At 44.3% G+C, this 70,939-nt stretch overlaps 2 protein-coding genes and 1 long non-coding RNA gene across 3 annotated transcripts; 1 reads left to right on the forward strand and 2 right to left on the reverse strand.

The window, feature by feature from the left end:
* Positions 1-506: 506 nt before the first annotated feature.
* Positions 507-7,064, forward strand: PTS (6-pyruvoyltetrahydropterin synthase). The gene is made up of 6 exons (XM_003992359.6): positions 507-663; positions 2,608-2,687; positions 3,883-3,905; positions 4,270-4,326; positions 6,365-6,435; positions 6,629-7,064. The coding sequence occupies exons 1-6, from the start codon at positions 575-577 to the stop codon at positions 6,750-6,752; spliced, it is 444 nt and encodes a 147-aa protein (XP_003992408.1). The 5' UTR covers positions 507-574; the 3' UTR covers positions 6,753-7,064.
* LOC123380329 lies at positions 4,224-7,937 on the reverse strand. The gene is made up of 2 exons (XR_006585927.1): positions 7,616-7,937; positions 4,224-4,686 (listed from the first exon to the last, which is right to left on the reverse strand). It is a non-coding gene; the product is annotated as an uncharacterized LOC123380329 (long non-coding RNA).
* Positions 7,938-19,271: 11,334 nt separating this feature from the next.
* On the reverse strand, positions 19,272-30,938 carry PLET1 (placenta expressed transcript 1). The gene is made up of 4 exons (XM_019811289.3): positions 30,644-30,938; positions 25,213-25,414; positions 22,283-22,344; positions 19,272-20,343 (listed from the first exon to the last, which is right to left on the reverse strand). Exons 1-4 carry the CDS (start codon positions 30,921-30,923, stop codon positions 20,051-20,053), a joined length of 837 nt encoding a protein of 278 aa, XP_019666848.2. The 5' UTR covers positions 30,924-30,938; the 3' UTR covers positions 19,272-20,050.
* Positions 30,939-70,939: the final 40,001 nt, after the last annotated feature.

A 70,939-nucleotide genomic window follows, 5' to 3' on the forward strand; every position in this document is an offset into this window, starting at 1 on the left:
CACACTGTGATAAATGGTTTTATGCATGTGTGTGGATGGTAAGGAAAGCTTGAGAATTTCCCTTAGTACGAAGAATCTTTACAAACAGTCCAAAGGTAATGTCATTTATGAAAGTCAAGGGCTCCTACATGTGCCCTGAAATTCCCGCTCCCTTTAGGCTAGAAGTAGGTTGGCCTTGAGGCCCACCTCTGAGTAACCAGCTAGGGGAGGTTATGATAGCCAGGGCTTTCTAGAAGTGAGTGGGAGGAGCATGTCACAGAGGTCCTTCCAGTATGCAGTGTGGCCAGGCTGACCCTCACGGCCCTAAGTGGCCTGAGGCTGAGCAGACCTTGGAACGAAAGACACTGAGACCTCACCCACGTTTTCTGACTGCTGGTAGGTTTACCTACCTTATCCCCGCTCTTGCTGTCCAAGAGACTGACAGGACGGGACGCTTTACTGCCTCCGGGCCAGCAGAGGGAGCCAGCCGCAGCACGGAGCCGAGAGCGCGTCCCAGGGCGCCGGCCGCACTGCGCAGCCGCGGAACGCTCGGCTTATCCCCGCCCCGCGGCGAACCGAACCGGGAGGCAAGGCGATGAGCGCGGCTGGCGCGGGCGTGGGCGGTCGCCGTTGGGCGCGACTGTCCCGCCTCGTCTCCTTCAGCGCGACCCACCGGCTCCACAGGTGGGGTGTGCCCACAGTGCCCACGCAGGGGGGCGGGGCTCGGGCGCGGGAGCGCAGGTGTGCGAACCGAGGCGCGCCCCCTGCTTCCCTGGCGACCGCGTGACGGTGGCAGCTGGAGTCCAGCGGAGGAGGCCGTGGGCGCGGTGGCACGCGGCGCGGACCGCGGAGGCTTCCTCGCTGGCTCCGAGTCTTGGAGCAACTTCGGGGTTCCTTACATACCTCAGTAGAGCGCGAGGGGTTGCTGCGACAGTCGGAGCAGTGACACAGTGCTCAGGTGACACGGTGCCAGGCACGTGGTGAACATTCCGTAAAAATGAGCTGCTCCGAGGTGCCAGGAGCGCTAGCCACGTAACCAGTACAGCTACGACAACGCAAGTTTACCCACTGTTTAGCACGGATGTCGTGAACCCAGGCGATCCCTTTGGTGAGGCAGCTCTGAGAACAGGGAGCGTGACAGGGATTTGAACCCAGAGCATTCACGACTGCTTGAACGCACCGAGAAGTTGATGTCGAGGCGCGTTTTGCCTCTCCTTAGCAAGTCCCGCTCTCAGCATAACGTTTCCAGGTCTGTGAAACGAGGATGATCGTTTCTAACAAGGGTCATCCGTTCATTCACTGGGCAGGTATTTGGCCATCTTGTCAGGTCTTGTGTCAGGTGACAGTTGTGTTAGGCGGCAGCGATCAACACTCAACCCGTCCTCGCCTTCTGTCCCGAGCGCGCCATCTGGCCAATCTTGTGGAGGACGTAGGGAGGGAATTTTGTGCAAAAGCTTTGTGAACTGTAGCATTCTAAATGTCAGTGGGTGAGCAGGAGGGAATGGGGGAAAATAACAAAGAGGGTCTCAAAAAGGAAGGGGTGGTATAGTAGGGCGTTCACATAGGAGGCCTCGTTGAAGATGCATGGACGATTGGACAGGTGGAGTAAAAATTCACGAAGAAAATTGTTTTCTGGGGGCCCCTGGGTGGCTCAGTGGGTTAAGCATCAGCCTACCGCTCAGGTCTTGATCTCACCGTTGGGGTTCCAGTCCCCAGTCCGGCTCTGTGCGGACAGTTCAGAGCCTGGAGCCTGCTTCAGTTTCTGTGTCTCCCCCTCTCTCTATCCCTTATCCCACTTGTGCGTGCACTCTCTCTCTCCCTCTCAAAAATAAATAAACTTGGAAAAAATTTAAGAATGAAAATTGTCTTCTGCCTGGAAGAACAACTGAGTATTGTAATTTTCAAGTTTCACCTAATCTGAATACCCCTCAATGGATTGGTGACATTTGTGGCAGTCGTTAAGTAAGGCGTTATAATGCAAGGGTGTTAAAGAGGAGCCGCAGTAGGTCACGTAATTATTTTTAAGGAGAAATGAGATTTTCAACGTTTATTTATTTTTGGGACAGAGAGAGACAGAGCATGAACAGGGGAGGGGCAGAGAGAGAGGGAGACACAGAATCAGAAACAGGCTCCAGGCTCTGAGCCATCAGCCCAGAGCCCGACGCGGGGCTCGAACTCACGGACTGCGAGATCGTGACCTGGCTGAAGTCGGACGCTTAACCGACTGCGCCACCCAGGCACCCCAAGGAGAAATGAGATTTTAAACCACTTGAGGACAGGCATCTTTTATCATTGTATGTCCTTGCTTCATTCAATCCATGCCTAGAATGTAATAGGTACCCAGTAAATGCTTGGGGAGTTGAAAAATAGAAGGGCCTTGAGCAGATCAGTTGGAATCTTGCTGTGGAATGAGGGTGTGGACTTTGTTTATGCTAATTTATATGGTACGGTAGCCTAATTAAGGGGCATACACTGGTTCCTGACAGCTGAATAATGAAATCAAAATGATTTATGACTCTCCATTTGGTGAGCTAAAGTAATAAATTGTGAAGCTTTTCAAAAGCTAGAGCAAATAACGTAGGGAACAGAGAAGGTATCTGAACTTGTGACGTGTTGATTTTTTTTCAGCAAATGTCTGAGTAACGAAGAAAACTTGAAACTGTATGGGAAATGCAACAATCCAAATGGCCATGGGCACAATTATAAAGGTGAGGGAAAAGGTGATGAAATTTTAGCCCTTTCAATAAGGATGTAATTGGCAAATATAGTCCTAACGAGTCAGAAACCTTATGGGCCAAGCATGAATACCTTGAGCCTTGAATATGCAGCTACATGGAAGTTCAGAATGAAAAAAATCTGTTGTCTTGGTTGGATGTGTCTTAAATTTTACCTTGTATCTGCTGTGTTAGAGATAATGAATGGTTTAAATAATATTTTTTATCCTTGGCCTTAGTGTACATAATGAGATTTTTTTGGCACCACGTTTCCTCCTAATTAGGTATTGTTGAGGCTAACGTTAAAATTACACTGTATTCTTTGAGTAAATAATGACAGACAAAAGGGAGATATTGGTTAGGAACCTGCTATATGGCAGGAAAATAACTTGGGTCTAAAACTTTGCCAGCAATGTTCCAAGAAAACAATTTATGCTCTAAACAAGTATGAGAGATGTGATTCTTTGAGATAAAGCCGGTATCTCAAAAAACAGCTACGTAAGCCGTTGCATATCATGGCATATAGTATGGTGGAGTAAAAAGATTAGAAAAGGTGTCAGAGGATCAGACTTTCTAGTTTAGTTACTGCCTCTTGATCTATGATGTTTGTTATTCTTAGTTTGCTCTCTTATCACGTAATACCTAATGGCGTTTGCACAGAGCTGAAAAAAAAATATAAGTTATTAAATTGTAAAACACTCTGAGCATCATTTTTCAAATGCTTCGTTAACTTATAGAGCGTTACTGTAAACTGGCTATGTTTATGTAAGTAAAGGCATCAGAGTTTTAGGCCCATTAGTGGTTTTGCTTGCTCAGAAAGGTACCGCCCAGCATTGGGCCACCTCGATGTGTAGCCAGACTTCTTTCTGTACATACTCTGCTTTTACAGGCAGTGATCAGGCGGCATCTCCATCCTACCTAGTGGACATTCTTACCCAGGGCATCAACCTCGTAAATAGAATTTACACCCTTTCTGGCTTTGGCCAAAGCTCCTGCTAAGCCTCTCTGTCTTGGTTGAGTCTTGCTTTCATTAATAAAGATGTTAACTAAAAGACCAGCCGTCTTAGGGAAAATATAAATAGTTTTGTAGGGCAGAGATCTAATACTTAATTTATGTCGCTAACTTGTGCTTGGGTGTTATCTGTTGAAATTCATGTGGTTTTTTGGTATTCTGTTTTCTTTCCCATAGTTGTGGTGACAGTTCATGGAGAGGTACGTGCTGAAAATATCTGTGTGCTTTGCGCAGATTGCTGGGCCTTATCAGCCAACATGATGGATTCTGTGTTGAAAAATTCTGTTCAAATCAATATTGCTTCATTGTTGGCCTTTGTGTATGGTGAGCTGCTGTCATTCCAGACCTTTCCTCTCCCAAAGGGTTATCTTTAATCTGCTATATGTGGACAGATAGAAGATCAGTGGTACCATAAAATGGATACCTGGAGCACCTGGTGATTGTCTCAGAGATGAAGGCAGATGTGGGCGCGATTTCTGCACATTGTGCAGCCTTTAATAACTTAGCAGAGGTTTAAATATGAAAAGCATATTATACTAATATTCACCTTTGTTTATTCTTCAGATTGATCCTGTTACAGGCATGGTTATGAATATGACCGACCTCAAAGAGTACATGGAGGTAATGTCATGTTGGGTCCTCTAAGTATATTTGATGGCCCCCGTTTTTACTTTCCCACCTAAGTATCTTCAGAGGTTCCATGACCTTGTGAGCAGAATTGGAGGAGTAGTTGGAGGAACTACTCTCATATTTTTCTGAAGGTGTTTGGGTGATTTAAAGGAAATAAGTCACAGTTGAATTGCAGTGATGGGAATACCTGTAACATGCTCATCTTGTATTCCCTGCTGCCATATCCTGATTTCCTCCAGTTAACAGGGATCACATAACAGGAGTTCAATGAAGGACTTGCTGACTGTATCATTATAGAAGTCCTGCAGTGTCAGAAGCCTTAGAGATGATCTCAACCAACTTCTTCATTCCCTGGATTGAGAGAGGCCGAACTTGCTTTAGGTTGTGTGGTTAGTCTTTTACAAAGTTAGGAGTGGACTCCCTTCAACCCAGCTTTGGTTTTATTATTATACCATGTCACCTGTCTGTTCAGTTCCACTCTTAAACTCTTATACTCCGCGTAAGTCTTTGAACTAAGCATCAAGAGTGCAAAGACGAGTGAGACACAGCCTTTACCCAGAGAATGCTAACATGACTTTTTCTAGGAGACAAAGAATACTAGGTGCTCAGTAAGTTTCAGTTGGATAAAATGAATAAGAGATTCAGCAAATGAACAAAGAGCAGTGTGTTCTGAGTACATTAGGAAAGCTATAAAGACAGAGTTTTTGCATTTACTGGAGATTTAAAATATATACACAGAGTGTTGTACAAGACAGCAGTATGGGAAATTTGAGGCGTCTCATGCATGCGGATGGCCAAATACTGGAATACAGGTTCTCTGTACTCTTCGCCACTTTTGTGTACCCGAGGGACACCACATAGTCCCCTTAGTAGAAGTAACTCATCATGGCATGTAATAAAGTTAGATGGGGCCTGTGGAAGAAACTTCAGTGGGAAAGTTGGGACCCGCACTGGAATTGAATAGGAAACAGTATTTATTTTCTTGATGTCCATGTGGAACTGCCCTTAATTTGATCTGTTTTAAAGGCTATTTGGCTTAAGGCTTAACTCTTTTTCATATGGTTCTGGTTTTGCTCAAAAAATGATTGCTGTTATTATTAATGTACCCTTCTTGGAACCATACCACTGGAAAATTAGATTGTTTCACAAATGCTTACATTTTGTACAATAGCTAAAAGTAAAAAGTTAGAAAGAATAAGGCAGTTGCTATTCTTGCCACCAACAAGGGAAAACGTTATGTTAATATATATAAGCATTAGGAAGCAACGGTTTTTATATATTTATATTTTTCCTCCTCTAAGAGTCCAAGATAATTCTTTTTTTTTTTAATTTTTTTTTTAATATTTATTTATTTTTGAGACAGAGAGAGACAGAGCATGAGCAGGGGAGGGGCATAGAGAGAGGGAGACACAGAATCCAAAGCAGGCTCCAGGCTCTGAGCTGTCAGCACAGAGCCTGACGCGGGGCTCGAACTCACGGACCGTGAGATCGTGACCTGAGCTGAAGTCAGATGCTTAACCGACTGAGCCACCCAGGCGCCCCCAAGATAATTCTTAAATTACTCCTCATAGCAGAAATTTAGAACTACTTACATAATTTCACTCTCAGTCAGCTTTATAAAATGTTAACACTCACTGGATCCTTGTCCTGATGACCTTGTGGCATTGTGCTGAAGCTAAGACTATATGGAGAAGTATTTTTGGTAATTTTTAGACAGAATTCACGAAGTGTTAAACTGAATTCTGAATCACTATGGCTGGTTACAAGAAAGCTGCAGTGAATTCTCCTGTACGTTTTGATTTCTTACATCTTTGCATTTAGTAATGAGGAGAACCAGTCATTATGGAGATTTGGGCCTTGCTTCATTTTCCAACTTTAAGCTTTATTTTGTGAGACACAGATGGAGTCCTTACAAGCACTGAGTTAGTGACTAACTGATAAGGTAAGGCTTCTAGAGGCAAAGATAGAACACTTTGGAATTTGAGTCATAAATGGAACCAGTGATCTTTTTCCTTTGTTTTATCTACAGGAGGCAATTATGAAGCCCCTTGATCATAAGAATCTGGATCTAGATGTGCCATACTTCGCAGATGTTGTAAGGTGAGTGTGACCATCTTGCCTTATGTAAATAGTAGGAAAGAAGAATTGCTGTTAACATTTTATCTGACTGGTAGGTGGTTCTGAAGTTTTATTTTAGCATTATTTTTTAAATCCAGAATTTCTATTCTCTGTAAATATTAAACATGAAATTTTGTTCATTTGCCTTTGATCTTCTTTCCTTTTTTTCCTACAGCACGACAGAAAATGTAGCTGTATATATCTGGGAAAACCTCCAGAAATTTCTTCCTATGGGAGTTCTTTATAAAGTAAAAGTATATGAAACTGACAATAATGTTGTCGTCTATAAAGGAGAGTAGCTTTTAGGGGTTCATACTGTAGAAAGATTAATTTCTTTCCACATTTGAAAAAGGTCTTTATCCTCTTGGACTATTGAAAAGTCATCACAGAATTGCTAGAGCTTCACCTTGTGTTTTGGTGCCTCATTTATTGAAATCATTGTGTGTAAGACCTGTTGTGTATTCAAATATATTTTAAAACAAAATTTGTTAGACATTCTGAGTGTCATTTAGAGAATCCTTTATCTATAGATTAAAAATCACTTCATTTTCAGTAAAATGTTATGGTGTGGAATTTAAAAGCAAAATAAATCAATTTTTGTTTTTCCATTATCTCATTTTTTAGTATTCATTTTTTCCTTGGTATAAATATGAATGGCAAAAATGTTTATAAGACTTACAGTAGGTGAAACTTAAAAAAAATATATATAGGTGGCCACATAGTCCGAAAACAGACAACATACACTTCTTGATTACTTCTCAGGTGTGCTAAGGGCACAAGATTATTCAGTGAAAATAAGGCATACAGTCACTTTAGGTGATGCATTGTAAGTGCCTATACAAGGATTGATGGAAATACCGGTTTAGTGCACACTGTTCAAGGCAGTTTTGCACAGCTTGTTGAACTATAAATTGCTAGTGAGGAACAGGACATTCATTGAACATTTATTGGAATATCAGTAAACTATTTATTATGTATAGTTGTCTATGTTTCCAGACCTTATGGCCACCTGAACAATTTTAATTCAGAAACCTGAAGAATAATCATATGTATTAAATCCTATTAAAATAATCAACATGAAAAGGATATCTTACACTGTAACTCATCTCTTACATATAGTTTTTCCTAATGGATCCCATTTTGTTCTTAACATTAAACTTACCTGCTTCAGTTGAACTATATTCTTGGCACCTGGTATCTTTTCTTCATGACTAAATCCGCAAGAAAGGATTTGCTTGCTTCGCCCAAAGAAGTGTTCTCATTTGTATTCTAAACTTCTTAAATGTAGGGTTTTATTTCACTCTCCACATAGCAACTAGCACACAATGGATTCTCAGAATGTTGCTACCTGGAAATAGTAGAAAAAAACTTGTGCAGTGACTACTAGAAAAATTTTCAGAGAGGTACCCTTTTGTTTTGGACAGTTAGTAACTAAAGGATATTTTGATAAATTTGGATAATAATGCCGTGCCCATTTAATGATATTTGAATGTGTTTTAGTTATCAAGCACAATTTTTGTTACTTATACTTGTATATTCTGTATTGATTATTTAAAAGACAGGATTTTAATTCCCACAAATGCCATGAAAAGTGGGTATTATTCCCATTTTACAGATGGGAAAATTGAATTTCAGTGAGTTTAAACTGCTTGCCTAAGATCACTCAGCAAATAAACAGCAGACTGAATGTCTGACACTCAGGGTCTGTCTGACTCCAAAACACAGACTCTAAAAACAGGGTAATGGAATAATGTATGTATATTTCAAGTTTTTTTTTAATAAATCTAATTTTATAGATCTGATATCATATTAGAAAAACATTACTTTTCATAGTAGCGTAGACATGGCAGGGGTTTGTCGTTCATGAGTTGCTTCAAGAGAACCTTTTTTTTTTCTACTTACTTTCCTTAGGAAAGTGAGAAGTCTGTCTGTCTGACTGTCCATCACACTGAATGGGTGAGCGAATGAGGGCAGGACCAAAGATAGTATATAGGTGGTTTTCTTCTGCCTCCCTAGAACCTGCTGTCAGAGACCTTATCAAGCTGTTTTGTAATTGTTGCTTTACCTTTTTGCATTTTTCACCGCCCTGAATTCCTTGTGGACAAAGTCTTTATTTGAAGCAGAGTGTCTAGTAAATAGCACTCAGTAATTTTTGTTTGATTAAATAAATGAATGGCAGATTGGTAGGAACTGTTGAAATTTTGTAGTACCTTATATATAACGGCCCCTGGTAAATGTTTCTAGAATTGAATAACACGAGAGTTTTGAGGCTTGAATCCTGGTCCTTGTGCTGCCACTATCCAGCTGTGTCCCTCTCATCTCAGAGCCTCAGATTCTTTGCCCATAACACGAATGATTGGACCTGAGGCTTTCTGAAGTTGCTTCTGCCTGTTCTCAGATTTTATATCTCTGTGATTTTAAATACCAAAGGAGTACATAATAAATTAGAGAAAGAAAAAGATTATTCTGGGGTGGTGACATTTGGAAAAGCTTAGTAGGGAGGTCAGTCCTGAATGGTAGTGAAAGTGATGGGGTAGGAGGGTGGCCTTTGGAATCCAGAGAAAAGCAGGAACACGTACTGAAGGGGCACACATCCACTCGTGGTGGGAATGGACAAAGTGTATTTGGGATGAAGTGAATAGATTGATCTTAAATAGAATAGTAATGAAGTGTGAGTGTGTAATGGGTAGCTAGCTTGGAAATACAGAATGGGGACAGTCTGCGGGCCTTGAATATCCATTTGGTTTCTGTCCTTTGAGCAATAGGGAGCTGTTGAAGTTTCTCTGTTTGCTTTAAAAAAATTTTTTTTTTCAGCGTTTATTTATTTTTGGGACAGAGAGAGACAGAGCATGAACGGGGGAGGGGCAGAGAGAGAGGGAGACACGGAATCGGAAACAGGCTCCAGGCTCTGAGCCATCAGCCCAGAGCCCGACGCGGGGCTCGAACTCCCGGACCACGAGATCGTGACCTGGCTGAAGTCGGACACTTAACCGACTGCGCCACCCAGGCACCCCTCTCTGTTTGCTTTTTAAGGAGAATCACCAGCTGGACACAGGGAAGCAAGGAAAACCAGTTGCAGAGCATTTGTGGGGATCCAGAGGGGAGGTGATGGTGGCCAGATGCTCGTGGAGCAGGAGGGATGGAGTGACAGGGAGGGAGGGTAGAGCTAAGGTAGTGCACTGCCTCCTGTGGCCTCAGGCATTGTGCTGAACCCTTTCTATTTACCTCACGTTATCTTTGTGACCACCCGGCAGGGGGAGTGGGCTAGTTATCTACTGTAACATAACAGATTACCCCACAGAAGGGCTCAAAACATGATTATCTCACAGTTTGAATGTGCCAGAAATCTGGAGGTGGCTCCCCTGGGACCTCTGGCCCAGGGTCACTCACAGGCTGCAGTCATCTCGGGGATGGGTTAGGAAGGGTCGGCGTCTGGCTCACTCGCTCACGCTCACGGGGCTGTTGGTGTGAGGCCTCAGCTCCTTCCTCCCTTGCCTGCCATGGGGGCGCCTGCACAGAGCAGCTTGCTTCCTCAGCATGAGCAGGCCAGAGGGCAGGGAGGGGTGTGCCGCCAGTGAGCACTCTCACCAGCACAGTAGGGGTCCCAGTCTGGTAAGCAAGTCACATTTCTAGATTGTGTTACTTACCAGCAAGTCACTAAATCCACACCACACTGGAGGGAGAGGACTCCATGTACGTTCTAGTGTGTGAAGTATGACGAGGAGGAGAGCAGGAAAGGAGGCTGGGGGGCTAGGCAGGGGCTGTCTGTCATGCTCTTTTTGATGGCAGGGGAATAAAGCACATTTCCTTTTGCAGGAGTATCAGCAGTGGTTGTTTCCAGTGGAACTCGTGGGTTTTGTGGGTAGATACATATAAATACCTTCATTTTTTTAATTAAAAAATATTTTTTTCATGTTCATTTATTTTGAGATAGAGATAGAGGGTGTGTGGTGGGAGGGGCAGAGAGAGGGAGACACAGAATCTGTGTGAGCATCCTGCAGGGGTAGTGGGCTAGTGACTATCTAGTGGGGTAGTGGGCTATCTGCCTGAAGCAGGCTCCAGGCTCCCAGGTGTCAGCATAGAGCCCCACGTGGGGCTTGAACTCACAAACCGTGAGATCATGACCTGAGCTGAAGTTGGATGCTTAACCAACTGAGTCACCCAGGCGCCCCCATATAAAGCTCTTTGAAGCACTTTAAAATTAAAACCAACTCTAAAGTGAGATGTTGAGAAAAGTTACATTGACCATATCGCTATGAACAGAATGACCAGAACTCAGCTATCATTTGTGTTGCCTGAATGGATGCAGTCGCCACCAATGGGTTGTAAAAATGGCCAGAATATGATCAGTTGTGCATATGAGGCCACTAATAGACTAGATCTATGGTAAGTGTCCGTTTTGTTTTTTTAAACTCCGAACTTGTACATTCCTCTTGGAAATAGAATTATTTTAAAGATGGGAAACAGATTGTGCTCATTTTGCTTTTGTTATGTCTGGGATATTTCTAGCCTCCCTTGCACACAGAAAAATCATTGTTAGTTTCACACAATTTAACTTTATAGCAAGATTCTGTTGCAAGACACTTTTGGAGAATGTCCCAGACAAACGCAGTCTCCACATAGCTGCAGAGAGAACTGCTATCACCACAAAAGAAAAGTGAGGGAGTGTGGTTCGTGCACCACAAGGGTTTTCGGAGCAGCAGTGAGGCTTTCACGCAGCTTGTCAGTTGGTTTGCTTCCTTCAGAAGCCAACCACCTGCCCCCACTGCATTCTGTCACCGTCAAGACGGGAGTATTAACCATTACAAAAAGAATTAGGGGCGCCTGGGAGGCTCACACGGTTAAACATCCGACTCTTGATCTTGGCTTGGGTCATGATCTCACAGTTCGTGGGCTCGAGCCCCACATCGGGCTTTGCTCTGATGGTGTGGTGCCTGCTTGGGATTCTGTCTCTCCTCTGTCTGCCCCTACCCAGCTTGTGTGTGCGCACACTTGCGCTTTCTCTCTCAAAATAAATAAACGATAAAAAATAAAAGAAAATAAAGAATTAAAATACTGCCCTGTTTTGTCTTCTGGTTGTTGGCTAAAGAAACACCATCCCAGGCTTACATTCTTTTTTTTTTTTTTTTTTTTTTTTAATTTTTTTTCAACATTTATTTATTTTTGGGACAGAGAGAGACAGAGCATAAACGGGGGAGGGGCAGAGAGAGAGGGAGACACAGAATCGGAGACAGGCTCCAGGCTCTGAGCCATCAGCCCAGAGCCCGACGCGGGGCTCGAACTCCCGGACCGCGAGACCGTGACCTGGCTGAAGTCGGACGTTTAACCGACTGCGCCACCCAGGCGCCCCAGGCTTACATTCTTAAAGATGCCCAAGAAACAAGTTCTCTGTACATCTGCCCAAGGTCAGCTTTGGCCAGCCAGTTTATTAGTGAAAACTCCCAACTTACTGTAAGTATGAACTCAGTTTAAAAACCTTTTTTCATTTTTCATAAATGTCTTAGTAAATACGTGCCCTGTGACTGATGACAACCTGAAGAAATAGAAGGGCTAATGTTGCCTTTTACCTTTTGGAGTTTTATTTGCCTGCAGATGGAACCATGGATGGGTGTCTCACGGGCATCTCAAAGTTCACCATTTTCCAAAAGTGAACTTCTGATTCCTCCTTCAGAATTTATTCTTCCACCAGTCTTCCCTAAAAATGCCGATACCATCCATTCATTTTTCAAGCCAGAAATCTGGGAGTTGTCCTGGATTCCTATCTCTTACTTGTAATCTGTCGGAAAGCTCTGTCAGTTCTTCCTCTAAAATGTGCAGTGATTTTGGTCTCTCCGTTTCCAGTGCCACTGACCCCAGTCCAAACCGCTGCCATTTCTTGCCTAGATTATTGACTTGGCCTCTCCGCTGGCCTCCTGCTTCCGCTTTGGTTCTCTTCCATACTCCTTTATTAGTTCTTCCCCTGTCTCGTGTCACCCCTTGAAAGCTTCCTTTTAATTTTAAAATATAATCTAAACTTTATGCTCCGTATGATGCAGCCACTGCATATCCCCAGCCTCCAGCTGTCACATTGTCACATTGTCACATTGGCCTTTTCTCAAGTCCTAAAGCACTCCAGTTTCATTCCAGCCTCCAGATCTTTGTATTTTCTGCCCTTCTGCCTGGAATGCTGCCCCTTACTCCCACCCCCTTACCTCTTCATAAAACCCATCATTCTCCAGACTCCAGCCTAGATGTACCCCCATTTAAAGAATCCTTCCTTGATTACCCTGTGTAGGTAGAAATCCTCTGTTATTTTCTATTATAATACCTTACACACTCCCCTTTCTTGCAGTGTCAAAACTTTTATCTATATTTCCTTTTGTCTCATTTATTTTGCTTACTAGTTTACTGTCTTTCCCAATCATGGGGATGTTGGCTTCATGAAAGCCAGAGCGCCGTTGTGTTATTATTCGTATTTCCCCAGGACCTAACCTAGTGCCCACTACCCAGCGGGTGCTGAATAATTAGTCATTGAATGAGTGAACATGCCTGCCATCTCTACAGATATAGTGGAACCTGATTTGGTAAAAACTTTGAGATTTAATATCAAACTTTGCGAGTATACTTCAGATAGGTGTTACTCTTTATGTGTTTCATCTCAGAGAACAACCATCACAGAATAAAATTAGATCCCCTAAGTATTTGTCAAAACCTATTTATATGGCAAATTTTATCTTCCTGGAAATTTTCTGTTTCCTTTTGTGGGTCAATTTTGTTTTAGTCCTTGACTACTCTTTTAAGTAAAGACAAGCTAGACCATGCCAATGAAGGATCTTTTAATAAACGGCTGTCCTCACGACCACACCATCGTTGGGTAGCAGTCCTTATACAGATGTGCACCGACAAGTGCTCCCTTTATAATAAATTCAAGATTGGTGGGTAGTCATTGTCCCAGCTTTTGGAGAGTAGGTTTGCCCCAGGCAGAGAGAGCCTCAGCTGGTATTGCAAAGAATGCCTCTTATCTTTCCATCTGTTTGGCCCCTAAGAACAGGGTTTTTTGTAGAGCACAGAACTTAATAGATCTGTGGCAACACTGAGGCAATTACCTGTTTTTTAGCAAACAAGGGCCCAGTTTTGTTGCTATAATAACTTTGAATAATTCCCAGAGTACTAGGGAGAAAGTTAAGGCTCCATTCTTTTTTTTTCTTTCAAGTTTATTTATTTATTTTGAGAGAGCTAGTAGGGGAGAGGCAGAGAGAGAGAGAGAGAGGTGGAGAGAGAGAATCCCAAGCAGTCTCTGCACTGTCTGTGCAGAGCCCGATGCTGGGCTCAAACTCATGTAATGTGAGATCATGACCTGAGCAGAAACCAAGGGTCACACGCTTAACCGACTGAGCCACCCAGGTGTCCCACCATTCTTTTTTTTTTTTTTTTAAGTTTATTTATTTATTTTGGGCAGGGGAGGGGCAGAGAGAGAATCCCAAGCAGGCTCCATGCTGTCAGCACAGAGCCCAATGCAGAGCTCTATTTCATAACCCTGAGATCATGATCTGAAGGCTCCATTCTTTTTTTTTTTTTTTTTTTTTAACGTTTATTTATTATTGAGAGAGAGAGACAGAGCTTGAGCAGGGGAGAGACAGAGAGAGGAGGAGACACAGAATCAGAAGCAGGCTCCAGGCTCCAAGCTGTCAGCACAGAGCCTGATGCGGGGCTCGAACTCACAAACTGTGAGATTATGACCTGAGCCAAAGTCAGACACTTAACTGACTGAGCCACCCAGGCACCCCTGAAGGCTCTATTCTTGAAGGAGAAAACTGTGTTTAGAAGAGGAAACAAATGCAACCTGACCAGATTATGGCATATAATGTTTTCCATCCTCATTCGAGATTGGGTAGTTAACTAACTTAAGGTTCTTGGCATGTGTTGACTTATTGTGAATTAACATCATGCCTACCGCTATGTGTCCAGCATCTCTATCACTGGTAGCCCTTCGAGGCATGAGTCAGCTCAGCTCCAATTCACTGTGAGAGATCTGGGATCTAAGGAGATTAAGGGACTCTTGTTCAGAATCACTCATTAAGTGAAGGAGCTAGGATTTGAACCTAGGTTTGTTTGTCTTAAAAAAACAAAAAAGAAGGAAAAACATACTCAATTAAAATAACTATTCAAAAAATTTCCCAAGGTTTTTAAATGTGCTCTGTCTACATATTTTGTTAATTTAGCCAAATGCTTTTTGAGTTTGTTGGACTCAAGCATCTGAGTCTGAAGTTATTTTTATATACAGGTTATATGCATATGCATAGATAAATGTGTAGTTTTTGCATATGTTAAATTATTTCCTATTTCTACCAGGTATATATATTTAACCTCATTCTATCTATATACATAGATATAACTTACATAAAAGCAGGGCTGGGTGCAGGGTGAGTCCATATGTCCCAGTTTCACTGCTGGTCCAAAGTCAAAGAAATATAGTCCAGCTATCAGAAGTAAAATAATTCTAATTTTCACTTTTTTTTCTTTAATGTTTATTTATTTTTGAGAGAGAGACAGACAGAGTGTGAGCAGGGGAGGGACAGAGAGAGAGGGAGACACAGAATCTGAAGCAGGCTCCAGGCTCCGAGCTATCAGCACAGAGCCCGACGTGGGGCTTGAACTCAGGGACTGCGAGATCATGAACTGAGCTGAAGTCAGACGCTTAACCGAACGAGCCACCCAGGCGCCCCTCTAATTTTCATTTGTATCTCTGGAAGGACATTAAGACAGAAATGGTTTGTAACCAAGAGCAGGTGTTGGGAAATCCCTTGGCCTCTCCGTTCAGCCTCCAGAAGCTCCTTTCTGTGCCAATCCTTATGATACTCTTGCTTTTTCTTCTCACCTTCCCTCCTAACTCTTTATTATGTGGAGTAATTCAATTCCTCACCCATTGTTTAGTTTCTCTAGAAGAAAGGAGCTGACCCAGTGCGCTAGGAGACATTTTACTTAGAAGCTTGAAGTGTGAAGGTGAAGGTGGGGCTGGAGGGAGAAAGATTGTGGGAAGTCAGACATTGGCCATTTCTTATAAGAATTACAAATTAGTACTTTTAGTCCTTGTTATAGGTACCGTTTTATTTGTACAAATTTATATTGGAATAATATTTGGCTTTCTTGTACATCAGTGTATCATTTGTAATGCTTTTTCTAGGCATTAAATAATTATATAGTGCTTACTTTGTACCAGGTACTGTTCCAAATGCTTTGTATATGTTAACTGATTTAATCTCCACAACAGCTTATGGGTAGCTACTGTATTTCACCCTATTTTAACAGATGAAGAAACTGAGTCACATAGAAGGTGAGTAACTTGTACAGGGCCCCACAACTAACAAGGGGTAAAATTAAATGAAATTGAACCCAGGCTGTCTGGTCTCAGAAATTAGGCTTTAAGGGGCGCCTGGGTGGCTCAGTCGGTTAAGCGTCCGACTTCAGCTCAGGTCACGATCTCGCGGTCCGTGAGTTCGAGCCCCGAGTCGGGCTCTGGGCTGATGGCTCCGAGCCTGGAGCCTGCTTCCGATTCTGTGTCTCCCTCTCTCTCTGCCCCTTCCCCGTTCATGCTCTGTCTCTCTCTGTCTCAAAAATAAATAAACGTTAAAAAAAAAATTAAAAAAAAAATTAAAAGAAATTAGGCTTTAAGACAATTGCTGAACTACCTCTCGTGTGAAATAAAAATGTTTCAGTTAATTATGAATATTTTAAACATTTATTTTAAAAAGTAACGTGGAGGTTGATAGATAATAAGGTAATATCTGAATGTTCTGCCTGTTCTGAATTTTCTTCCCGCTCTGAATAGTTGCTGTGATACCTGGACCACTGACCAGGCTCGGGACTTTTTCTGGTGTGTGAATGAATGTCTTTGAGGTAATGGGATTTGGAAGATAGCAGTTTTCTCACCTACTTCCTCAGAAATGAATGATCACTTCCCTTAAATGGGTAGTCAATTGCTGCTTCTAACACAGGATAAGAATGCTTTGAGGGGTGCCTAGGTGGCTCAGTCAGTTAAGCATCCGACTTCAACTCAGGTTATGATCTTGAGGTCTGTGAGTTCCAGCCCCGCGTTGGGCTCTGTGCTGACAGCTGGGTGCCTGGAGCCTGCTTCGGGTTCTGTGTCTCCCTCTCTCTTTGCCCCTCCCCTGCCCTCTCTTTCTCTCTCTCTCTCTCTCTCTCTCTCTCTCTCTCTCTCAAAAATAAATAAGCATTAAAAAAAAAAGAATGCATCGAGTTCACAAAACACGAAGCCGCAAACAAGAAAACATAAAAGTGGAAGAACAAGGTTGGGCAAGTGAGTGTGGGAGTGAAAACAGTCTATCTTTTGTTCACTTCTTTATTCTCTGCTTGAGGTGCCACCTGTGGGCTTCCTTGGAGTTGCCTGTATGCCTTTGTTTTCCTTGTGTGAGTCACTTCCCTGGTAGTGACGATCAGAGTTAGCTGTTCTTAGACTGAATGTACGTACTTGATCATCCCTTTACTCTTGTTCTGTAGCCACTCACTGGATTCACTTTAGGGACTAAGGACGGCAGATACCTGGGTCCCCTGACACTCAGTCCTGCCTCCTGAGCCCAAGGAAGATAATACTTGTTGAATACGACACTATTTCTGAGCCTGGCTTTTGCTTCAGAATCCTCCTCAACAGTGCTCCCAGCAGTGTCTGCCAATCAGTCAGACGTGGCATAAAGCATCACTGACTTAGCACCAACTTACCATCTCCAGCTACATAGACCCTTAGAACTAGGTCTGGATGTGACAGAGAAATCAAAATGGAGACCTACCTGCAAGAAGGCTCAGATACCACCTGGGCAACCCTGTGTGTAACAGATGCAAACCGAAGCAGACGAGGGTAAAGCCACTTACCTAAGGTCACTTTTTTACTTAGCAGCCGGACTAGAATTTAACAGGCTTCCTGCCTCCGAACCCAGTGCTCTCGCACAGCTACCTCTGTGTTGCGTGTCTGAGTTCAGCTCTTCCCAGACTTCTTCGAGTCTAAAAGTTTTCCAACTCAAGAGAATATTTTTGCTGAGCCTCCAGTTGTTGTCACACCTTCCACACCGAACCTGAGATGAGGCCAGGCTGGCCCACGACAGGTATATATGAAACTTGTTGGGTCTTGGGTCATCGCAGTTTATCTTACAGGTGGCAGCAGAGAGTGGGGCGTGGAGGACTGTGGGAACACGCGGCCTGCTTGTGTCCCTGAGAGACACACATACCTTCCATACCCTCTTCTTGTCATATGACCCTAGGGAACTAGGTGCCCTGGAGGATGCCAGGGCATGTAGAAGCCGCACAGGGGGCCCTTTGAGTGTCCTTGTTTACGGTGCAGGTTCCAAAATGGTAGAAACCCAGCTTCATTACTTATTCAGTGAGTGACTTTGGGCAAATTATTTCTCTCTCTCCGCCCGAGTGTCCTTATCTGTGAAACAGCTCTGTCTCATAGGGTTCTTGTGACGATTATCTGCGATGATGCTTTTAAGGTGCTTTAGCACAGCGCCTGGCATATACTAATGGTGGCTGCCCAGTGATGTCATAGAAAGTGGCAGAATGGGGAGCTCCAGGAATTGGTCCATCCACTGCAGAAACCATTCTGCTGGCAAAAACTGTCAGTGAACTTTCTCTACAAACTCTAGGATCTAATATAAAAAAAACTTCCAGCTATTAGAGGAATGCTTAATGAAGAAAGAGGCTGCTAAAATTTGACATGTAAGAAAATCTATGAGGTTACTAGTTGACTGCTGAGATAATATAGCAGAGATGTCAGTGACCACACTCAACAAAGAGCACAGTCTGCGGGGCGCCTGTGGCTCAGTCAGTTAGCATCTGACTCTTGACTTTGGCTCAGGTCATGATCTCATAGTTCGTGGGTTCAAGCCCCATGTCGGGCTCTGCACTAATAGCACAGACAGCCTAATAGCCTGCTTGGGATTTCTTTCTCTCCCTCTCTCTCCCTGCCCCTTCCTGGCTTTCTCCCCCTCCCCCCTCTGACTCTCAATAAAGAAAGAAAGAAAGAAAGAAAGAAAGAAAGAAAGAAAGAAAGAAAGAAAGAAAGAAAGAAAGAAAGAAAGAAACATTAAAAAAAAATTAAACAAGTAATAGAGTGGAGTCTGCCCAGAGGAGTTGAGAGATCCCTCAACAGATGGACGGAGGCTCTCAACAAGCAGCAGCATGCCCTGGGAGGGGCAGGGGAGTCTGATTTCCAGAGGCCCTGTGTTATAACCTTCACCACGTCCAGATCTCAACAAAAGTTAAAAACCTACAAGTAGGAAAGTATGGCCTATTCTCAGGGAAGAGGAAGAAATTGACAGACGCTGTCCCCAAGGAAGGCTAGGTGCTGGATGTTGGCATCCTGGAATTTAGGATAATTATTTTTTTTTTAATTTTTTTTTCAACGTTTATTTATTTTGGGGACAGAGAGAGACAGAGCATGAACAGGGAGGGGCAGAGAGAGAGGGAGACACAGAATCGGAAACAGGCTCCGGGCTCTGAGCCATCAGCCCAGAGCCTGATGCGGGGCTCGAACTCACGGACCGTGACATCGTGACCTGGCTGAAGTCGGACGCTCAACCGACTGCGCCACCCAGGCGCCCCAGGATAATTATTAAAAGAAAACTTTGTTGCTTATCATCAGGGTACTATGGGAAACCCTAGGCTTTCTTTTGGTTTTACATTGTGTTATGAATACTGTAAATATTTTGCCCTTTTCTTAGTGGAAATTACCATTAGGGGAAAAATGACCAGTTTGTAACTTGAGGAAAATAACCTTGGGAAACATTTACCCTTGGATCTGTCTTTGAAAACATAGACACTCCTACTGTTCTGTTAATTTTTTTTTTTTAATGTTCACATACATGAGTAAAATCAGATAGTATTTTGTACTTTTAGAGTAACCACTCACTAAAGACTTGTATTTGGATTTAACACATTCATTATTCTTATTTGAAATATAGCTTATTTGGTATGACAAAAAGATAATGTATTTTATACCATAGTAATTCCCCATTCTAGGTTGCTCAGACTTGGTACATTCCTTTTTCTAGCCCTTCACATGCTACTGGTGTGGCCAATAGCATCAGGGCTATTCCTTTCTCCTTTCCTTGTTGAGTGACGTGAGACATAGAACCTCAGTGTAACCTGAGTGGGTTTGGTCAGAAATCTGAGATCATCTTGAAAGTGAGGAAAGGTTTTTTCCCACAGAGACTGGGGCGTGGAGAAATCATTTGGCAGTGAACAAAAGTTTACATTGGTCATGGAATTGGCTGTCAGCATGTGAAATCGAAAGCCAGAATTCCAGGTTACACCCAGACCAGGTCTAAGTAGTTAACAACAACAACAACCAAAAACCACAAAAAACCCTAATTTGTGTCCTGAGAGATCCAGTTGAACATCTGTGTGCTACACGTCCACCAGTGAGTGAACTAGCTACCCTCCACCAAGTGATCCCAAGTTTCTGTTTTTTTGTCCAAAGCAGTGGCAGTAGAGTTGTACATTTGAGAATGTAAAGTCTTCATTCGCACACCTGTCAGAGCCCTGGCTTGGAACTCAATGTAGGAGATGCAGAGGAGGCAGGAATAGTTATTTTCCTAGCTTCCTTCTAGGAGAGGAGTTTGCTGGTGAGAAAGACTATCAGGATCTGAATGGCACTTGTGATGGGGCAGAGGAAGGTTTTGTTGGCCAAGCTGGTTGTCCTTGGAGTCAGGCGTGGGGTTGTCCTGGTTGTGGAGATATGTCTTGTCATTGGGCTTGGCCTTGGGGTTGTCCTGGTTGTGGAGATGTGTCCTGTCATTGGGTTTGGGCTTGGGGTTGTCCTGTTTGTAGAGATGTGTCCTGTCATTGGGTTTGGGCTTGGGGTTGTCCTGGTTGTGGATATCTGGGAGCTGGTCGTCTCTGGAAACAAACAAGCAATAGCATCACAATCTCTTTGTTGGGGGAGGTGGTGGTGGGCAGTAGAGAAAGGAGGCTAATCTGATGGAACGCTGGAGCAAATTTCAGTAGACCCTTCTCAGTTACCAAGTATTTGTAGAGGATGAGGAAAAAACTAGGGGTACAGAATGTCAAGGAACAAAATGCAAGTAAGAAAGATTCTCTACCCTTAAGGTCTACACAATCCTAAATGGGAAGGAATTTATACAACTACTGAATTTGTTGTTGGGTGGGTAGTCTGTCCTCCTATGTCTTTATGTCCTTAATGTTATATTAGATCAACCAGTGCAAATATCATCCAGAATGGCATGATTTTCTTTTTTTCCTACTAATTTCAAAGGTTGCCTGTAAAGCTTGTAAGAATAGATAATCATTCAGACCTGAGGATGGCTACCCCTGCCCTAAAGCAAGTGCAAAGAGGCCCTGTACAAACCCCTGAATCTCTTTCTGTGGTTTCAGAGGCACTGGTCATTCTCAGATGTGGGGGTCTGACCATCCATGGGTTTTCTGAGGTTGCCTTGCAGAGAAGCAGAGAACCAGGCCCTGGGGGTAGTCTGATCCTGGAAAACCTGGAATATTATAATGATGCCTCCAGGGGTCTATGGATCAAAGAGGACTATATAGAAGAATAAGAAGGGAGAAATCCTGTGATTTGCTCGGGCCCAAGCACTGTCCCCAGCGGGAGGGTGTCTTCCAGTTAGGAGGCCTTGTCTTATCTCATTTAGTGTTTCTCCAGGGCAAATGTTTCTCTAGTATCCCACTGAGCCACAAAGTCTGAACACAACTACTTGAAGGAATCCTGATTAGAAACACACATTTTTTCTTTCTTTCTTAGCATTTACATGAGTGTTCATCTTGAAAATACCCTTCAGGAAGAAAATAATACCCTGGTCTTTCCACAGAGGGGAAGCACCAAAGGAAGCCATGAAGGCATTCATGTAATAGCTTCCTTAGGCAGAATCACTTTAAAATCTATTGCTGAAAACAGATATCCCTTGTGACCACATTTGCAATGTACAGTCAGCAGGAAAATGAGCATCATACTGCATGTTGGGGGGCTCCCAAGGAAGACTTGTTATCTGGACATTGAGAAAGACTAATGTTTATTGTTCTTGGTTGAGCTTTGCATTTTAAAACTTCATTCGTAGTAAAATGTTGTCTTTCTAGTTTTGATGTAAGTCTAAGAAAAGTGGAAAAAAGTGTAAGATGTGGACTATGAGTCCTAGTTTTGCCATTTGCTTTCTGTGTGGCTTTGGGCAAGTTACCTATCTTTCTTGGACCTCAGTGTCTCGAATTTGGTTTAGCTCCATAGAAGGAGGTAGGAGAGAAGGAAGAGGACAGAGAAGGGAGGAGAAGGACCAGGAGCTCCAGGATGGTTTGAAGTTGGAGACGACAGCCTGTGAAAGGTCAGTGTAAATCTCTGGTGGTAGTGGTGGTGGCCAGAGGCCACTCTGAGAATGAAGGAAAGTATGAGTATTTCTACACTATCAACCCTTCTTTATGCGAATCTCCCCCTCTTCCCTTCAGCCCCTTGGTTAGAGTCTGCTATACATATGAAGACTTTGTGTGAGTGGGAATTCTTTGTGGAGATTAAAGAAAGAGCTAACTTTCATATCCATCTATGTAGTATTAGACATAATGGCTCCTGAGGAAGCAGTAGTCTGGAGCCACAGGTGACTGAGAGTTAGCCCCTGGGAGTTGGCAGAAATGTTGGGAATGGCTTTTGTTTCCCAGAGGGCATCTGATAAGGGGTTGAGCCGTCTTCTGTAGGTCTCAGGTGTTGGGGGACTCAACTGACATCTGGACAATCATGACCAGAAGACTTTCTAGAACATCCACAAAGTAATTTTCCAGGCTGACTGAATCACTGCCAGATGTGTAAATAGGCCACAGAGGAACTTACCTTTTCTTCTTAGTTGCAGAGAAGAAAATGTAGCCATGTTGTAGAAATTGATAGCAAAGGCTCTGTGGAGGGCAAATCAATAAGAGATCGTGGTGAGGACCTCAGCTCTGGAATTCACGAGTCCTGCTCCCATTTCTTCCTTCCCAGAGGATCCCGACCTTAGTGTTCTCTACAGCATAATCAGCAGATCGTTAAATACTGATCTGGTCTATATTGTCTTGACTAAGATCCTCTGTGGTCTTGCTCCAGCCAAGTTCTTGTCCATCCCCCACCCCACCAGTTACAGCACCCTGAACTCCTCACCGGCTGGTATGTACCTCTGCTCTTTGTTTGAACCACTCTGAACCTCTACTCTTTGTCCAAGCCAGCCCTGCCTGTGATCTCCGTCCTGGTCCCATCTGCCCATATACTCAATAGTAACCTCTGTGAAGTCATTTCTCCCTGTTGTCATTAACCCACACAGAGCTCCATTAAAGAGACATGCTCCTCGACTGCATTGCCTTGCTGTGAGCCTCTTCTGCCACAGGAGGGCCAGCTCCATGGGGACAGGTTTTGTTGTCAGCAATGCCTGACACATAGTGGGTGCTCAATGTTCATTAAATGATCTGTACAGCTTGGTATGTTGTTCTTTTTTTTTTTAAACTTATTTATTTTGAGAGAGAGGGAGAGGGGGAGGGAGAGGGAGAATGCAAGCAGGGGAGGGGCAGAGAGAGAGAGAGAGGGACAGAGAGAATCCCAAGCAGGCTCCATGCTGACAGTGTGCAGCCCCACACAGGTCTCAAACCCACAAACTGTGAGATCATGACCTGAGCCGAAACCAAGAGTTGGATGCTTAACTGACTGAGCCTCCCAGGTGCCCCCTTGGTATGCTATTCTTATTATAGTGATTTCACTATCAACCCATTCTCTCGTTCATACATTCAACAGTTAATGAGTGTGCACCACATGCCGATCACTGTGCTTGGTGCTGAGGGGACAGTGGTGGATGCGACAGACGTGGTTCTAATCCTTGTAGCACTTACAGTCTCTTCAGGGAGGCAGACTTTAAACAAAACAATCAGGGGCTCCTGGGTGGCTCAGTCGGTTTAGTATCTGACTTTGGCTCAGGTCATGATCTCACAGTCCACGGGTTTGAGCCTCCCATCAGGCTCTTTGCTGACAACTCAGAATCAGGAGCTGCTTCGGATTCTGTGTCTCCCTCTCCCTGCTCCTCCCCAGCTCGCACTCTCTTTCTCTCAAAAATAAACATTTAAAAATTTTTTTAAAAAGTAAAACAATCAGTGGACGAGTTAAGTAATGGATCCCAGGTGTGCTATGTGTTGTGAAGAAGCAGTGAAAGTTCTGAGGGTGAAAAGCAGGAAGCTGGAACTTGATCTGGGGGTTTAGGGAATGCTTTCTGGAGGAAGTGATGTTCACCCTCTGCAGTGATTTCTACAGAGGCCTTGCCTCCCCGGAACTCATTGTGGAGCCCCAGAGGCAGGGGCCTCTTCACATCTCCTTGTGCCCCACCCAGCACGGTGGAGCTCCCTGCTGTCTGTACCCCCATTATATGTGCCGGTCCCTCCCCTTGTCAGCCGCGTGGGCCAAGGAGGGGTCTGGAGACCGTACTGTCTGTGGGGATGTGCTATTTCTGTGGCAGGTGGTCACCGTTGGGTCTTTCATCTGTTGTTGCATGGAGTGTAGAGGCTTTAATGATGTGACGTGTAAGCAGAGTCATTGCCCTGATTAGCTTTGGTTGGCATCTAGGAGACTGCTGTCATCAGGAGGCTGGGATGTAGCAGCTCCCTTGCATTTCCACTCTCAGAAGTCACCGTGGGCAAAATGACTTCTCCAGAGCCAGCCATGTCCCGTCAGGCCCCAGGCATGGCAGGAGAAGGCAGGATGGCTCAACAGCATCATCACCGTCAGTGTCTGTAGAGACTTGGTGGCTATTGACCGGGGACATGGCTTCATGGTGAGACCTGCCCTTTTGGTACAGAGTGGCAGTCTGAAAGTGTGAGGGCCTCTCAACGTGGGCTCCTAAAGTAACCTGGGTAACATCTCTAGCTGAGAGGAAGGTCGTTTTGTTAAAGTGGAATGTGAGCGCCGGCTGGCCTCGCCTTGGAATCTGAGTGTGTCCATTCGGTGTGACACTAGGAAGCCAGGGTTATTACGTGATCATCACACTTGCCATTTTCAAAACGAATCTGTTTTAAAAAATGATCCTCTGGTATTTGATGCAAACATGTGCCCAGTGGCAAAGATTCTTTGCTTGACCAAACTTTAGTCAGGCTCCAGAACCTTCTCCCAGGCCTATCTGTGCACTTCCTTGTAAAATCTGGTTTCAGCAAGAACACTTCTAAGTCAGTTGAGCAATTACCTCTCACCCTTCACCCCTAACACCTGGTTCTTCCTCCTCTACCACCCCAGATAATATCTGCTCACCTTGGCCTGCCTTCTGCAAGAATCCTGTTAGGTCAGTTTAGCCAGAATCCCCCTTACAGGCCTTGTTGTTTCTTCTTAGTGACCCCCCCAACCCCCCCACCATGCTTCTTGCCTGTAAATTCCCACTTGCCCACATGGTATTCAGAATTGAGCCTTATTCTATTTTAGGTTCTTCTGTTGCAACAGTCCTGAATAAATTCGGTTTTCATTTGTTTGTTAGCTTGGTTTGCTTTAACCACTGTCTAGCTCTGGATTTCTTCAAAACCAGATCTTTCTGTCTATGTGGAGCCTACCCTGGGGGGAGGGGGGTGCGTGTGTGTGCGCATGAACTGTAGGTAAAATGTTGGACAGAATGGTGAAGCAGAAAAAGAGCACAGCTACTAAATTCTCCACTTCGTGTCTGGGATGCATTTTGAGCCATCTCAGGTCAGTGTAAAACTGCATAAACCCCATCTGCAAAAAGCCCATAAAAGCCCAAAGCAAATCACATGGTGACAGGTTCTTACTGTAGCTCGATTGTGGTTATGTTTTCGGAGTTGGGAGATACCCAGTTTGCTGTGAAGAGCTTGTCATTCAAGTTCTCCAGGTGATACAGGGCGCTGCTGTTGCAAAGCTCGTCTGCTTTTTCCCAGAGGCCTAGTGAGGTGTTGTTCTCATCCACTGCTCGCAGGACCACGGAGCTGATATTGGCATTTACAGGAACCCATACTACGAGGGAATGACAAGGAAACAATCAGCTGCCATCTGTGGCATGTGACAGGGGGATGAAGGTCATGAAATCAAAATTTAGTGTGCAAAAAGAAAGTTACAAATAGGATGTGCATATAATACAATCCCATTTTAAAGGAAGTTGATGAAAAAAGTCTGGAAGGAAATATGAGATATTAACTATGGTGTGGGAGTGCAAGCTGGTGCAGCCACTCTGGACAACAGTATGGAGGTTCCTCAAAAAACTAAAAATAGAACTACCCTACGAGCCAGCAATTGCACTACTAGGCATTTATCCAAGGGATACAAGTGTGCTGTTTTGAAAGGACACATGCACCCCCATGTTTATAGCAGCAGTATCGACAATAGCCAAAGTATGGTAAGAGCCCAAATGTCCATCGATGGATGAATGGATAAAGAAGATGTGGTATATATATATATATATATACAGTGGAGTATTACTCAGCAATCAAAAAGAATGAAATCTTGCCATTTGCAACTACGTGGATGGAACTGGAGGGTATTATGCTAAGTGAAAGTATCAGTCAGAGAAAGACAAAAATCATATGACTTCATTTATATGAGGACTTTAAGACACAGAACAGATGAACACAAGGGAAGGGAAAAAATAATATAAAAACAGGGAGGGGGACAAAACATAAGAGACTCATAAATATGGAGAACAAACTGAGGGTTACTGGAGGGGTTGTGGGTGGGGGGATGGGCTAAATGGGTAAGGGGCATTAAGAAATCTACTCCTGAAATCATTGTTGCACTACATGCTAACTAATTTGGATGTAAATTAAAAAAATAAAATAAAGTAAAAGATATTAAGTATGATTTCTTGGTAGTGGGATTATAGATTATTTTTATTTTCTTCCTAGTGCATTTTTGTGTTTTCCAAATTTTTTATAGTAAAAGGTAAAAGAAGACCAGTACTCTGGCCCTGGTTTTGCTATATAATAGGGGTGAGCTCGTGGATGGCTCTTTATCTGTGGAGCCAGGTTCCTATCAGCCAGTTGAAGGGGATATCCTCTTCTCCCCTTCTGTCAGGGTGAGTGGAGAGTGGGGAGAGATGTGGTTGATGCATGTGGTCAAGTGGGCCCCTTGGGAAGTCGGTCATGAAATAAGGGCCTGTTAGTGACAAGTCAAAGCAGCGCCCATTTCCTGGTCCTCTTGGTCTCTATTGTCAAGTGTGAGGGAAGGGATGGGGTCTCTGAGCCCCAGTACCTATCACATAACCCTAGGGTTTCTTGACCTTCCCCAATCAGGTGAGTCTTCCGTGTTGATCTAGCCTGGGGTGCACTCACAGGCTAGATTCCAGCATCCTGATGGGTAGTGGAGAGGGAATTTCAAGAGAATGTTTCAGTCTGTCCATTTTCTCCGTCAGAAGATCCCTTCTGAGGGGTGCCTGGGTGGCTCAGTTGGTTAAGTGCCCGACTCTTGATTTTAGCTCACGTCATGATCTTGCGGTTTGTGAGATCGAGCCCCGAGTCAGGCTCTGTGCTGCAGCAGATTCTCTCTCTCCCTCTCTCTGCCCCTCCCCAGCTAGCTCTCTCTCTCAAAATAAATATATTAACATTAAAAAAATAATAATAAGATCCCTTCTGAAAGAATTTCTCAGTGCCAAAGGGCTGTTCTCCGGGTCCCTGTCAGCCACTCACATTCATTCAAAGACTTCTCCTTACAAAGCATAGAATATCAAGCCTGTAGCCCAATAGGGTCAGACAATCCTAGATGAGAACTGTAGCTCTTACATTTAGGAGCAAGCCATTTCGTCTCTCAGCCTCGGTTTCCTTGTTCATCACTCACTCCACAAATATTTCTTGAATGCCCACTTTGCCCCAGGGCTGGTCCTAGGTCTGGGGATAATGATATTAACCCTTGTTACATGGAGGTCATGATACCTTATCTTACAAGGTTCCTGGGAGTAGCACAGAGAATAGTGTTAAGACTTTAACACGTGATGGGTGTTGGATGAATGGCCATTGTTATTTATTTATTTATTTAAGCACAAAACATTTCTCTTTGTTTTTGCCAGTCACGGGGGCGGGGGGGGGGGGGGGGGGGTGGTGGTGGTGTGGTGGTGCGCTGAGCCAAACCCCACAGGCCCCGACTTGCCCGGCAAGAACCTTTCTGCTGTTGTAGACATACGCAGGGTGGAGGGCTCTGCGATGCTGTCCGGCAGATTTCACCAAGTCTGTCAGTTCTCCTGGGGGCATGCTCTTGCCTGTGCTCTTGCTTCTGCTTGCTCTCTCTCTCTCCCTCTGGCTTCCTGCCTCCTTTCTTCCCTCCCAGGCATCTGTCGTCTGGGTTTCTGGCCTCCACCTTCTCTCTTTAGACCGTAGCCAGATCAGATTCCACACACACTTCCTTCTGGATACAGTACTCTCCAAAACCGTCCAAGTGCCCTTCTTTCTAGAGGATCTAAACATTTCTGCTTTTATATATATTTTCACTTCTCTTGATTATAGGACCCGGCACATGGCTTTCATGGTCCTCCTAGCCTGGCTCACTGTGTTTTCTGCCCTCCTGCCCTCAGGGCAGCCGGCCTTCTTCTGGCTCTGCAGATGCACCCGGCCATCACCTGCCCTGGCCTTTGTTCGTGTCTGACCACCTATCTGGGATTCTGCCTTCTCATCACATATTCCATCCCCGCTTACCCTCCAGGACCCTGCCTATGTCCCACCTCCTGGCCAGTTCAGCCCTCTTTCCCTCTCTCTCCTGAAACATTTATGTTTATATTTATGGAATTGAGTCCTTAACTACATCCTGGCTTGTACTACATACTGTGGTTTCATCCATGTCAGTATCTGGCCCATCCAGTGCTGGGCATCTGGAGGGTACCAGATAACTACTCACTGATTGATTTAAAAAGTTGTGCACCCAAGGTGGTACAGTGCCCTTAAAGATGAAGGGTCAGGAAAAAGGCAAGCAAGTTACATCCCTGTTGCCCACTAAAGGGAAAAATGGGGGCCGATGCTTACACAGCAAAATCTTAATATTGTCACTGCATCACAGGTTTCTTTCCCTGATACCAAGACAGACCTAGGAAACCTCTCCTAAGATAACACCTAGGCTGCCATTGTGCCATGGGACATGCCATGTGGTCTATATATGACCTGCCAATGTTGACACAAACCCTGAAATTAAAAAAATGTTCAAAATGAAAATAAGGAGAAGCTGTTGCCCTTTGTGGGTATGTACCCAGTCTCCCCAAAGGTCCCGCATCCCAGAGGAGTCCTGCAATGACACCCTTACAAGGAGATCACAGAGCTTGTTGTGTAATCCTAGGTGTGGAGTCTGACACTTCACGTCTCCGTGAGCATAGGATTTTGACTCCCAACTTAAATCATTCACATAGTGATTCAGTTTATCATAGAACTTTTAGCACATTTCTGTTCTGAGCCGAAGTCAGACGAAACTTGGAGAAGTGCCCGGCACATAGTAGGTGTTCGGTGAACCGGAGCTCCTTTCCTCCTTCCTCACCCCCCTGCTCTACCCAGCACCTATGTAAATGCCTGATTTCCCTCTCACACAGTGTATTCCCCTGCGAGGGGTCTCATGGATCCTCTCCTGACTGTTCTTTCTCGTACTTCCCTACTTTCAGAAGGCCCCCATGCTACATGTCTCTCCCCCGACATCTTCACAAGATAGATTTCTTTTTCTTTGATTTCAGCAGCAGAATCCCTCACCTTGTGATATGTTATCTTAAGTCCGCGGTCTGTGATCTCTTTTGTAGCTGTTTCTCTGACCTGCCCCAGGTCCTTGTCTGTAGATAAGGTCATACATATGCCTTCCTGTCCTCATCTTGAATTATAAGATTATCTGCCCTGGCTTAGTAGGATAGGACCCACTGTCTGAAGGAGTGGGATACAGTGACCTGAGTCACAACGGAGGCCCTTAGTGACAATCCCGATGGAAAAAAAAAAAAAAAAGGAAAAAGGACAAGACAGGATGAGCATGGGAAGGCAGACCATGGTCGTTCTCCTGCCGAAGTCTGGACTCTGTAGTTTATGGGTGTAATATCCACCCTGGTGCTCCCTGAAAAATTGGGGTCGAGTTCTAGGATAGTAGGATGACACAGTAATGAGACAGCAGTCCCCGAAGCTGGACAGCCTGGCTGAATGGAGCTGGACAGATCTCAGCTGTTAACTTGGGTTCAGATATTAACAGTGCTCCTTCCTGTGACCTTGGGTAAAAACTTTAACTCTCCTGTGCCACAGTTCTCATCTGGGAAGACAATAGCATTTACCCTTGGAACAGCACCCAGCACATAATGAGTGGTCTCAGTGCTCAGTACCGTAAGTGAGAGGCGTATGGTGCAGTGGTTAGGGGCCGGGTGTCTCAAGCTAGGCTGCTCGGGTTTCTATCCCAGTGCCACCATCTAAGTAGCTCTGTGACCTGAGCAAGTGACTATCACCTCTGCCTCTGTTTTCTCATCTGTGAAATGGGAATGACTGTGGTATGTATCTGCCTCACAGGTTATTGTGAGGAATAAATGCATGAATACCTGTAAACCACCATATTAAATGTTGTTATTATGAACGTAATTAGAAAGCACCTGCCTTGACTTAAAAGGTTTGGCTGATCCAAAATGGGATATTTGGAGAATGTTCCTCGGCACCTCGAAGAGAAGCATCAGATTGGGAAGGAAAGACCAAGATTCAGGAGCCAGACAGTTCTGCCACTTACTTGCTGCAGTGGAACCCTGAGCCATCACCTCACTTCTCTCGGCTTCAGGCTGCTTGTGAACCAGGTGGGAGAGTAACACTTCCCCTGCCTAGCTCGCTCGAGTTTCCTCCCACAGACTGAAGGTGAACAGCGCCTCCCGGCATGCAACATGCCATCATCCACAGGGGCATTGTTCTCTCAAATGGATGTGAACAGACTACAGACTGTGATGCAGATACTACCCCTGAAAATAATAAAAATGCCCATTTTCTTTAAGTCAGAGAATTTGCCTCAGGTGAGCTCTTGCTGGGGCTCAGTTAATCTGGGTGTCGGGACGTCATGGCCCCCTGGCTCAGGTTTGCGCAGAGAACAGGCAGAAACAGCCCCACCCAGCTAACTCTATCACATGTTCTCTTTCTGTTTCTGCCCCCACTTCCCATTTGGGTCAAAGACACATGTTTTCTGTGATTGAGCGCAGGAATGGAGGGGTGTGCTCTGAGGTTCTGATGAACTCCCTATAGAAGGCAAAGGACGACAGAGAGAACGGCTTCTCACCTGTGTAGTTTCTGTTGCTGTCATAGACATCTGAATTGACCATGATGCCTGGGCCAGTGGTGGTGACCTCACTGAAGAACATGCATTTGTCAATTTCACCTGCAGAGCTGGCAGAAGAACACAGCAGTCCGAAGCATAGAAACAGCCCGAGTGGCAGCAGTGTGGAGCCAAGGACTGCCATGGTCTTGACTGGTTTGGAGACGGCTGGGCCAGGTACTAGGAAATACCTGCGACTCACTTCTTTATATGCTCCGGGGTTGGAGCTTCTGCGTGAGGTCATAAATGCAAATCTCCTTCCCACTCCTCCCTAAAATGAACTGGTGTCTGGAATTCGGCCCAGAATCTCACCACGAATGAATCTCCTGCTATTCGTCAGCATGACCCTTTACCAATTCCAGTTTTGCTCAAGAAGGGGAAGGTACTGATCATGGTTCTGTTCTGCACCTCATTCATCTCGGCGTCTGCTATTTGATGCAAGCTGTGGAGAATAGGCTGAGTGCTGGCAAAGTGAAATCCAGAGTGGAGTGATCATCACATACCTGGCCCATTTAGAAGCTCCACTCTTCAGGCTCCTGGGTGGCTCAGTCGGGGAAGTGTCTGACTTTGGCTCAGGTCATGATCCCCCAGTTCGTGGGTTCAAGCCCAGCGTCGGGCTCTCTGCTGACAGCTCAGAGCCTGGAGCCTGCTTTGGACTCTGTGTCTCCTTCTCTCTCTGCTCCTCCCCCACTCACGCTCTGTCTCTCTCTCTCTCAAAAATAAATAAACATTTAAAAAAATTAAATAGAAGCTCCACTCTTTTCCCTATAGGGAATCCAGGTGTAAAAGCTCTCTTTTCTTGGAATATTACATATCCTTTTCTAGCTTTCCTTTATCGAACATGTCTCCAATCCCCATCCATTTTGTGACTAGCATAGAATTAGGAAGACCATGCTTTTGGATTTATATTTATTTTCTGGAAAGAAACAGCTTTGGTCCACCTTGCTCCTGACATGTTCCTCCATAGCACCATAGCACAAGGGAAATACTAAAAAATCAGAAAATATGTTTTCTTATATCTCTCCTCTGATTTTTATGGTTTATTTTCTGAAAGAGTACTATGTGAGTAGAAGTGAAACCAAAAAATGTAGAATTGAATCAAGGTGATATTTATAAATGTTTCTTTGAGAGAAGCACTTACAGAATGGTAGAGCAAGGACCTCTGAAAAATCTACTCCTCCAGCAAAGCAATGAGAACACCAGCAAAAATGGTCAAAATCAATTTTTTCAGAACTCTAGAAATTGACCAAAGGCTTGCAAAAATCTGAGGAGCATTTGTTTAAGAAAAATGGTGGAATCTCATTAAGCACAGTGAGCACTGTGGCATTTTAGCTTGCCTTATTCCCACCCCTCTCTCCACACCTCTGCAATAGCCTTAGAAACCAACAGCTTTGGGACACCTCGGTGGCTCAGTCAATTGAGTTTCCAACTTCAGCTCAGGTCATGATCTCACAGTTCATGAGTTCAATCCCTTGGTCAGGCTCTGTGCTGACAGCTCAGAGTCTGGAGTCTGCTTCGGATTCTGTGTCTCCCTCTCTCTCTGCCCATCCCGCACTCATGCTCTGTCTCTGTCTCTCTCTAAGATAAGTAAACATTAAAAAAAAAAAAACCCAACAGCTTTGCCATTATGGGAGCCATGGAAACCAGCAAACTAGCAGCCAGTGGAAGAGGGCAGAATGGGTTTGGAGTGTTCCAAAAGTCTCATTTCCAGAGAATTGTCACTGTGTGACCTATCTGGAAATTGCCTGTAAATCAGAAATCTCAGGTTTCATTAGCTGACCACCAGGTGAACTGAGCAGAGACTTCAGTGGCCACACATGATAAAGAAGACAGATGGGGCACCTGGGTGGCTCAGTCAGTTGAGCGTTTGACTCTTGATTTTGGCTCAGGTCATGGTCCCAGGATCATGGGCTCTGCAGGGCTGAGCTCCGCTCTGCTGATTGTGGAGCTTACTTGGGATTTTCTCTCTCTCCCTCTGCCCCTCTCCCCCACTTGCTTGCTCACTCTCTCTAAAATAAAAAATAATAATAATAAAAAGAAGATAGACCTCACAGAATTAATTTGTAAAAGTCACTAAACAGACAAAAGTAGCAGTAGCAACAATCAATAATACCAACAGAAACTACAACAAACCCTGGGAGGGAGGGGTATCACATATCCAGGATGACCACATTATATTTTTTAAATGTCCAGTTTTCAACAAAAGATTACAAGACCTACAAAGGAACAAGAAAGTCTGGTCGGTGCACAGGAAAAAAAAACAAACTGTCCTTAAGGAAGCCTATATATTAGACTTAGTAGACAAAGATGTTATCTCAAGTATTATAAATACGTTCAAAAAGTAAAAGAAACCATGTCTAGAGAGTGAAAGGAAAGTATGAGAATAATGTCTCTTCAAGTAAAGAATATTATTAAAGACATAAAAATGATTTAAAAGGAAACAAATAGAAATTCTGCCATGGAAAAGTATGACTGAAATGAAAATTTCAGTAGAAGCACTTAACAATAGATTTTAACTAGAAAGAGAAAGTATCATTTAACTTGAAGATATTCAATAAAAATACTGGAAAATTTAACCAAATAAATGTGAGACTTGTATACTGAAAACTATAACACAGGACCCAGAATAGCCAAAATGATCTTGGAAAAACAACAATAACGACAAAGTTGGACTTAAACTGCCTACAATTTCAAAACTTAGTATTTAAGCTATAGTTATCAAGATAATGTGATAATGGGATAAGGATAGACATGTATAAACCAATGGAAAAGAATTGAGAGTCCAGAAATAAAGCCATACACTTAACATCAACTGATTTTTGATAAGGGTGCCAAGACAATCTGATGGGGGAAAGAATAGTCTTTTCAACAAATGGAATAACTGGATATCGACCTGCAAAAAAATGAAACTGAACCCATAACTCATACTATATAAAAAATTAGCTTAAAGTGGGTAAAAAATCTAAATGTAAGTGTTTATACAACCTGCCCCCCCCCCAAAAAAACACGTATAACATTTCATGGCCTTGGATTAGGCAACACTTTAATAGATACAATGCCTAAAGCATAAGCAACCAAAGAAAAAATAGGTAAATTGGACTTCATCAAAACTAAAAGCTTTCATTCTACAAAGAACACTATCAAGAAAGTGCAAGGATAATCCAAATAATGGGAGAAAATATTGCAAATCATCTATCTGGTAAGGGCCTAGTATCCAGAGGATACTTACAACTCAACAATAAAAGAACACTTACAACTCAACAATAAAAAGACAAGTATCCCAACTTAAAAATGGGCAATGAGTACTTTCTCCATAGAATATACACAAAAGTGAAAGAGTATGTTAAAAGATGCTCAGCATCATTAGTTATTAGGAAAATGCAAATAAAACCGCAAAGAGATACCACTTCACGGACAGCGGGATGGCTAAATGACATAACGAGTGTCCGCAAGGCTATGGAAAATCTGTAACCCTTCTGCATTGCTGATCGGAATGTAGTCAATTTGGAAAAACAGTTTGGCAATTCTTCAAAAAAATTAAACAGAGAGTTACTATTACATGTCCCAGCAACTCCACTCATAGTTATGTACTCAAGAGAATTCAGAACATATGTCCACACAAAAACTTGGACATGAGAGTTCATAGGAGTGTTATTCCTAAAGCCAAAAGGTGGGAAACAACCCAAGTGCCCATTTCCTCTTGAATAGATGCAAGAATAAGGCATATACAACAATGAAATTTTACTCAACTACAAAAGGGAATGAAGTACTGATAGATGCTACAACATGGATGAGCGTTGAAAACATTATGCTAAGTGAAAGAAGCCAGACACAAAAGACCACATATTGTATGATGGCACTTATATGAAATATCCAGGATAGGCAAACTGATAGAGACCAAGTATTTTCCAGGGACAGGGTGGGGGTGGATGGTGGGAGGGGTGGTAGGGAGGAACAGGGAGAATGAGAAGTGACTGCTAATTGGTTTGGGGGTTCTTTTTGGGGTGTTGGAAGTACTCTGGAATTAGTTATGATAGTTTCATCATTGTGTGACTATACTAAAATCCACTGAAATGGATTTTATGGTATGTGATTTAGATTTCAGTGAAAATATTTATTTATATAATATTATGTGTAAGCAAGTTAGGGGTAGTAGAAAGAATGCAGCAGAACTTTAGTCTTAGATACTGTTTAGGAACCTGGCTTTGGGAGAGTTTTAATCTATCTTAACTTCAATTTCCATTTCTGAAAATTGGGGCATTAATGCAAATCTTACATATTTTAATGTATGTTAAATGAGAAATATATGTAAACTGTTTTGGGGGATGGATGGAGTGGGTCTGGTACACAGTAGGTGTATAACACGTGTTGATTTGTTCTCTCCCTTCTTTCCGCTCTTTCTTTCTTCCTTCCAGCTTTCCGTCCTTCCTTCCTTCCTTCCTGCCTGTCTGCCTACCTGCCTGCCAGATTAAGGTAGTGGGCCAGGAGAAAAGAAAATATAGGAGTTTTGCTGTTGATATGGAGACAGTAGTCTAAACCTCCCTGTGAATTGAGGGCAGACGATTGGGGCAGAGCGGGGAAACTGACAAGCAGAATTGTTCCATTCATTTAGTACATTGTGGAGCTCAGCCCAAGAGAGAGCCTGTATGAAGTCATCAACACTGCCTTTAGGGAGAAGGGAGCTGTTGGCTACAGGGAGAGCTGTTTACAAAACAAAATTGATCTTTGATTCTTCCAGAAGGGACTTGAGTTTTCTTGAGGATAGACCACAAGAAAACTTGTTGAAAAAAAAAATAGATGTATTTGGACTTCCCACTATTCCTTCACCCCTTTCTCTGTAATTTTGGATTCTAGTTCCTGGAAATTCATACTTTTTAAAAAGCTCCATAGATGATTCTAGAACAGTTCTTTTTATCTTGAATGTGCATTCAGATCACACGGAGCATCTTGCTAACATGCAGTTTCTGATTCAGTAGGTCTGGTGAGGGGCCTGGGACTCCTCATTTATAACAGGCTCCCAGGTAATGCCAAGACGTTGCTGATCCCTGGAGTTCACCTTACATAGCCAGGGTTTAGAAGCTGATGTAAGTAAACCAGGTTGGAACTGAATGTCAGACTAGTTGTTAAGGTCAGAAAAGCTGTGTTCTGTGACTGTACTGGGTACCCCAAAGTTTCTGGTTGGCCTAGAGCTTATATGCTGATACTTCATGCTGTAGAATGTGGTAGGCACTTCCATACCTCACTGGTCTCTTTAGAAAGGAGAGCTTTCAGAGAGCAGAGAGAAGCTAGTCTTCCTAAGGTTAGAGTCTAAAGAGAGCTTCCCTAAAATTCCCCAGGAGCAACCGCACTGGTGAATGCAGGGATCATCAGCCTGAGGCACCTTGGCTGGTTTTGATCTAGTCTCCTGGGTGTGTCAGAGGTGGGAGGGATGCAGCATTCCCACCAAGGAGAATAGAGCAGAGACTTTAGAGTCACAGAGGCCTCCGTTTGAATCCTGCCCCTCACGTTGTAACCTTGGACTGTACTGACCTGTTCTGAAAGTCAGTTCTTTAAGTCCTTTTATGGAGTTAATAAAACAAACCTTGCAGGATCACATCAAGGTTTAAGAGAGAATGCAGGTAACATGCCTGCCATAGTCTGCCTTTGGTACATGGTGGTTCTTAGCTACCCATGGAAGGGCAGGGTGCATATATGAGAGGAAGGGCCACCAGGGAGAGGGAGGGGCCCGGAGAATGTTTATAATACTCTCATTTGTTTACCAACAATGGATGCTTCCGTCAGCACGTTGACTTAGGGATAATTGGGTTGTACCTTTTGGCTTTTTGGATCAGGGTAGTGGGTGTTGTGCTTTTGAGGATCCCATGGTGTGGTTCCTTATGCCTTAGAGGGTAATCTAGTGGTCAGCTGTTTAGAAGATACAACTCATCCTTCTCATTCCCCGAGGCTTACAAATTCTTAGAGAGAGAACACACTATTGTATATGATATTAAGAATTTTCAAGCTGATCAAGCCCTAAGAGACCATTTTAATCAAACTTCCTCATTTATGTCTGAGAAAACTCTACACAGAAAGATTAAACTTGCCTAAGGCTATAGCCATACTTAGTGGCAGTGTCAGGGTTAGGACCACATTGCCTACCTCCTTCCACCTAGCCAGGTGCTTTCTCCACTGTATAGATTTACCACCCTGTTAATACATGCCTGTTCCTACTTAGCCTTTGAGATTCAGATGGGCCAAAGTCAAGGTCTGGTACCTTTTAGTTTTAATATTTAATACATCATTATAATTCAATATACTATATGATTTAAAATTTTTAATTTAATATTTTATTTTAATATGTGTGTATACTTTGTGGTGTATTTGGGTCTCTTACTAGTCTATTTGCATTTTATAGAACTTGGAGAGAAATGTACTATTGCAATAATTATTATCTTTGCTTAGTACCTTTTGTTGGTCACAACTTTGGCTTCATATAAGCCTAAATTGTGTGTCGGGAGCATAGTTGGTTTGGCACAGTGCTTTACCCACATTGCCTCATTTGCATCTTTGGTCAGTGGACTAGGGCTGCTGGGCATTGAGTAAACTGCTCAAGGTCATACAGCTTTAGGGGAAAATAACTCCTGCCTTACAGTCAATTGTGGTCAGACTCCAGGCTGCCAGCAGTTTGTCTTTGTGGAATAAGAGGAATGAGAACAAAATGATGAGATTTTGAAAGAGAATGTAAAAATTTATTTAACTTAAGGGCTTGCCTTTTATTCGAGCATTACAGCTTTTTGATATTTTCTTATAAAAATGTCTTTCCGGTTGTGAAATTATGGTCATTGTAGCTTGTAGGTAGGAGAGCCTCCTCTTTCATCTTTTCTTCTTCTTTTTTTTTAATGTCCTTATTTGGCAAAATGAACAATTGGCATCTTTTCTAGGTCCCTGAAGTCCAGAGTCTGGAGACTGAGGATCTATGATGATTTACTTTGTATAGTAACATCTAGAAATGCCTTGTGTTATTGTGGCAAGAAGCAGGGATTGTTGACATTTAAGTAGGAGCTGGAAAGTTGTTTCAGGAAGTGTTCAAAGACCACCTTCTCAATAAGTGGGAGATTGAATCCTTTTTTTCCCCCCTGTTCTCTATATTAGGTTTCCAGAACTTAATCACAGTTGAAAGTCTATGCCCTTTGACGCCATCTTCCTTTAACTTTGAGACCCTGGGAAGCACCATTCTAATCTGTGCTACTATTAATTTAATTTCTATTTTTAGGTTCCACATATAAGTGACATCATGCAGTATTTGTTTTTCTGTGGGTGGCTTATTTCATTTAGCATTACGTCCTCCAGTTTTATTCATGTCACAGATGGTAGGATTTCCTTCTTTTGTAAATCCTGAATAGTATTTCATTGTTTGTGTGTGTGTGTGTGTGTGTGTGTGTGTGTATAATTCATATACTCATATATATATATATATATATATATATATATATATATATATATCACAATTTCTTTATCCGCTCATCTGTCAACAGACACTTTTGTTGTTTCCATGTCTTGGTGACTATGAATAATGAACATGGGAGTGCAAATATCTCCTAGAGAAAGTGATTTTATTTCCTATGGATATATACCCAGAAGTGGGACTGCTAGATCATATGGTAGCTGTATTTTTAATGTTTTTTCCTCCATATTGTTTCCCATAATGGTTATGTCCGTTTACCATTAACTTTTAAATGTTGCCAGGAGGTATTTTCTATTTCCTTTCCTGAATTGAAGTGTAATTAACATGCAATGTTATATTAGTTTTAGGTATACAATATAATGATTCAGCAATTCTGTACATTACTGAGTGCTCACAGGGAAGTTGAACCTTTTAAGCTCCTATTTCTAACATTAACATATGTAGTCACCCCAAAATCATAAGTTGGTTTCATTCATTTTTAGGCAGAAAAAGAAGCATTGGGGGCACTTGGTGTCTGGTCGAAGAGTGGGTTGGTGGGTGAGGAAGTGAAATAAGACAAGAAGAGAAGTTAGGGCTCAGTGCTTCCAAATCCCCAAACAGAAGAGGAAGTAGAAAAGGGATCCCCAGCAGAGGGAGGAAGCAGGTTTGGATGCCCCCTTTCTCTGGCCAGCCAGCAGGAGTTCCTGCCTGGAAAGACAAGGTTGTCTGTGCGCCTGGGAGGAAGTGCACTGCAGGGTGCCCAGGTCAGTTACCCCTGGAGAGAAATGGCTTTCCTTAGTTCTTCTGTGCTACACTTTGGCACATCTTTGGAGGGCACAGCATTTTTCCAAGAAATTCAAATGTGTTGTTGTGACTGCATAACTGGACAGTTCAGTAGTGAAAACATACAGGACAGTTTCATCAGTGGGCCATGAACCCAACTCTCAAGGATGGGGGGTGGGCCAGTGTGGAGATCTGACAGAATGTGGTAGAGGCAGCTCTCCAGAGGCAAAGTCAAGGAAACATGCTACTCACGGGAATCCCCTTACATCCAGTTCTTTACAAGTGTGTTGATTTTCTCATATCCTACTTTGTTCCTGTAGGATTTAAGGTAACTTACAGAAATACAAGGTTTAATAAGTAAGGAATAAAAGATATATATAAGGAAAATAAGGGTAGAAAGAACACGATAATAAGAGGAAGGTGGGGTTCGTTATTTCAGAAATGTTTGCTGGACGTCTCTACAGATGTGGTCCTGTTGTTGGCACGGAGAGAAGACAAGCCTCTGCCTCTGTGGAGTTGCTGATGTGCTGATGTAGCACACAGCAAGGCTACTGACACGCAGCCCTGAATCCAGCCCATAACTTTCCCTTTTCAACATCATTCCATTAGTTGAGTCACGGGAGCATCCTTTAATACATTTAATTCCCTTAGATGCTACTGACTTCTGCCATTAATCATGAACTGTGATTTCTTTTTTTCTTCTGGTATTGATTTGATACTATGTATTAGCATTTAAATATCATAACTGTATACTATAGCATCTTATTTTTTTAAAAACAAAGCAAATGGCTCTCCTGATAACAGACTCTATTTCCAGCCTTGTGTACAAATGCAATTTTGTCACTTAAGTAATTTGTTAATATATTAATTTCAGAGTTCTCTGTAGCTGTTTCCTGAAACTTTGAGAAGCACTATCTTAAGAAATTAAAGTCTTGGGGCACCTGGGTGGCTCGGTTGGTTGAGTGTCTGACTCTTGGTTTCGGCTCAGGTCATGGTGCTCGGTTGGTTGAGTGTCTGACTCTTGGTTTCGGCTCAGGTCATGGTCTCGTGGTTCATTGGTTGGAGCCCCGCCTGTAGCACAGAGTCTGATGGGATCCTCTCTCCTTCTCACTCTCTGTCCCTACCCCCTCACTCTCCCTGTCTCTCTCTCAAAATAAACTTAAAAAAAAAAGAAATTAAAGTCTTGTTCAATGAACATCTTTTTTTTTTTTAACGTTTTTTTTTATTTTTGAGAGACAGAGGGAGGCAGAGCACAAGCAGGGGAGGGTCAGAAAGAGAGAGGAAGACACAAAATCCAAAGCATGCTCCAGGCTCCAAGCTGCCAGCAAAGAGCCTGACGTGGGGCTTGAACGCACGAACTGTGAGATCATGACCTAAACCCATGAACCGTGAGATGATGACCTGAGCCAAAGTCAGATGCTCAATCAACTGAGCCACCCAGGCGCCCCAATGAGCATCTTTCAATTGAGAATTTTCACTTCAACGATTTTTAAAATAATATCGGTAAAGGTTATTTTTAAGTGATCATTGAAATTGAAACATAAAATCTAAAAATTCTTATGACACTTGTGGATCCTGAGAATACAATAGATGCCATTTGGAGATGTACTGATTTATTTAAATTATTTATAATGTATTGATTATTAATGATTAATATATCATATTTTAAGAACTGATATAAATATTATCACTATTTTATTTTTTGGCATCAACACAGTTACGTAAGAGGTGATGCATATTACCTTTTCTATGAGTACATTTTTGGATCCTCACAATATATATTCTCAAACCAGAGATTATAATCTAGTTGGTGCACAGTAGGACCAGACATCTGCATTTCAAAAGCTCTGTAGTTCTTGTCAGGTGGCCCGGGTTGAGAACTGCTCTGCTAGATGTTGTGGAGAAAACAAATCAGACATCAGGCTCTCAAGAGCCTGGTGACAAGTGGGAGCAGAGAAAGAAGTGACTATTTTTTTTTTTCAACGTTTATTTATTTTTGGGACAGAGAGAGACAGAGCACGAACGGGGGAGGGGCAGAGAGAGAGGGAGACACAGAATCGGAAACAGGCTCCAGGCTCTGAGCCATCAGCCCAGAGCCCGACACGGGGCTCGAACTCCCGGACCGTGAGATCGTGACCTGGCTGAAGTCGGACGCTTAACCGACTGTGCCACCCAGGCGCCCCAAGAAGTGACTATTTTTGAGCCCTCTTAAGCAGAACTTTGTGATAGAGTTGCTTTCTAGCTGTTGTATTTAATTCTCACCACAATCCTGAGCAGGGAAACCTTACTTTCATTTTATAGCAACTAAGACCTGGCAGTTGACCAGAAGCTGATACGTAAAGGAGCTAAGATATAAAAATATTTGTTTGGGACTATGAGCAGGGATTTGAACCCAGGCCTTTTTTTTTTTGGCTGTGGATTCCCTCCAGTGTATGACATCTACTATGAAAGATTCTATAAGCAGAAAGGGATTTGGTTCAGGTATAACAGGAACATTACCTTGATCTTCTGAAATTGGTGCTTGGTGCTTTTATTTTGTAAGTAATTCCCAGGAACTCTCATATTTATTAACTAGGATTATTAAGGGTGCTGTTTCACTGTAGGTAGAAATAAACTTTCTCGCTGTTTTACTCTGAGGGAATAAGTATTATCATTAAAAAAATTTTTTTTAAGTTTGTTTTTAAATTTATTTTGAGACAGAGAGAGAGAGAGAGAGAGAGAGGAAGGGAGACAATGAGGAAGGGAGGGGCAGAGAGAGAGAGGGGGACAAAGGACTTGAAGCAAGCTCTGTGCTGACAGCAGAGAGCCTGACGTGGAGCTTGAACTTACAAACCATGGGATCATGACGAGAGCCAAAGTCCACTGCTTAACCTACTGAGCCACCCAGGTGCCTCTGTACTATCATTTTTATTTGCTTAGTCTAGAGCAGTATTTCTCAACTGGGGGTGATTTTGCTGCCCAGGGGCATTTGGTCGTGTCTGGAGGCATTTTTGGTTGTCACAGCTGGTGGTGGTGGGATTGCCCCTGACATCTAGTGAGTAGAAGCGAGAGGTGATATAACACATCCTGTAGTGCACCAGACAGCCCCCACCACAAGGAGATATCCAGCCCCAAATGTCAATAGTGCTGAGGTTATGAAACCTTGCTTTAGAGGAACGGAAATTACCGGATATGTGGAGTATTAATGGTTTTAATAATAACAAGTAAATGCTATTTATTAAACATCCATGGTGTTCTGAAACCTTTGATTTATGTTTTTGGTATCACTTCCAAAGGAACATTAAAAATGATTTCTAACCTCAGGAAGCTTCCACACCTATGGAAAACTGAGAGAGATCTGGGAATTTGAGCTTCTATCGAAAGGGAAAAATCACAGTCCATACAAGGAGAAGGGGATACGCACAGCAGCAGGGAAGATGGCCCCTTCTGCATGGGTGGGTAAGAGCAGGATATCTCAAGTCGGGAAGAAAAGGTCTGTGTTGTGTACCTACTTCTCCATTGGCTATCCATGTGACCTTGAACCAATATATTGAACTGCTCTATTCTCTGGTTTGTAAAATGGGGATAATGGTAGTACTTATTCATAAGGTTTTTGGGGAGCTTTTAATGAGATGATATGTGTAAGGTGCAATGTCTGGTGTAGAGAAAGCACTCATTAAATTCTTATTTTTCTTGTTATTTATTAGAGAGGTTCCACTGAGGTGGTGCCTGGGAGCTGCTCATACCTCCTCCAGAGGGGAATTCCAAGGATCGCAGGCTTCACCCCATCCTTGAGCAATGAAAGGTGAGTCAGGGCTCCAGCACATGGCCTGTCCAGCTGGTAATGAGCCGTCTGTCACAGCTGAGTGGCGATGGAGCTGGGCTTGGTTGGCTAAGGGGAAGGCAGAAAGGAGTAACAAATTCTTTTCTCTTGTGAAACTTTGTAAACTGAAGGCCTTTATCTCAGTCCACAGAGGAGCAGCAGAGTAGGGAGCAGGTGTGTGAATCTCTTCATTGGTAAATGAGAACTATGTTTTAGAGCTGAGGCTGCCCTAGCTTCCTTCCCCAGGCAGGAAGTGAGCTCCCTTGTTCCCACAATCCTTTAGGGGAGAGGATAGGTTGGCTTGGCCCCCCAGAGATTAGGGTGAGGACAGAGAACTGGGGGTGTTCTTGCCGTGGACACTTGGCAGATTCTCAGATTCTCTGCTGATGAGGTCATTTCTGCCTCTTCACCTTTGTTTGACATGGGGTTTACCAGAGAAGGGCACCCTATCCTTATCCTTTGTTACACACACCCTTGCTGCCTTTTCCTTTTGTCAACACAGGATGGTATTTTTAGTTTTCTTTCACTGATACCGTTGCAACCTTATGTCCTTGTTCCTTCCTCATCCAGGGCCATATATCTTCTAGACTAGGAGTTCCAGAGGGAGGTGTGTGGGGACGGCCATGTTTGATATGTGCAGGCATGGGGCCATTAGCTGGATCTAACAGCCTCCTCTTTTGCTGTTGTGTGATTTCATGGGTTCCCGGACCTGGGCTTTCCTTGTCTTGTCTTGTGTCTATCTTGACTCCTTTCGTTGGCTGCGTTCTGTTTCAGGTTGTAGGAAAGGCTGTTGGAGGGTGGGTGGCTGAGAATAGGGACCTCCCAGGAGGGGTGAGGGACATGGCAGCTCTTTTCAACACAGATCCCTATTTATTTATCTTCTAACATCCTTTGGATATTCCATGTCTCGATCTATGTCAGGAACTTCCTGGAGGCTTGTTTCCGAGAGAGGGGCTTTTTTCTAAGAGGGGACAGAGAAAATGGTTGCTAAGCATGGTTGTATTTGAGGGAGCATTAGCTACCTCGGGCCCAGCATGTGGAATTATCTAGTGGGCAGCTCAGTCCTGGCACTGCCAGAAGTTTATAATATCAGGACTCTGCTTGGAACCAGCAATGCTAGGACTTTAAGCCCATATTCTTCTGATCCCCCAAATCTTGCCCACCTTCATTTCCTTAGATTGCTGGTATACACCATCACCCTTAGGTGGTGCACTAATATATCATTCTCATTTCCATTTCTGTGCTTAGCTTACGTTTTCCAAGTTATGTTTCTTCCTTCCTTCCTCCCTCCTTCCCTCCCTTCCTCCTTTCTTTCTTTCTTTCTTTCTTTCTTTCTTTCTTTCTTGCTTGCTTGCTTGCTTTCTTGCTTTCTTGCTTTCTTGCTTTCTTTTTATATCTTTTAAATTAAAAAATATTTAAGTTTATTTATTGATAAAGGGGCAGAGAGAGAGAGGAAGACAGAGAATCCCAAGCAGGCTCTGCACTGACAGTGCAGATTTCGAACTGTGAGATCATGACCTGAGCTGAAATTAAGAGTTGGACGCTCAACCGACTGAGCCACCCTGGCGACCCCCAGGTTGTGTTTCAAAGAGCAGAGGCCTTAGAGTTGGCTTAAATTACTGCTCCCCCAACTACTAGTGTGTAACTTGCTTCTTCATTTGTAATAGCTGCCTCATTGCCCTACTGTGTCAATCAATTCAATAATTATTGCGTGAGTCTATGTGTCAGGCGATGTGCTTAGCACTGGGAGCTGGAGGAGGGGGCACAGAGACCAATACCCAGTACTTGATCCTTATTTTTGAATTTCATTTAATGTTGGGAGGTAGGCCCATAAACAGATAATTTCTTTTTTTTAATATGAATTCATTGTCAATTTGGTTTCCATACAACACCCAGTGCTCATTCCAACAGGTGCCCTCCTCAAAACAGTGGACAAATGCCAAGAGCTAAGCATAGGATGTCTTAGGAATACAAGGGAAAGGCAAGAGTGCTTTATGGAGAAAATGGGGGACAAGCTATTTTGAAGGATGCAGGTCAGTTGGGGGTGGGTGTTATTGGATGAGAGAAGTGTGGGGGTAGGAAACAGTGTGATGAGAGCAGGGCATTACTGAAACATAATGTTTGAGACAAGAAGTGTTTTGGCTGATGCTGAAGAATGAATAGAGGCCAAAATCACTGAGGAATTAGAGGTCATGTCAAAAATTTAAGACTCTATCGTACAGGCAATGAGGTTTTCAAGCGGGAGGGTGACATGACCAGGTCTGAGTTTAGATCAGTCATTTTAGTGATTATGTGGGGAGTGAATGTGAGATTGAAAAATCTGGAATCAGTACAACTAGGAGGCTGTTGTAATAGTCCAGGTGAGTGATGATGAGCTATCACAAAATAATCATGAGGTGGAGGCTGTAGAAGGGAGGGGACAGAGTTTAAATATTAAGGCAATATAAAGGGCAGATTTTAGAGATAGATTGCCGGGGAGAGGGTGGAGTTAGGGTGACTCCAGGTGTCTGGCTTTACTGAATGGGAGGATGACGGTACCGTTGACTAAAATGGGGATCACAGAAGGTACAGTTTTGGGGCAAGGGTGGAGATGGTGAGTTAGGTCTCCTTGGAGATGCCTGTGGAGTATCTATCTCAGTGGTGATGTCTAGCATGCAGTTGTATTGATAAACCTGACACTCAGGAATAAAACCCCCGGCTAGGGTAGAGACTTGCGAGTTATCAGGGTATCGGTGATAGGGAAATCCCAACAATGGAAGCTTTTGTCCAGGTGCACTGTGTGGAATGTGAAAAGCAGTAGTTTAAGGACTGATTGGCAGGGAATCCCAATGATTAAATGGTGGGTGGAAGAGGAATCCAAGGTGGAGACCCACGCTGACAGAGAGAGAGTGGCATTGCAGTCACAGGGGAGTAGACAGTTTCAAGAAAGAGTAAGCACTAGGGTCAAATGCAACAGTAAGAAAAGTATAGAAATTATCCAGTGAATTTGACCATGGGAAGGTATTGATTTTTTACTACGGGCCAGTGAATAGAGGATCTGAAGCTGCAATGGAATGAGTTGGGAGGGGAAGGGAGATGGTGGGGAGAGCAAGTATATAGGTTTTAGTAGAGAAGGAAGGAGGGAGATAAGATGGGGCCAGGAGACCCAGCGGAAGGAAGGTTTTTGTTTGTTTTTAAATGTTGCAAAACCGGAACATATTTATAGGCTAAGAGGCAGGAAACCCTAGAGAAGGGTGGGGAGGTTGCAAGCTAAGGGGAGAAACTGAGGAGTACAGTTTCTAAGGGTGGGGAACATAGATGGAGGGACTGGTCTAGGGCAAGGGGAAGAACCCTCATCCTGGGAGACTGTAGATAAGGAAAAGAAGGAGCACAGAGATTGATCAGAGCGTAGTGGGGGCTGGAAAGTTCAGGTAGCTCTCATTTTATGGCTTCAGTGTTCTCATAAAGATATGAAGAGACGTGTGGTGCCTGAGTGGCTCAGTGGGTTGAGCATCCAACTCTTGATTTTAGCTCAGGTCATGATTTCACAGTTTGTGGGACTGAGCCCCACATCAGGCTCTGTGCTGACAGTGTGGAGGCTGATTGGGATTCTCTCTCTCTTTCTCTCTCTCTCTCTGCCCTTCCCCACTTATTCTCTCTCAAAATAAATAAATAAATAAACATAAAAAAATATAAGGAGATGTTGTCTGTCAAGAACGATGGCCTTTGGGGTTGGGTGGGAGAGATTTGAAGGGGGCTCTAGAGATTGGAACAGTTCCTGATGGTGGGAGAGATAGCCTATAAAGCACATGTTAAAGTATCCTTGATCTGCAGCACTCACAACCCAGTTGAGTTTGGAGACCATGGTGCTATTGTAGAGTTGTGTGCTTTTCTTCAGCAGCACTTGGCCTTGGCAAGGGAAGGTAGAAGGCAGATCATGGGATTCTTTAGGGTTGGATTTTTTTTCCAGAAAAATGAGATTGAAGGTAGATGCTTGTGAGAGAATGGTTCAGGTGGTCACCTATGTGGTCTAGGCTGAGCAGGCAGCAAATGAAGGACTCAGGGTATCCGGGGTCTCTGTGATGCTGAGGGGTAGGCAAGAGCGACACAGGAAATGGATTGCTGTTTGGGGCTGGACTGTTGGAATTTAAGATTGCCAATGAGGGGCAATTCTGACAAGCTTCCTGGATGTGGGGAATCTGAAGGGAATGAAGATGAGGAGGTTCGTGAGCTGTGAGACTACTGTGTTCGGCAAATTATGGACATCCAGCAAGGTGGTAGGGAGAGATGAAAAATCTCAGCCTTCACTGATGAGATTGGAAGCCGATATAACCATGGGGCCAAGTCTCAAAATGGCAGGGACTTTTATAGGAAGAGGAAGAGTAAACATTTGGAAATGGCACTGGGGAGTTAAGACAGCAACTCCGTTCTTGATCTTGATGCCAGTGGGGAGTGGGATGTTGACCAATCTCCATGGAACGTCACAAGGAAGCATTCAGGCTGGACTTGGTGTAGTTTGTGCTAGGTCTGAGGAGGGATGGGGCTGAAATCTGAGCTTTCACCACACTTTGGGTCCTGGAGGGTAACTTTTAACCAATGTGACCTCCATCCCCAGAAAGGCCACTTCTTTCTAATTTGCCCAAGGTGCCATAGAGGCTAGTGGTGACCCTGGGGAGTGGTGTCCTCAGCAAAGTTGGATTTCTTCTGAGATCACAGGGTAAGGTCACAGGAAAAAGGTAAAAAATGTAGGAGAGTTTATTAGGCTTTGGGGACTTTGAATGGCACACAGAAAATGTTGCTGAGAAAGGGAAAGACAGAGACAGGGAGAGGAAGGGTGGAGGAGCACTGAGGTGTCCCAAGGAGGAGGGGTGACTGGGGGGACTTTCACTGGGGACAGTGACTGGGTCAGCTGCCTCTGAGGCATTAATAGACCGATGATTCCAAGGATCCAAAGAGACCGGTGATTCCTTGGGCCAGGCTGGATCTCCACAATGATCCCATCTCGATAGACCACTGTGGTCTGTGGACATCTGCATCATGTCACAGGATACTTATTAAAATGTATGTTCCTGTCTTTTTTCTCAGCCCCAAAGTGATTCTTAAGCACCCTCAAGTTTAAAAACCCTAACTGGGAGTCTTGGTGGTCTTGGGTACAGAGTGCCTACTGGTATTCAGTGACGACTCATAGATATGACACCTAATGCAGGGCCTGTCTGGTCAATGGTTGTCATACACACTGCGACCCCTTGGTTCTATTGGTGACCTCTGGGAGGGCATGAAGGCACAGCACCTTAGTGGTCTTTATTATTGGCCAATACCCATGCCAGTACACGTGGGGTGGGGGTGGGGGGCAAATATGGCTTCACTTTTCCCTTCTAGTACCTCAGTCACACTTCTGGGAACCCCCTTTTTTCTCTCGTCTCCTCCTTTCCTCTTCCACAAGCCTCTCAGTCTTTCCTGTCTGCCAGGGCCTTGCTGTGTGTCCAAGGGCCAGCATTGTCCTGGAGGCCAGTGTGTGGATGATGGGCAGAGGCCAGTGCTGAAGGCCCCCGCTACTTCCTTCAATCTACACCTTTTCTCTCTATTGCCCAAGGCTCCTCAGAAGTGGGTGGAGGGGAAAAGGAAAGAGAGGTGCAGGGGGACCAAGGACCCTGGCCACCTAGTCACCTGAGTCTTACACTCCAGGTCCATCCCAGTCCCACTATGGCGGCCATTTCTCTCCAACCCTCCAAGCCCTCACTAATCTGAAACACTCCTGAAATTTGAATCAGAATTAAAATTAATTCCATGAAGTGAATGTTTATTTAGCTGAGCCGGCCTTAGATGTTTGGGCAATGCAGATAAAATGCATCAGTGCACAGTAAAGGGGAAACTCAGGGACATGGTGGTATTGTGAGATGTGCCTTAGAGAAAAGAGAAGGGAGACCCAGCATGGGCTTCATGTGCACCTGCAGCAAGTGGAGCCAAGGGGAAGAGGGCCCAGAGGGCCTAGGAATAGGATAGCCTGTGGGAGGGGAAAAGAGAAGGCAAGTGTATGAAATGAGTCTTGTTCTGCCTCCATGTGGGGGGCCGGTTTTCTGAGCCAGACCCTCAGGTGGGGTGGTGGGAGATGATCATGAGGTTTGCGAGGTCCCGGAAGGGCAGGAAGGGCATGTGAACATCGGTAAGGCATGAGAAAGTGAAAAACAAACAAACCTCAAATGCTTGAGTCTCCCTGCATGTTCGGCCATGTGAACGAACTGGCAGATGGAAAGCCTAGGATTCTGACTGTTGAAGGTAGTGAGGTGGTTTATTTAATCAAACCAATAAGTTAATACCATTCATTTAAATTTAATACATAGTCCTATAAGCTTGTATGTGGGTTTCTGTGTTTCTGATGCTGTTAGGCATGCAGTGGACTAATATGGGGGTAGGGGTGGGCAGTGGGTAGAGGACTTGGCGGCCGGCCACTGTTTTACAACACTGGATAATTGTGAAGGAAGTATGAAATCATTCACCGACAAGACGTGACGAGCATATGAGTAATAATACACCATCCCTGCCCTCTGGGGCTCTCAGGTGATCCAGGAAATAAGGCTTGTGGACAACTCGCAATAGTTTAAGACTGGCCCAAAAAGCCATAGTGGATGTGGGGAGGCAGTCCCAAGAAAGAACAGGGGAGGGAGTAATTAAATCCAAACATTTTGGGTGTTGGTTTGCTTCCTCCACAACTGGATTGCAAAGTCTCAGAGGGCAACAACTGTACCTTCCTTTTGTGTCTCCCGTGATACTCTGCATCAGTATCTGTTCAATACCTGTTCACTCTTCTTCATTTTAACACCTGTAGGGCATACTACGTGCTCTGTGTATGTTAGGTGCGTGGTTTTTGTTGTGAGTAAAATTAATTTTTCTTGTCTTTTCTCCCATTCTTTCACTTCCTTCCCATCTCCCAAGGATTTATATAGTAAATACTTGTTAAAATGAGTCACGAAGGGTGCCTGGGTGGTTCAGGCTGGTTGAGCATCCAACTCCTGATTTTGGATCAGGTCATGATCTCACAGTTTGTGAGATTGAGCCCCATGTTGGGCTCTGTGCTGAGGGTGCAGAGACTGCTTGGGATTCTCTCCCTCTCCCTCTCTCTCTGCTCCTCCCTTGCTCACACACACACTCTCTCTATCTCTCAGAATAAATAAATAAACAATAAAATAAAATAATATAAAATATAATGAATCATGAAATTGTCAATGACATTAGAAGTTCAACTTCACTGATAAGAAATTTCATGTATTACATCAGCAGAGATTAATAGAACTAAGATAATTTTCCACATTAATGAGGTTGCAGGTAGACTGAACTTTTATACATGATTAAAGGGAGAACAATTGTTCAGCATTTTGGGGGAAGGCAACCTGACACTATTTGTCAATAGCTTTAAGAAGGCAGATCTCCTTCCATCTAGGTGTTCAGCCTCTCTGAATTTACCCTAAGGAAATAATTACTGCTGAGGGCAAAGAAGATAATCACAGCATTGTTCCTGAGAGTGAATGCTGAAAACATCCTAGATGCTAACCAATGGGGGACTGTGTGATTAGTGCCTTGAAGCAACTTATAATAACGTGGTAGAAAAGTATTTGAAAAATGAAATGAGAACATGTTAAAGCAGAATTAAGTAAAAAAAAAAAAATTACAAAAAATCCAGGTCAGAAAGCTAGTGTGGTAGGAATTTTGTGTTTTTTCTAGCTATATGGCCTCCAGCAGGTCACTTGACCTCTTTGGGCTTTAGCTTCTTTTCTGTAAAAGAGGGACATTGCTCTCTGCCCTATAAGGTTGCCATGAGGGTTGGTGATATGGATGTGGAACACTTGGTCTTAGCCTGCGTATCAATCAGGTGCTCAGTTCGTGATGGATATTATTACTCAATTTTTGTAAAAAAAAAAAAAGTGTATTTGTACAGTAGAAGTTATAGTGAAATGTTAGCAGTGTTGTCTCCAGCTGGTGATATTGTAGTGATTTTTTGCTGCTTCTTTAGGCTTTGCCCTTTTCCCAAATTTTCTACAATGAACACTATGGGAATTATATTAATATTATAATTGGAAGCAAAGTACTTAGAAAAGAAATGGTCGTAACCTTGTATTTAAAACATTAGAATTAAAGAGGGGCTCAGTCGGTTAAGTGTCTGACTGCAGCTCGGATCGTGATGTCAGGGTTAGTGAGTTGGAGCCCCGCACCGGGCTCTCAGCTGCCAGCACGGAGCCTGCTTCAGACCTTCCACCTGTTCCCTCCATCTCTCTCTTCCTCCTCTGCTCTCTCTGAAAAATAAATAAACATTAAAAAAAATTAGAGTCAAAGAGATGAATTACTGATCCCATCTATGTTAGAATTATAAGAGACCTAGCAGTTTTTTGTTTAACTTCATTTTACAGTAGAGGAAACGGAGGCACGTCGCAAGGGATTTCACATTTCCCGAGCCAGGGCTTTTTAAACTACACTAGTCTGTCTTTGAGGACACGGGGCTCAAGAGAGGGGCTGCTGTAAGCCTGGCTGTTCCCCCAAACCATTGGTGCCCCCAGTAGAATCCTGCATCTTCCAAATCCCTTCTTGGATCTCCCAGTGAGAGACTTGTGCCTCCTTTCCTCTCCCCAGGCAGTGTACTATCAGACAGAATTCATTACTGCAATCTACTTTTTCCTACCAGACAGGTTTGACCAAGTTCCTTCTCCAAATTTCATTTTTTTCTCAAGTGGAAACAGCGATGTGGCTGGACATCCTTTGCATTGTTTCCAGCCTAGACGCCTCTTCTGGGTGCTATTCATTCTCACGTGGATGTCCTACAGGCACTTTCAGCTCCTTGTGCCTAAAACGGAATTACTGTCTTCCTTCCCAAACCCGGTTCTCCTCCCATATTGTGCCATAGAAAAGAGCAGACCCAGAATCCTGGATGACATTCTCCACACCTCCTCCTTCTCACCCCTTATTGATTAGACCCCTTACTGATTAGTTGTTAAGGCTCCCTGATGCAGCCCACATCGCTCAATCAGTATTGATTAGCCCGAGGCGCGCTCTGTCCAGATAGTGGGTCAGTAGGAGGAAAGACCTATGATGAATCAGACCTATCCTTACGAAGCTAATCCTTTGCTTCACCGTAAGCAAAGAAGAGATAGTGGGCTTTGAGATAAAGGGGAAGATATTTCTAGGGGTCCTTGGGGGAAGAGAAGAGGAGGCATTTTATCCGGACCTTGAGGCTATTGTAAGATTTGGACACCTGGAAAAGAGGAAGAGAATTTGAGACAGGAGAGCAGGGAAAAGGCCCAGGAAATGTGCAGGAAGCAGTTGAGCTCTCTTGAAGGATGATGTGAAGGCAAGAGGAAAGGAGGGCTGGTGTGGGTCTGTGGAAGGACTTGACTTACATATATAGGCTTCTGAACTACAGAGCCCAGGGTCACAGGGGCCAAAGGTCAGAGTAGCCAGCAGAGGACATTCCAAGGACATCCTTTTCACTCCTAGGGGCTGGTGATGCTGTACAGTTGACCCTTGAACAGCATGGGTTTGAACTGTGTGGTTCTACTCATACACAGATTTTGTTTCTTTTTGATAAACACAGGACTGTATATGTATTTTCTCTTCCTCATGATTTTATTCATAACATTTTCTTTTCTCTTGTTTTCTTTTTGTGTGTGTGTGAGAGAGAGAATACAGTATATGATGTATATAACCTACAAAACGTGTTACTCAACTTTATATTATTGGTAAGGCTCTGGTCAACAGTAGGCTCTTAGTTAAGTTTTGGGGGGAGTCAGAAGTTATATGTGGATTTTTGACTGTGCAGTGGATTGGCACCCCTCCCCACTGACAACTGTACTTGGAATTATCAAGATTTGATTTTTTGCAAATCTGGTGTGAATCATTATCTCCTTGTTTCACATATTTTTCCTTTATATTGATGAATATAAGCTTTTGATGTGTTCTTTCTCACATTTATAGTGTGGTCATTTTGGCTTTCTGTTCTGTGAAGTGCCTCTTTCTATCTGCTCATTTCTCCGGTTGTTTGTCGTTTTCTCAATGATTTGTAGGAGTTTTTTTTATAGTACTGGACACTGAACATTTATTGGTTGTCTGTGTTATATCTTTCTTCAAAAATGGCTTGTCTTTTACCTTTCATTGTGGTGTGTTTTGCTGAGCATACATCTTTAATTTTAAAATAGTCATATTTGTAATCTTTCCTTTTATGAGCAGGGTTTTTTTTTAGTTAGTTTTTTTTTTTTTAAGAAGTCCTCTCCTTTTGTGAGATTTTAACGTTTATTTTATTTTTGGGACAGAGAGAGACAGAGCATGAACGGGGGAGGGGCAGAGAGAGAGGGAGACACAGAATCGGAAACAGGCTCCAGGCTCCGAGCCATCAGCCCAGAGCCTAACGCGGGGCTCGAACTCCCGGACCGCGAGATCGTGACCTGGCTGAAGTCGGACACTTAACCGACTGCGCCACCCAGGTGCCCCTTGTGAGATTTTAAAAAGGTATCCCCTTATATTTTCTTCTAAAGTTTGGAAGTTTTACATGTCACATTTTGGTCTTGAATTGACCAGGGATTAATTTTTGTGACTGTGGGAGATAAAAATCCATTTTTTTTCACGTATGGATAACCAATTACACCAACACCATTTACTGAAGAGGCCATTCTATGTCCAGGAACCTGTAATGCCAGTTATGGGGATGGGGTGGGGTATTTAGGGAGAAGCCTAGAGAAGTTCTCTGATGACCGATGCTTTAGTAGAGAGATGAATGAATGGAGGAGTGAATGAACCATGCAGTTATCTGGGGGATGCTTCCCCTGGGCAGAGGGGAAAGCAAATGCAAATGCCCTGTGGTGGAGTGCCTTCGATGCTGGAGGAAAGGAAGGGGGGTCAGTGCAGTGGAAGAGAGCGAGAGTGGAGGCTGGCATGGGAGGTGGCAATGGCGTGCTTGCTGCGACCAGATCAGGAAGGAGCTTGTAGAACATAGTGCTTTGGAGTTTGCTCTAAATGTGATTGGCAGCCACAGGAGGGCTGTGAGCAAGGGATGGCTTGACCAGATTTATGTTTTACAGTGATCACATTGGCCCCTGCATGGAGACTCCGCTGTGAGGGGGCTGTTAGGTTGGTGGTGGTGGCTTGGATCATGGTGGCAGGGACAGGGAGGGCGGACGCTCAGGTTCAAAGTATTCTTTGAAGGTTGAGCCAAGAGAATCTGCTGATGGATTAGATGTGGGTGTGAAAGAAAGGAGGGAACACGGTAAGACTTCCTCACCGTTTCCTTCATTCTCTTCTGAAACTCCTCCTGGGTGTTTGTTAGAGTCTCTTAATCCATCTGCCATCTTAACTCATCTTTCCTATCCTTGATCTCTTGGTGCTCTGGCTACATTGTGGGTGAATTCTACAGTGCCTTCTTTCAGTTTACTCATTCCCTCTCTGTGCCCAGCAGAGGATTTTTGGTGGCTGTTTGAGTTTTAAATTCAATTACTGTGTTTTTTACTTCCGTGATTAAAAATAGTATTTCATGTCCACCTGTTTTGGTTTCATATTTTTTTGTTCTTTTTGAAGTAGATATTGAGAGGTAGAGGTGGATGTGTCTCAGGCTGAACCCTAAGGATCTACAGGAATGGCCCAGTGCTTACGTCCGTCAGTCCTGACAACAGCAAGGACTGGGTGCCAGCCCTTTGCCCTCCCTCCCCCATCATGCCTGGAGAGGGGTGCTGGTGCCTCCCCAACTGTGAATCCCGCCACAGGTTGCTAGGTAGTAGAGCTGCAGCCACCGGGCTCGGACCTCCCACTAAGAACACGGCCCAGGCTCTGCCGCATCATTCTGCCCTTGAATCCCAGCCTCTCCTCCAGGAAGAGGTGGATGCTTCTCTGGTCGGCAACCTCAAAGCTCCTCAGTCTGAGAGTCCAGGTCCTTCTAGAGTCTGATGTCTGGCCTTTGGCCGGGCTAGACCTCCTTGTGCCACCAGGGGAGAAGAGGGCCACGGGGACCTGCACACACACTCCTGCTCCTCCCTGTGAGTTTTCCCCAGCGAGGGCTGCTCCAGAAGGCCAGCTGCATGTGCTGCCTGGCCGTTTGCCCTTTCCCGTGGTGGACGTTAATGCCTACGTTCATCTCTCAGCCATCCTCCACATGCTTATGTATGCCTGCTATGCTGTTTCCTAAAACTGATTTCACGTGGCTTGGTTTATGTTCAGGTTGTTGCTGGTTTTGGCTGTTAAGCTTTAGCATTTGATTTCTGCATGTATTTTGTAATTTTGGATTTGCAGGCTCATTTGGAATGGGAAGCTTTCAGGTTTTTTTCTTTCTCTTCCTATGTGTTCTCTAGGCCTAGAAGTGTTCCTGCTGGCTTCCTGAAACGCTGGTCCAAAAAAATAAAAAAAAATTAAATTAAATTTAAAAAGGCCTCCATGCTGGTAGCAGGTGAATGGGAAAGGTGGGGATGGCACAGGGGGTGGCGCGGCTCAGTTCCTGGAAGGAATGCTTTGTCCTCCAGCTCCCCAGGCCCATGGCTCCCTAGGAAGCTGTCACCCCAGGCAGCACTTGGCAGCAGTTTTTTCCAGCTTCCTTTTTGATTGGGGGTAACCTCAACCCAAAGTTGACTTGAAGCAGGGGAACACTTGTAGTTCTTCTTCTTCTTCTTTTGTTGTTGTTGTTGTTGTTGTTGTTGTTGACCAAGGCAGGGTAAGAGCCCATTTGGCTCCTGAGAGGATGCTGCCTAAAAGAGGAAGAATGCAAAGTGGTCCTTCCACAAAATCTGGTAAGAATCCCCCCTGGTAGGGAACTGGCTTGGACATGTTTCATAAGGAAGTGTCTCCCTCTAGTGGCCGCAAGGGTATATTTCAAGATGCTGTCCTCTGTTCTTTGCTCTTGGGGAGTTTCCTTGAAGCTCTAGAAGATCCACCAACATGAGGGTGGGAGAGCCATAGGTTACAAAGTCCTCCATCTGGTCATCTGATTAAAATGAATGGATTCTATCGTCACTGATGAGAGAGAGAGCTCCCCATCAATTTCCATGTTTCTCCTCATTTTTCCAAGCCAAAATTTGCAAATGGTTACACGTATGTTAATTAGTGTTATTCCTGGAAACTCCAGAACAGTTGTCGTCCTTTCCGGTAGCTTCCTTATTAAGTGGTCCCTTTCATGGTCTTCTCTAAGAGGTTTAGCAGAGCTTTTCTTTCGGTTGTTGTAAACAGGCTACTCCACAGCAGTTGGCGGGAAGTAGGGGGGGAGGAGGTTGACAGGACAGCAGAGCAACAGAGGGAACCTATGTCCCAGAGCCCGCTTTCTGGGTCTAAGCTCACAATGGAGCAATAGTCTGGTTTTTGCCCTGGTTCTACCCAGTAAGGTGGCCTGCCTTCTCTCACTATCTGCTGCTGACCTTGCCCTGAGTTCTGCTCTAGGGCTAGTTCCCCCACCCCATCGTGGTCCCTCTGACATCTCTCCACTCTCTGCACCGTATGGCGTTTCAGTCTTAGCACACACCGCCAGCTAACTTATTCCCTTGGTATTTCCCAGTTTTGTTTCCTGAGACAGAACCCTAACTGATGCCCCCCACCTTTTTTTTTGGTTCTTGGGCACATCAAAGGTCTCTGGCCAGCCAGTGAATTGGCCCTTTGGGAGTTTGCTTCCATTGCAATCAGCTGGGCCGGGGAGGGTGTGATACAAAACAGAACTGGCTGGAGTTGACTCTGTAGCCAGGCCGTTTCCTTTATAAGGGCATCGCTGTGGCACACCATAGGACTGTCCCATTTGGAAACTCACCTGCGGCTGCAGTGAGTTGGAGCCCCGGTCTGGGAACTGAGTGATTTGGTCTGCCTTGTCGGGGGCTGGGAGCTCCCACAGAATGGAAGCTTCAGGATATCTCTTGGTGGGATTCATCTTCTCCATTTGTCCTGCTCTGTTTCCCGTTCTCATTGTGTGGTCAACGTTAAGGAGGGGCACAAAGAATGGCTTGTGTGTCCCTGAGGTGGGCATGATCACGACATACTTTATGGGCAGGTTGATTGGTCGCCTGATGAGGGGCGGTGTCACATTGGGGCATAGGGGATAGGGAATGTGGATGGCACTGTGCAATTTGTTCAAACTTAAAGGGTACTTCTTCCTCAAGACACTTCACTGACATTTTCCAGAAAGCTGTTGAAGTAACCAAACCTATGATGAGCACAGGGTGAGAGGGGTCCTCACGAGTTGTGCATTGCAAAACTTGTCGTACTGTTAGTGGCTTCCTTGCTCTGCCCACATTGAGCAGCGTCTACATCTCCTTTGCCTTGCATTTCAGGTATCCTTGCAAAGGTCTCACATGGCTGTGGCACAGGGGCCCCCGTCACTCAGGGGACACAAAGGTATAGGTTTGGGGATGTGGAAAACTTTTGGGGGGAAAGTAGGGGAGAGTTAACATTCATTGAGCACTTCCTACATGCTAGGTGCTATGCTGTATTGTGTCCTTGTTCATACTTTTGTATCATATCTGTGTTGTGGCTCTCATTATTCCTGTTTTACCGCTAAGGAAACTGGGCTCAGAGGTTCAGCCAGAGCTGCTACAAGTTGTATGTTTGCACTGCTCCTGGAGACGCTTTTCACTTTGTACTTAAAGTGGCCACATTGGTTATGGCCAAATTATAGAAAGAGCCCAAATGCCCATCAGCTGATGAATCGATAAAGAAGCTGTGGTATACACACACACACACACACACACACACACACACACACACACACACACTGGGATACTGCTCAGCAATGAAAAAGAATGCAACGTTCTTGCCATTTGCAACAACGTGGATGGAACTGGAGGGTATTATGCTGAGTGAAATAAGTCAGTCAGAGAAAGAAAGATATCATATGTTCTCACTCCTATGTGGAATTTGAGAAACTTAACGGAAGATCGTGGGGGAAGGGAAGGAAAAAAATAGTTACAAACTGAGAGAGAGTCAAATGTAAGAGACTCTTAAATACAGAGAACCTACTTGGGGGTTGATGGGGAGGTGGTTGGGGAGGCAGGGAAAATGGGTGATGGACGTTGAGGTTGGTGCTTGTTGGGGTGTTGTACGTAAGTGATGAATCATCAACGAGACACAGAGCCCACTGCAGGCTGTGTTGGGCTGGATCGTGACCAGAACAACATGGCTCTGGGGTGTGATGCAGTCAATCTGAAAACTGGATAGAGTTCTGAGTTAGAGGTTCTGTATCCCACAGAACTTTGGTGTTAATTGGCCTGGCATGGACCTCTGCATCTCAGTTTTTAAAAGCTCCCAGGTGGATTCTAATGAGCAGCCAGGGTTGAGAAGCACCAGTCAAGACTAGTCCTTGATCGTACAGAAGAAGAGGACAGGTGCTCTGGGAAGGCAGGTACTAGCTCACACTGCTCAGCTGAGGGGCAGGGAAAGGGGGAGGCAAAATGAAGGAGGAAAGAGGTGCATGGCCTATTGGATGAAAGGAGGCTGTACTTGTCTCTTGGCACAGGTGGTGCAGGGAGGTACTTTGTTATTCACCGGGAGGCTCAGGACTGACTCTTAACCAGCGCGTTCTATGAGACTGATCCTTAGAGGGTATTGTCACTATTGTGTGAGGAAACCAGATGTGACTCACGCCAGGAAATTGCCTGCTCTTGTTATCGTTAACGGGAAAGGCAAAGCCATTGTAAGAAAAACATCCAGGAATACAGTGTCTTGAAGAATACCGAGGTTTATTTCTCTCACATTTAATACTCCACAGTGAGTAGATGGGCTCATTTCTGCCATCAGAGGATTCAGGAACCCGGCACCACCCCAGGGCATTAGCACTGCTGACTGAAGCTGGGATGCTGGCTCTTCTGGGTTCCAGAAAGAATGTGGAGGAACCCGTGGAGGTATTTTAAGTGGCAGGTGTCACTTTTGCTCATTTTCCAGTGGTGAGAACTTAGTCTCATGGAAGCAAGGGGCATTGGGAAATGTGGTCCCTTCTTGGTAGCCAGCACCCAGCTCTACATCTATTCCTATAAAAGGAGAAGGCAGATTTTGGTGACCAACGAATGTCTCCATGGAAGACCTCAAGGGAATTTATTCCCGGTGCCCTCTTGTAACCACTCTTCCAGGGAGTGGAACTATTTTCTTGCCACGAAATAGTTTCAAGCACCTCCAGTGAATCGGGCAGGTATGGGAGCAGGAACACAGCCCAGGGGGCCCTGGGTTAGATGTTTTCCATCAGGGAACATTCCCCAGAGGTGGCAACATCTGGACTGAGTTTTGAACATGAGTAGGACACAGTAGGCGGAAGACACAGCCATGAAGAGGGTCAGTGGCCAAGGGGGCAAGGGATGGCTTGAATGTGACAGAGTGGTGGAGGTGGGCTGGAGAGGAGAGCAGAGCTGGACCACACGGACTCTGAGCAAGTGAAATAACACAAACTTTCAGCTGGTGGTTTCGAGGAGAGAATCCGTTGGCATCTCCCTGTGAAAGGGCGCTTTGGTGGGATTGGGCCCCCCAGTTTTAACCTTTATTAAAAAGACAGTAAGAAAAATCTGGACGGAGCTTTTTACCTCACCTGAACTGCACTTCTGACTTCCCCCACATGAGGTTAGTTAAGAACGGATCAGCCAGGCCTTGGGAGATGCACCGTTGTGTGATGTTATGAGATGGTTTTGCTTGAGCCCATCTGGACTGTGCCGTAGTAGAAGTGGTGTCCTCTGGAAGGGAAGGGTTGTGGAAGGGAGCGATGCACAGCACTGTGGTTATGGGAGGTAGGCCAGGCGAGGTGCCATCTCTGACTCAGCCGGGAGCATGTAGGTGCCTGGCACATTCCTGGTGGTGGGAGAGGAGAGGCTCCTGGCCGTGAAGGTGGGTGGTGTGACATGGGATGCAGGTGGTGAGGGGCCTTTGGCTGCACTGAGGTCTACGTAGGTTCCTCTAGTCCTTCAGGAAATTCATGAAATGTAGCTGGTCTCAGACATGCCATGTGGTATTGGACGAGGGTGGATTCCATAGTTAGGGCTGAGAAGGAAGCATCTGAGGAGGGCCCTTTCTCTGGTGGCCAGAGTGGTAGTTATGGTGGTGGCCCTGGTTGGGGGCCGCCGTGCTTTGCAGAGCAATAGCTCAGGGGCACCATGGTGGAGGCCTGGTAGGGAGGCCAGCCTAGAAGGTCTTCCACTGCAGGGAAGACCTATTCTTGAGTTCCCATGAGGCAGCCCTGGCCCCTCTCAGAGACCCCTGCTGGACGTGCTGACAGGTTGGTTGGTGGGAGCTTAGAACCTAAGCCCCAGGTGGTCACAGTTTGGGGATTGAAAGTAAGTTTGATCTGGCTTTGTAGTTACTGGTGATGAGGTCTAGAATATCCCGCTTGTGCTCTTCTTAACCACCACCCCCTCACGCCCTCATGCCCCTCTTGGATTGTAAAAACTCATTCTTCTATAAGTTCTCGCCTTTCTGTTTCTCAACTTTGTGTCTCTTTGTGTCTTCCTCCCTGCTTGTTCTCTCTGTGTCTCTGTTTCTCTCTCATTTCTCCCCATGACATTGCCCGTGGGCAGACAGTCAGTCACCCCATGCTTCCAGTGTTTGTTCTCTCTCCGGCCTCTCCATCCTCTGCTACAGACAAGGCACAATTTCTCCACAAGCAGCGGGGAGACTGTCTGCCTTTCTTGTGAGCTGCTGCCTCTCCCTCTCATTGCTGGCTTCAGGAGGTCTCTGTAGGCCCTCACACCAGACCAGCTTCCGGCTCATGATGAAAAGGGGGTGCTCTGCTCTTCTGAGATAAAGCGTCAGGGGCAGAGCCTAATGACTAATGCCTGAAGCCCAGGGTCTCTGGTGCTGGCTTCCCAGGGCAGGCAATTGGAAACTTTGCTATTAAGAGCCATCTCCTTTGTTCCTACACGTTGCTGCTTTCTTGTTACCGGGTCCATGTTAATTGCTTTTCTGACGATTTTTCTGGCAAGCTATTTTTGCTGTAAAGGAGTCTGGGGTTGCTGCTGCATGTGGAGGTGGTGTCATAAGCCCCAGAGGGTGCAGTCATGGTGACCTGATGCAGAGCCCGGAAGGCTCCACACAGGATAGAAGATAATGAAGTTGAGTCACGAAGAGTTTGTTTTAAGCCATCAGTGATGTGGGCTCAGAGCCTTAAGAAGTGATAGCAGCCTGTAGCCAAGCCTTTCTCAGGGTGTCATTCTCGTGGTGTGTGTGGTTTTAGCAGGCCACTCTTCCAGGGAAGGGGCCTCAGGAGGCAGGCAGCTGTGTGCTGGACTAGATGACTTCTAGGTTTCCCAAGACCCCATGGATACCAGTGCAGCACAGAGACTAGCACTGTGGTGTCCTGTCTCCTCAACCCCACATCAGAGTGTGTGGGTGGGGGACTCAGTAACTCGGTCATCACAAATATTAAGCAACATCCTTCTATGTGCCAGGCATGGTGCCGAGGACTGGGGACACCACTGTGAGCAAGTCACAGCTGCCACCTCAGAACAGCCTCCAGTCTGGCTGCAGGGACAGACCCACACACATGCAATTAGAAGGCAGTGTGGTCAGCCCCAGTTACACTGAGCACAGAGGAGAGGTACTTACCCAGTGAGGGCCAGGGCAGGCTTCCTGGAGGAGGAATCAAGGGAACTGAGTCTAGAAGAATAAGCAGGCATGAGCTAGGCCAGGTAAAAGGGGGTGTAAAGGCAAGGAGAGGAAAGGTGAATTGTTTTCTTGCCTGCACCACCCAGTTTAAGAATAATATGGTAGAAGCCAGCCATAGAAGAAGGGAAAATGACAAAGCGCTGGTCTTTTGACTCTACAGAGCAAAGTTTAATCTCCTGCCCTTTGTACAAGGGCCTCAGACTCTGTGTCCAGCTGGCCAGTGTCTGACCTGTGTGCCCCTTTCATAGTTCCTTTCACGTTGTGGCAACCTGAAATTTCTGGCACTGCAGGTGAGCAGGTCCTGATAATCCCTGCCTCACTCAGAGACTGTCTAAACCGTGTGCCCTGTGGTACCCAGTGCAGTGCCCATCAAATCCTTTCCTGCGGCTGTGTGTTAGCCCCCTACCTGTCAGGGTGATCACCGGGAACTTGGCAGTTAGAGGCAGCCACCAGTCACACGTGTCATTAAGTTTACAGCAGAACACGGGCCTGGCCACAAGATGAGGCTGCAGGAGGCCTCCCTGTGTCAGCTCCCAGCTGGGGAATCAGAGAGGCACGACCTTCCTGGGGAAGAGGGACATCTCTCCTGGTCTCTCCTGGGTGTGGGGGGACTGGAACCTCTAGAGGGTGAATTCCACTGTGGGCCACTTTCTCTTCTAAGGACTCTGGGAACTAGCCCTGAGGGTCCGTTTCCTTTGCTGCTGGCCTCAGCTTTTCTGGGCAAATAATGGAAAATCCATGGGAGGTGGTGTGGTTTTATGAAAAGTCAACTGGACCTGAATTTGAATCTTAGCTCTGCCATTCGGCTATGCAGCCTTGAACATGTCTCTGAATCTTTTTTTTTTTAATTAAAAAAAGTTTATTCATTTTGAGAGACAGAGAGAGAGAGAGAGAGAGAGACAGAGAGCATGAGCGGGGAAGGGGCAGAGAGAGAGGGAGAGAGAGAGAGAATGCCAAGCAGGCTCTGCACTGTCAGTGGGGAGCCCAACCAAGGGCTTGAACTCACAAACCACGAGATCATGGCCTGAGCTATAGCCAAGAGCCAGACACTTGACTGACTGAGCCACTCAGGTGCCCCACACTTCTCTGAATCTTGATTTCCTGGGGGTTAATCACATCTATTTTTTTTAACGGCTGTTGTGAAGATCAAAGCATAGCACATCTAAAGCACATTCTTCAAACCTTTATCTCCCTGGGCTCAGTGTAGTGGCTGCATTCATTCATTAAACAATTATTGATCGTCTACTTATTGCTACGCATTATTCTAGGTTCTGGGGAAACAGTAACGAACAATATTCCCTGCTTTCATAAAGCTCACTTGATTCTGATAAGGGAGCTAGAAAGTAAATAAACTAATAAATAAACAGGATATCTTCAGCTAGTGATAAGAGCTAGAAAGACAAGGAGACAGGCTGGCAGAGCAGAGAGGGATTTGGTAGGAAGCCTGAGAAGGCTTCAGGGAATGGGTGCTTTTAAACCAAGATATGAAGGCTGAGAAGGAGTCTGCCTCTTGGCAGGACCTGGGGAAGAGCGTTCTGGGCAGAGAAAATAGTGAGGAGGAATGTGTGCTGAGAAGGGAAGGTGCCTGGTGTATAACAAGCGTCATGAACTCTGAGGAGCATGGCATGAGATGAGGTGGTGACCTGGAGCTAAGTCCTTGCATGTTTCCAGACTGTGCTGAGATGTCCCGGGGCCCTGCAGTGAATTCAAGGGCTCCACGGGATATGTTAAATGTTTAAGGCGACACTTAACATCTGTTGGATCCCATGTAAACTACCAACAAGTCAGGATAATTTGCGGTTTCACCATTAGATTGCTTTACATGCTTTTTGATGATATCATATCTTCATGAAGCTGTCTTTTTACTGGTGGCTGTGGTCAAATGCAAGCACCATGCATCTATAGAATATAGATATTCTGTAATATCTATATTAATATATTAATCCTAATATAGATTAGGATATTAATATATTAATATATTAATCCTAATATAGATTATATAATATATTAATCCTAATATAGAATAGGAAATAAGGGTGGCAGTGTCTAATCTGATTCCAAGGTTTGAGGTGCTGTGTAGTACCCAACCAGCACTCACATCCCATTAGTAAGTAGTTGGTTATTTAAGAATGCAATAAAAATAATTTTTCCCACTTATATGTATTTTTTCTAATGGCTATTCAGTTATTAGGACATAAAGACTTATTACATTGTTTGGGCTTAACTACTTAAGAATTGACCCTTAGGTATTTCTTTTGGCCTAGGAGGACTGTGAAAATAATTACTGAGCCACTAAGGCCTTATGAACAGAGAGGTTTGGAAACCCACCCTGGGCTAGGTCAGAGGCACTCTCAGGGAAATCCATTTCAGGCACTGGGCCTGATGTTAGGTGTGTGTCTTTGCACAGACTCAGGAGTGTGTGTTTGTGAGAATGCAAGCATCTGGAAAAGGTTATGTAAGTTTTCTCACTCGGTGGGTCCCTGGCCTACCTGTGGGGACCATTAGGATCACCTGGGGAACTCTGCCAAATAACAGTTTACTATTCTCAGCCCTGGATGTTCTAATTCTGTGTGTTTGGCAGAGGGGTCTGAGTTTAGAAAAACCTGTGCTCTCATTCGCATTCCTTTAGGCAGCCAGGATGGCCCAGATTTGGGGGTCTGGTTGTTATCAGGTGCACCTGCGGGCCGGGCTGTGGTGAGGAGTGGAGGGAACTGTGGGGCCCCGCAGAACCTGAGAGGAGGTCGGCGCTGGCAGCACCCATCCCCATATCCGTCCTATGTGCACAGCGGCAGTGACCCGAAAGGAAGGCGCTTCCTCCGTAGGAAGTTCCAGTGGGGGAAAGTCCTCGCTCTCCCAGGCCCACTGATCACGCACCTCCCCCGGCCGAGCGCCCACAGACCCAGATGCCTGGGGACGGTTTTGGGGTAGGGTGGCAGGGGAGGGTCGGGATGGCTGGGTGCGGCTGGGAGAGGGCGGCCGAGAGGTGGCAGCAGCCGCCCAGCGGAGCCTCCGGGCCTGGCGTGGACGCGCGGGCGGCTCGGGGACGCGCAAGTGGCTCGGGGACGCCGCTGCTCGGGGACGCGCGGGTGGTTCTGGGAGAGGGCGGCTCCGGGACTCGGGAGAGGAGGAGGCACGGAGCGCTCAGACCGAGTCTGGGTTCTCTGAGTGCGGCGGCCTGTTGACGTCAGAGCCCAGCCTGGTCTCTACACACGGTTTGTGGGGGAACCACACATTGAGTTAGGTAACACGTAGATGAGCCAAGGCCCTCGGTACACAGATGAAGAACCACGGTCTCAATATAGTGTGACGTGAATTTTTTTTTTTTCTTTTTTTTTTTTGTGGCAGTGGTTGGGCGGGGGGAGGGAGATTTAAAAATAACCCCATTGCTGGTGTCTAAAATTTTGCTATTACAGGTGCATTCTCATGTCTTAAGTATTGTTCTCTAAGCTATGGGAAGGAGCAGTGCATTAGACCTGACCTCTTTAGGGTCAATCAGTGACTTAATGTAATCTTTCCTGGCAAGAGAAGGGTTACCCCAGAATACTCAAGAAACAAAGAAGACTGAGGGCTCAAAGGTACTTGCCAGTCAAACCTTGGAGACCAGGGCAGTCTCTGGGAATGTCTCAGCACCTTTTATGTTGGAGAAAGAGCAGCCCCATATCCATTTTGTGAATGTTTTAGGGAGGATTAATGAGGTACTAGCACAGGGTGGTTAGTCCAGTGCACTGCATTATTATTATTATTATTATTATTATTATTATTATTATTATTATTTTGTAAAAGAGAAAGCACCTATACTAATCCTTTATACATTATGAAATCAATCCCTCCACTCCCTTTTTTTCCTTTAAAATGTATTTTATTGTCAAGTTAGCCGACATACAATGTGGTCTTGGCTCCGGAAGTAGATTCCTGTGATACATCACTTACGTATAACACCCAGTGCTCATCCCAACAAGTGCCCTCCTCCATGCCCATCACCCATTTTTCCTGTACTCCCATCCCCTACCCCCATCAACCCTCAGTTTGTTCTATTTGAGAGTCTCTTGTGGTTTGCCTCCCTCTCAGTGTGTAACTTTTTTCCCCCTTACTCCCCCCATGGTCTTCTGTTAAGTTTCTCCAATTCCACATATGAGTGAGAACATACGATATCTGTCTTTCTCTGACTGAGTTATTTCACTTAGCATAATACCCTCCAGTTCCATCCATATTGCTGCAAATGCCAAGATTTCATTCTTTTTCATTGCCGAGTAGTGTTCCATTATATATATAAACCATAGCTTTTTTTTTTTTTAACGTTTATTTATTTTTGGGACAGAGAGAGACAGAGCATGAATGGGGGAGGGGCAGAGAGAGAGGGAGACACAGCATCGGAAACAGGCTCCAGGCTCCGAGCCATCAGCCCAGAGCCTGACGCGGGGCTCGAACTCACAGACCGCGAGATCATGACCTGGCTGAAGTCGGACGCTTAACCGACTGCGCCACCCAGGCGCCCCAAACCACAGCTTTTTTATCCATTTATCAGTCACTGGGCTCTTTCCATAATTTGATAGCACTGCTATATACATTGGAGTACATGTGCCCCTATGAATTAGCACTCCTGTATCCTCTGGATAAATTCCTCGTAGTGCTACTGCTGGGTTATAGGATAATTCTATTTTTAATTTTTTGAGGAACCTCCACACTGTTTTCCAGACCTCCACTCTCTTTCTTTCTATCTTCTCTCTTTGAATTAGGGAAATGGTGTGGTATGGCACAATGAACTTTTAAGCCAGAAGTTCTGGCTTGGAGACCTCTCTCTGCCACCCCTTCACTGGCTGTGTAATTCTAGAAAACAGTCTTTTAATTCTGGGAAAAAAAGCCTCAGTATTCTCACCTGTAACATTGGAAAAATGGTGCCCGTTGGATGTTTGTCCCGAGCGTCAAGTTAAATAGTGGATGGAAAACACTTGGTGTATGTATTGACCTCAGGCCTAGGTCCTGTGTGTGTAACAATAGTATCTTGGAGAGCTTCCTCCGCTCCACCCCGGTTGAATTTTCGTGTGTTTCTCAATGACACCAGCGACTGTGTTGAACAAGGCTGTCTGGCCTGAGGATTCTCCCATCTTACACTGACCTCAGGTATAGAGGGCGCCACCTTGAGGCAGAATTCAGCATCTTTTCGTGCCAGATTGTAGGAATCTTTTACCAGAAGAAATAGAAAGTATTAGTAGGCAGTAAGATCTAAACATCATTTGAAGCCTGGTTCTCCACAGGCTTCTTCAAGGAATTTAACATTTGTTTATCCTTATAACAAATTAAAATGTTTCCAGAGGTCTTCAAATATGCAGAAGCTGGGAAGAAGCTTCATTTGTCTTTTTAAGGAAAGTCCCCTACTGTCTTCTGTAATGTGTTTCTAAAAATCTATGTGAACGCCAATCAATATTTCTCTGATTGTTTAATTGAGAATGAAATGGCACTTGTAGGCTCGCAAGTGTGTAGGACAAAGACTTTTGTATATTTTTATTTCCCTCTGTTCCCCCTTCCTACCTGAAAGTTTATTAGTTATATATGGGTTTGGGATCTGGGTTATTATTAAATATTTGTTGTTGTTGTATATGTCCTGGCTCTATTTTGACATATATTCTTTCTTGTAACTGTATTTAAACAATCATTTTAGACCCATCTCTATGTTTAATAATTGGTTTCACTGCCCACTGCTAGTCCTTTTATATTCTGATATTTTCATTTTTGAGCTCCTAATGTTAATTCATCACTTGTGCAGTTGGAATATATTTCAAAGTGATTGAAAGAGGAATATGTGAGTGGCAGACATTTTGAGCTCTTACCAATGTCTTTCTGTTGTTCCCTCTCAAAAATTGAAACTTATCCATGAATAAAATTCTTGAGTCTAAGTCTTTTTCTTGTCCAAACTGTAGACATTGCTCTATCATTGTAGAAGAGAAAACCAAGGGCAGCATGGTTTTTATTCCTTTATAGACATTTACCTCTTTTTTTTTTTTTTTTGGTTTGGATGTATATGGAAAAATGTGTTTTTTATTTGTTTATAATTTTAAAACTTGTCAGAATATTCCTGGATTACTTTTACCTGGATCCTGGTGAGCCCATTTCATCCCAGTCAGCTTCCTCTCTTCCCATTCTTTTTTCAGAAAGTTTTCTTTAATTATATCTTGAATGATTCCTTCTCTTTTGATTGTTCTGGATTTTTATTCAACAGTACAATTTTTCAGCTGAATCTCTATTCCTGGTCTTCCATAGCAAAGATTTTCTTTCTTTCTTTCTTTCTTTCTTTCTTTCTTTCTTTCTTTCTTTCTTTCTTTCTTTCTTTCTTTCTTTCTTTCTTTCTTGGTTTCTTTCTACGTTTATTTATTTTTGAGACAGAGAGAGACAGAGCATGAACGGGGGAGGGTCAGAGAGAGAGGGAGACACAGAATCTGAAACAGGCTCCAGGCTCTGAGCTGTCAGCCCAGAGCCCGATGCGGGGCTTGAACCCACGGGCTGCGAGATCATGACCTGAGCTAAAGTTGGCCGCCCAACCGACTGAGCCACCCAGGCGCCCCCAAGATTTTCTTTTTTAAATTTCTGTATATTATTGAATCTAAGATGGTATTGACTATAAGAAGCACTATTTTATGTACAACTAGAGGAAAGAAAAAATGCTGCCAATAAGCTATGCCATCATGCCATAATTACAGTCCTGTGAAATCAGTAAATTGATCACACACAAGCCCTTCCTTGTTTTCAAATGTTTCATCTATTTTGGAGGATTTATTAGTTTCTCCTGCCTTCAACTGCATTGTTTGGCATGTCATAGACAGTCCATTTTGCATGTATCTCAGTGACAAAACCTAGTTTGTACTTCAAGAAAACTTCTCTCTTTCTTGGATCCTATCAAGTGCTTGGTTTTTCTTTAAAAACAAAAAAGCAATTGCTGTTATTGCTCCAATAATATACTTGCTTCAGTCATATCAGATTATCTCCTGCTGGTCTAATTCCATGCCTTGCTGCATACACAATAACTTCTTGTTTCAATGCCAAATCATAGTGTAATTCTTTTAGAAGACATTTCAAATGGCAATTAAACTCACATGTAATCACAACAATGTACATAACTCAATTAAAGTGCTTACAACATGAATAGCTGAGACTAAAGTTTGCCCATGGCCAGGACTTGCTAGCCTCACCGTGACAGCTCCCCGGTCCAAATGATTGTAAGATGTCACTGATAGTAAGACTTAACCTGATTTCCAAAGTGTTAACATGTGAGAAAATGGATGTCTTTAGGATCAGTGAAACAGGATAGTTCAATTCTTTGTTCCCTTCTCTGCATTTTGAAAGCATTTCTCGAGTTTGCCATCCATAATACTTATTTGACCTTCTGCCATGTAAATTCCACTCATTTACTGCTTTATGGCTTTTAATTTTTATTCAATACTTTTATTTTATTGGAAAAATTTTTTAAGTCAAAAGCAGCTTCCTTTCCATCTGTTCTTGGCCTCCATCAGTCAAATTCTCCTTTATAAGCCTGAAGCCCCATGATATTTACCAGGCATCTGGGTTCCCCAGTGATGTGTGTGATTTATAGGACTTACCCATAAGAGTGCTCATTGAACTCTCATCCATGTTTTACCCCTTTCCCTACCCCTCCCCTTCCAGATAAGTGCCAGGAAATGACAAGGACAACCTTGGAGGCCACATGATGAAGACAGCAGAACTTTTGTTAGCCTGGGTGCCCCTGGGTGGAGAGCTGCTCTTGAAAACTGGGAACATTTGCCTTGGGCTGTTTTGTAAGTAACAGATCAACTTTTATTATATTTCGTCTGGTATACAAATATTGAATGTATGTGTACAGCAGCTGAAGTTACTGTGATAACACATATTCTGAAATCACCAGGTATCTTTTCTAAAAGATTTCTTTAAGAATGGCTCTGAATTTGCTTTCTTAAAAATTTTTTTTTATTGTTGCTGGTAAAAGAAGAGTAATTTTACAGTGAAACTGTCTCAAACAAGGTAATGAAGTTATTATTGGATTTTAACACTCCCATCATTTCTGCCAAAAAAAAAAAGTTTCAGGATACAGTTTTTCCGCAGTGGGTGTGTGGTCTTCTGATTGGCTCAGACATTTGATAAAAGAGATCTCTCACAAAGGGCTGAAACTTGGGTGGATAATAACTGAATATTGTTTTAATATTGTTTTGGATGAACTATTTTAAAAACTCTACTCTTAAAATTTTTTTTTAATTTTTTTTAACGTTTATTTATTTTTGAGATGGAGAGAGACAGAGCATGAACGGGGGAGGGTCAGAGAGAGGGAGACACAGAATCTGAAACAGGCTCCAGGCTCTGAGCTGTCAGCACAGAGCCCGACGCGGGGCTCGAACTCACGGACCGTGAGATCATGACCTGAGCCAAAGTCAGCCACTTAACCGACTGAGCCACCCAGGTGCCCCTCTACTCTTAAAATTTTAAACTAACTTCTACCTCTTGTGTCCTAAAAGTTCTGTCTCATTGTTTATTTTATTTTTATTTTTTATTAAAAAAATTTTTTTAATGTTTATTTATATCTTGAGAGAGAGAGCAAGACAGAGTGTGAGCAGGGGAGGGGCAGAGAGAGAGGGAGAACAGAAACTGAAGCAGGCTCCAGGTTCCGAGCTGTGAGCACAGAGCTCAATGCAAGGCTTCAACCCACAAACCACTAGATCATGAACTGAGCCAAAGTTGGATGCTTAACCAACCGAGCCACCCAGGTGCCCCTCATTGTTTATTTTATTTTTTTTTAATTTTTTTAACGTTTATTAATTTTTTTGAGACAGAGAGAGACAGAGCATGAACGGGAAAGGGTCAGAGAGAGGGAGACACAGAATCCGAAACAGACTCCAGGCTCTGAGCTGTCAGCACAGAGCCCGACGCGGGGCTCAAACTCACGGACCGCGAGATCATGACCTGAGCCGAAGTTGGCCGCTTAACTGACTGAGCCACCCAGGCGCCCCCCTCATTGTTTATTTTAAAAGAATCACACTTAGGCTTAGCATAGCAAAAGAGCCCTCCCCTGTCATTGCATTTTTGTAAGAACCTAAAATATCATCTCTCATGGAAGTCTGTGAAAGTTATCCTCATCTCTCTTTATTTCAGCTTGTTTTCCATATGGTTTTCAGTTTAACTTCACAGGGCCACATTATGTTTTTCATATTATAGATGCCAATTTCCCCAAATTTTCTTCTGGTTTCTATAGCAAATCATCTTCAGAGGTGTGCTCTTTTTCTTACTCTTCTGGGTGATGCTCTCTTTCTCAAATGTGGCACTGTCTTTCTGTAGACCCCATGAGGATCTCCCCTCGACCCTGACCCCCTTCACTTTACTTACCTTTTTTTTTTTTAATTTTTTTTTTCAACGTTTATTTATTTTTGGGACAGAGAGAGACAGAGCATGAATGGGGGAGGGGCAGAGAGAGAGGGAAACACAGAATCGGAAACAGGCTCCAGGCTCTGAGCCATCAGCCCAGAGCCTGATGCGGGGCTCAAACTCCCGGACCACGAGATCGTGACCTGGCTGAAGTCAGACGCTTAACCGACTGCGCCACCCAGGTGCCCCCACTTTACTTACCTTTAAGCAGGTAGTGCTCTATGGAGACTTGGTGCTTGCTAACACAGAGGAAGTGTGGGTTGTCCTTGGCTTTGCTCATTACCCTACTTTT

Source organism: Felis catus, chromosome D1 (assembly GCF_018350175.1).
Source record: "Felis catus isolate Fca126 chromosome D1, F.catus_Fca126_mat1.0, whole genome shotgun sequence".
Lineage (NCBI taxonomy): Eukaryota > Metazoa > Chordata > Mammalia > Carnivora > Felidae > Felis > Felis catus.

What these genes read in the sequence shown, in the direction of transcription:
- PLET1 (XM_019811289.3), bottom strand. Translation starts at nt 30,923, where the DNA reads ATGACCTCACGCAGAAGCTCCAACCCCGGAGCATATAAAGAAGTGAGT. An exon ending in CAGCAACAGAAACTACACAG is followed by an intron (nt 25,415 to 30,643) that starts GTGAGAAGCCGT and finishes ATTCCCTCGTAG; the next exon opens with TATGGGTTCCTGTAAATGCC. An exon ending in ATAACCACAATCGAGCTACA is followed by an intron (nt 22,345 to 25,212) that starts GTAAGAACCTGT and finishes TGCCCTCCACAG; the next exon opens with AGCCTTTGCTATCAATTTCT.
- PTS (XM_003992359.6), top strand. Translation starts at nt 575, where the DNA reads ATGAGCGCGGCTGGCGCGGGCGTGGGCGGTCGCCGTTGGGCGCGACTG. An exon ending in GCGACCCACCGGCTCCACAG is followed by an intron (nt 664 to 2,607) that starts GTGGGGTGTGCC and finishes ATTTTTTTTCAG; the next exon opens with CAAATGTCTGAGTAACGAAG. An exon ending in TACTTCGCAGATGTTGTAAG is followed by an intron (nt 6,436 to 6,628) that starts GTGAGTGTGACC and finishes TTTTTCCTACAG; the next exon opens with CACGACAGAAAATGTAGCTG.